The sequence below is a fragment of the Aythya fuligula genome, chromosome 3 (assembly GCF_009819795.1).
Source record: "Aythya fuligula isolate bAytFul2 chromosome 3, bAytFul2.pri, whole genome shotgun sequence".
Lineage (NCBI taxonomy): Eukaryota > Metazoa > Chordata > Aves > Anseriformes > Anatidae > Aythya > Aythya fuligula.
Genome location: NC_045561.1, coordinates 24,323,645 through 24,394,312, shown reverse-complemented (window position 1 = coordinate 24,394,312; position 70,668 = coordinate 24,323,645). Strand labels below are relative to the sequence as shown.

At 50.5% G+C, this 70,668-nt stretch overlaps 1 protein-coding gene across 1 annotated transcript; it reads left to right on the top strand.

Annotated features, from left to right (window-relative positions):
• Positions 1-39,668: 39,668 nt before the first annotated feature.
• IRF2BP2 (interferon regulatory factor 2 binding protein 2) lies at positions 39,669-42,550 on the top strand. Its single transcript, XM_032185297.1, has 3 exons — positions 39,669-40,305; positions 40,375-40,765; positions 41,019-42,550. The coding sequence occupies exons 1-3, from the start codon at positions 39,694-39,696 to the stop codon at positions 41,732-41,734; spliced, it is 1,719 nt and encodes a 572-aa protein (XP_032041188.1). The 5' UTR covers positions 39,669-39,693; the 3' UTR covers positions 41,735-42,550.
• Positions 42,551-70,668: the final 28,118 nt, after the last annotated feature.

Genomic DNA, 70,668 nt, shown 5'->3' with positions numbered 1-70,668 from the left:
CTCCGCTATGCAGCGCTTATAAATAACCCCTCTTCTCATCTTCAAAACAGCTCCTTTTTTTTTTTTTTTTTTTTTTTTTTTAACACACACACACAGAAAAAAAAAAGGAAAGCAAGCCGAGCAGGCAGGCAATAGTGAAAGTGCCACCATGTTGCTCTCCTTTAAATCCCATTTCCCTGCAATTTGGAGCGCGGGCTGGGAGGAGACCCCTGGGTCACCCACCGTGCCCGCCGGTGCACGTGTGCCCGCCTGCGCTCCTCGTCTTATCCTCGCGTCACCTCTCAGCTCTTTCTGCTCTCTCCCCCTCTGTCTCCAAGACCTTTGATTAATGGCTTCGCTTGCTTTTTATATCCGCACATGTGGCACATCTGGAGTGAGGCGTGCCTCTGCTTTTGTTGTTGTTGTGTGTTTTTTTTTTTGTTGTTTTTTTTTTTTTTTTTTATCTCCCCCCCTCTATCTATACCGTGCGCCTTAGTATTTTTCGCTTTACTTTCGACTGTCATGGCAACCGCTACATGTTTGGCAGGGAAAAAAAAAAAAAAAAAAAAAAGCTCGCGGGGAAAGAAAAGGGGCTCAGAGCGCTCAGCTGGCAGCTGTCCAGTGCAATCATGCCGCAGCGCCGAAATGAGGCCGCTGGCGGGCTGCCGAGCTGCGGAGAACAAAGATGTCAGCTCCCCGCGCTGGCGGCGGCGCGGGCTTGGCACCCCTATATGGCTTCCCAGAACTCCTCGCCTTGGCCGCTTTCCATCCCCTTCAGGGCAGCAAACAGGATTAGCACACACAGACTTGTTTTTCTCTTTTCTCCTCCAACTGTTCCAATGACATCATCCCTGCTGCATTCAGCTGCCAGCAGGGTGACTTTGTTAGTTTTTTTTTTTAACAGGAAAAAAAAAAGCTCTCTCTCTCACACACACACACACACACACACGCCACGGAGCACAATGTTTGAGGTAATGCTTGCACACCTTCCTTGTTAAATTCAAACCCCCAAAGTGCAGTGAGCTTAGGTGGATGAAGCCAGACATGCTGTATTTTTATTTTTTTTTTCCCCTTCTCATAATTGAATTCCTGCAAGATAAAAATCTCATTTTCCTCAGCAGGCTGTAATCAGCGCTCGCAGAGCTGTGGTTTCCAACTGCCCTCGTCATGTGCTTCCTTATGAAACTCCACGGAGAAATTGCCTTGGCGCGGGCGCCGATTTAAAGGGCCCAGGAGCAGGGAACAGCCCCGGCACCCCGAAGCAGCCGCCCCATGCCTGGGGCTGTGGGGTGCCAGGGTCCCCTCTCCCTGACCATTCTGGGGTCCCTGGGGTGGTGTGGGGTTGTGTGTGTGACACCCTCCCTGCTCAGTGCTCTGCTAGCACAGGGCTGGGCTTAGGAAAGTCTTCAGCTGCTGCTGGCCATGGCAGGGAGAAAGACGTGCAAAAGCAACTGCTGAATTTTCTGCCTCTCCCCCTCAAAGTCCAGACCTCTCTTTTATTTTATTTTTTTTTAATTTTATTTATTTATTTATTTATTTTTGCTTCTAGTCATCTGTCATCTGGAGAGACCTCTCTCCACTGTGTCCCTTTGCCAGCTAAGCAGCACAACAATGCTCCAGTCCTCGGTGTCACGGAGCCCCAGGGGGTGCCACCTTTGGGGAATTTTGGCAGCACCAACCCGTCTCGCTCCCTCCTCCCACCTCCCACGATGGGCCCGCCAGCTGGGAGGCTGCGTCCCTGCTCCCCAATCCCGCTTCCTCAGCAGCGGTGCTCCTGTTTTCCTTGGCATGGCCACAGGATGCGGGCTTTGCTTCCTCATATCACTGCAACCAAGCAAGCCCTGGAAGGGGCCTGGTGGGGATCCTTGTTTTACACAAGTGATGAGGTGGTGGTGGAAAAGCTGTCGGTCTGGGATCCAGGCTCATGGGTGTGCTTGCTCGCTATTGGGGTTTACCCAGCTGCCTGCAGGCACACTGGTGCATGCAGCACAGCATGCAGGGCTGCCCTTGTCTACCTCTGATTTCTGCCTCGGAGAGCCTCGGGGTCTGTGAGCACTGGGTGTACGGGGAGAACCAGACAGTCCACTCTGCTCTGGGTCACTCGGGCTTTCCAGCACACAGCCGGGTGGATGGACACACGGGCACAACACGCAGGGGCTGCTAGGAAAGCTTTATGTAAGAGGCTCGCAGTGCAGCAAGTGTTGTGCTCCCAGGGCTCCACATCGAAATTGGCAGCACATCAAAACCTCTGTTTCATAACCGTCGAGAAATAGGATTTTCTAACAGCGCTGGGAGGACTCTGCCTGTTGTGCGGGGACCTGAGATTTTACGAGTTGTTAATGGTTAACCAGGCAATGGCCTAAAACGTTCGGTAGCTCCCTTCCCCATGCTGAGGTGCATGCTTCTACCAGGCGGCGTGCTGCCTGCCGGCAGCCATGCCCCTCCGGTCCACCTGCTAATAACAGAACTCGGGAATTAATTAGCAATTAATCGCAACCAAATAATTACAGAATCAGCTGCCAGGAGAGATGCTGTGAGTGGCTTTCCCAGGATGGGGACTGCCCTCTGTGCTTCCCAGGAGGGGGTGCTGGAGGGTGCCCCGGGCTGCAGGGGGTGCTTCGCTGGGAAAACCATCTCCAAGGGTGCTGGGGCTCTGTGCAAAGCTGAGCAGCGGCTGCTCTGGTCTCCTGCTGCTGCTAAGACCTTTGTTCAGCCTAGACAGGGGCTTGCCTCTGTGCCTAAGGGCAGAGAAAGCAGGATGCTGCTCCCACACCCTGCCTGCTCGTGGGGCAGGAGAGGCAGGGCTGTGCCCTTGAGAGTGAAGCCAGAGTCACGCAGCTCCCCTGCTGCTGCTGCTGCGCTGGGGGATGGCAGTGTGCTCCCCTGCTGGGCTCCTGTCCATCTCTGCTCCACGCTGAGATGCGCTGATGGCACATGAAAGGCACTTACATCTTTTTTACAGGCACTGAAAAAAAACGCAAGTGCATTAGCTAGATTCACAGTGATGGAAGAGGCCCAGGTATTCATCTTATTCATCGCTCTCTCCTTGCTGATGAAGAGTTATCCCCTCCTGGACATTATCCAGTGTTTTCTCCAGCCTGGTTTCCAATGATTCAAGTGATGGGGCTTCCTTCGGGAGACTCCAGCGCTGCCTAATGCACTTTGCTGTTCTGAAGTGCATCTTCCCGTCTTTGGCTCCAGCAGCCCTTCTCTGGGTTGTAGGCCTGTCTCCCAACGTGCCAGCAGCTGGTGGCCTCCCATCTCCTCCACTGCCCTCTGCCCGATGCCACCCATGCTCTGCCAGACACATCCAAAGCTCCTCTGGTCGGACAGACCCTCCTGGTGGAGGGGTGAGCCTCGCAGCCCAGCATGTGCCTGGCAGGTTTGGAGGAGCAGCAGCTCACACCCAGCCTGGTGAGTGTCGGCGGTGGCTCCGTGACAGCTCTGTGGTTCTCCAGCCCCGGGCCAGTGAGCCTGAGCTCAGCGGCTGGCACCGTAGAGCGCAGCTGGAGGGATGCTCTATTTAACGCTGACTACTAATGGCCCACAGGGGCTGTTCTGGCCAAGTAGGGTTGCTGAGGCATAGAAACACCCTGGCCACACAGAGCCTTTTCCTTGGCCACGGTCCCTGCAGAAGAGCAGGCAGGAGGGTTGGGTGTAGGAGCGTCTCTGTGCAACTCCCAAAGGGCAAGCTGCCGGGCAGCGCAAGCAGGGCGGTCTTGGGCCTGTCCCCTCCAGGAGCATCACCAGTGCCTGGGTACCTGAGCTGGGTGGTGCAAAGGCTTCATGTGAATTCAAAATACCGGGATTGGCCCACGTTACATGTCTGAGAGCACCTGATGTGGAGCAGTCTCCTTCCTTTCACAGAAATGGACACCCACTGTGCTGCAGCTTGCAGCTGATTCCCATCCGTGTGTCCTCAGCAACCTGCACGGAGCTGCAGGGCTGTTCCTGTTCCTCTCCAGCCCACCCGAATTTGCCCCTGAGGTACATATATCTGTAGCCTGAGCCCCTCTTGGTCCCCACTCTCTGTGACCCTGCGTTGCAGCTCTTTGGTGCAGAGCTCCGTCCATGACAGGCCCTGAGCTGTGTCCTCCGCACACAGAGGCAGTCCCAGCCCCAGTCCCCCCACCCGCCTCCCCTCCTCCTCCAGGCACTCGTGGCAGGGCCCAGCACAGCTCGGCCGGGGTCAGAGGCTGCTCTGCTGGCCAAGCCCCTTGCGGTGGGACACCGCGCTCTCCCTCTCGTTGTGTTTCCTTTTGTTTATAGTACTCGCTCCAGCTTCCAGGCCATGCGCAAACGCCCCGTTCCCAGCCAACTTGAACTCGTTTCAAGGAAGATTGCACAAGAGCTGCGCTGTTGCTGGGAGCCAGGCCTGCTGGGCTGGCTGTTTTGTCCTCTCGGCCCCGGCCCTGCCCCAGGACCTGCTGGCACGAACCCCACTGCAGCGCAGTCAGCAGGATGCCTCATGGGCTGCGGGAGGAGCCCCGGCAGCAAAGTCCAACAGAGGTCAGGGACTGGCTTGGCAAATTTAGTTTAAAAAAGAAAAAAAAAAAAAAAGTGGGGCATTCAGAGCAGCAGAAGTTTCTCAGGGATGCTTTGCTTCTGCTGGGGCTGGGCAGGGGAAGCAGCTGCTGGCCTCGGCAGAGGACCCCATCTCTGAGCAGTGGGGTGTTAGGGAGTGCTGGCAGCCTCCCCTTGCCTTGTGAAAGCCAAAATATCTCTGCCAAAATCCAAGGGGAAGAGCGGTCCCAACAGCAGAGGGGACTGGCAGCCTGAAGGAGCCTCGCTGGCAGGGCCTGGAGAAGCAGCCCACTGGGTTGCCTGGCCTTTGGCTAGAGGAAGCACTGACTACCCCCATTTCACAAGCACAGTGCCAATTTCAAGTGACAAGAAAGCCTTGCTTCCCTTCCACAGGTTTAAAAGTGCTGCAGGCGAGTAAAAAAACACTTTTTTTTTTTTTTTTTTTGTAATGGTTCCTAACTTTTTTTCAAAGAAAGGTTTGTTATGTTTGGTCGGTTTGGTCTGTCTTTTCACTGACCTTGTCAACAAAGATATCAGCAGAGAACTGATAGGGGAATACTTGGAAAAATCAAACCTATCTGTACAAGCACACTGCGGTAGGGTAGACCCTGAGAGACTAAGCCGACCTTCCGAGCCTCTGTCAATTATTTTTGAAAAATCATGGGGAATGTGAAGTTTCAGGGCGTGGAAGATTCCTCAGCAGTCTGTGGTGGAGATGTTGAAGTGCCTCATGACACCCATTGCCATCATGATGAAGAAAAAACTTTGCTTCCTTTCCTGACATCGGAGCCTCCACACTTTAAGTAATTTGGTGTGATTTAAGACCCCTTGCCAAAGCCTCGTCTTTTTCTGAGGTGGGATTCATCTCAGCTGGCTGCAGAAAAGTTTGAAAGTCATCAGGATCCAAGTGGATCATCCTGGCTCTGCTTACAGGGCACGAGGAGGAGCATGCCCCCACAGAGCATGCCTCCCGTATGCGTTCAATGGGACAAACCTCTTGCTGGCAGTGTCCAGCTCCTCCATGGAGCACAGTGGGAGCCTAGGGATTTGTTTAGCTGTAGTTGTCTATATAGAGAAGACAAACACCGAATGGTGTCGCCCACCCTGGAGAACAGACTTGCTTTGGGCCCTTTGGAGCCACAGAGATGGTGCCTGATGACCTGTGGTGGATATGCAATGACATACGGTTGATATGCAAGAGCCTCCCCACTGTTCCCAATCACCTCTCGTTATATAGCTGTTGGGGTATGCATACAGACAGGCATTGAAGTCCAAGGTGCTGCTGTATTGCCCGTTCCTCTCTCTGATATAACCTGCACCCCTACATTTCATCCATTCCCTTGCCCTCTTCAAGCCCAGGCATTTGTAGCTGTATGCTGCAAATTCTGCCTCTTGCTCCCATGTTTTAGTGCAGCTCCTTAGCTGCTGACTGTCTCATTAAAAACCTTGATGAATGCAATGATGCGACCCCCAAATTATTCTCTCTTCCACTGATTTCGTTTGAGTACATGGTAATATTTTCCCCATACTTTCCAATTTAACATAATGCTGATAAATGATATGACACTGATAAATTTTCATTTTATTTAAGGCTGTTTATCATCCATATCTATTATGGAAAGTCATCAATTATGCAAAAAGCGTGAATGTTTAAAGAGCCTCTAAAGTGTCTCTATTTATGGATTGCATGTTGTGTCTTCTTTCCCCCTTGCTTGAGCACACACCAGTGAGGCTCCTCCATTAAGTATCATTTTTGCACAAAGAGTCTGAAAAATGGAAGTTGACAAGGAGATCCTAAGCAAGCTGGAGGCTTGTCGCAAGACGTGGCTACTCTGTAAAAATCTCACTGCATGGGAGAATCCCACATCCCTCCAAGCTAGTTCTACATCGGAAGACCAGCAAACTAGATGGCTGCCGTGTGCCTTCGGTCAAAAAGCTACACCCTACAGCTCTCCTGAAGTTGCCTTCCATGGATTAGCCTCTATTATACATGAAATACTGCTGGTCCCACTGTGGGTCCCCAGTGGGCTCTCACTAGCAGAGGAGCACACTGCTCACAGCCTGGCCATGCTGTGATCCCCTTGAAAAGCCCCTGGGGCTGCTTTCCAGTGTCTGGGGACCTCGCTGCAGAAAGGCAGAGGGCTACTCTCCAGCCACTCCTGCTGTGGAGAGGGAACAAAATGCTTCAAATGAGTGCCATGCTGCAAGCCACGCAGCTATTGCTCGTCCCCGAGCCTGCACAGAAGCCTCTTTGCTGAGGAGGGCCAGCTTCTGCTCTGCGAGCTGCATCTTTGCAGTCACCTTGCGTTAACACCAGTATAATTGGCAGTTTGTTGTGGTGCGTGTATTAAATCACAGTAACGGGGAAATTTTGCAGTAAAGAAAGCAGGTCAGGGAGAAAACACTAAACAGAGGTCCTTTAAAGCAGTCTGAGACATTGGCATCTTGCATCTGAAAAAAAAAAAAAAAAAAAAAAAAAGAGCTAAAGTAAGGAAAATAGATTGCAAAAAGCTAATTAATTGAAAAGTGCCATCCTGGCCCAATTCTGATCAGGCGCATGGTGTGCCAGTAAACCCCAAGCCACCCCGCACACATCTGGCTGCCTCGGCGGTGGTCGCGCGGCTCTGTCCATTCAGGTCCGAGGGGGCCTGCAGCTGCGGCGGCAGCAGCGTGCGACAGGAAAGGGAGAGCTTTCTCACACGTCCCACACAAGACGCTGATTGTGGGCACTGCTGGCGGCTGCTGGCAGGAGGCAGCTCCAGGCTGTGTGGGCATGGCGCCCCTCTCACAGCCCCCAGCTCTGCTCTCTCTCTCCTGCCTCGAGGCCCCTGGGAAGTGGTGCCCGCTCCGGGAGGTGTTTTTTTGTGGCTGTGCCAAGATGAAGGAAGCCCGGAGCTGTTGTACCCAAAGGGCTGTTGCCTGCCTTGGTCCCCCAGCACCACCGTGACCTCCCCATGGTTGGGGAGAGCAGCTCTCACCCTGACTTCAACCTCGGGGGAGCCAGAAATCCTGCTGGTGCTGCTCATCCGAGGGAGCACCTCTGCTTTGCTCCTCCATAAATTCCCGTGGCACAAGAGGCATTTAAAAGCCAAAGCACTGCAGGTGTGGCTGCTTCCTGGGGTTATCAGGTAGCTGAAGCAAAAACTAGCAGGTAGTTTTCCACTCTTTGGAGATGGAGTGTCTGTGCTCTGTGCCTGGCGCCAGTGCCTGCAGCAGCAAATCCCAAATGCGAGGTTTTCCCTGGCACCGCACGCCGAAGGGGCTCCTCCATCGAGACGACGTGCTCCTGAAGTACACTTCTGAATGCCTGTAGCAGTGGTAAGAGTCCTGCGGCTGCTGGAGGTTGGGGTACTTAAATGTCTCTCCGAAGTAATTAGCTGTGCTTTTAAATTACTTACAGCTCCTGTCGTGCTGTAGGGGATGTGTCAGGTTGTGACAAAGAAGGGAGCATGAAGCCAGCAGAGCGGGACGTGTGGTGGCATCTGTGATTTTTAAGCATGCCACGCAAGGTCACCCCTGCACTCTCCCTGCACCCAGAGCCAGTATCTCCTGCCCGCCTGCTCATCACGGTATTCGGTGGTCTTTGCCATGAAATCATTCATTTTCCTTCACTTTTCTGTTCCCCTCGTAGCCATCAGGACATGCCCTTGACAGCGCCACGCGCCTTTAAGCCAAGCAAGCAATAATACAGGAGAGGATTTGCAGCCATCCTGTCTTTTACTGAGTGCATTAAAGACATGAGATCAAAGGCTGGCTACTTTCAGCTAGAAGAGTTCCTGTGGCACATTACTAGGGAAATTTTTTTCTACCAGTTCAAATGGCTATGCTAATTTTCCATTCAGCCTCTGTTTTTTTTTTTTTTTTTTTTTTTTTTCCCCTAAGCTCACAGGATGAGTAAGGATGTCCTCTGGCTTCTCCCATCACACACACTGCCTCACAGTGCTCTTGTCCTGATCTGACCTGGCTGTCACAAAGCTCACTGTGGGTTTTGTACCTGTGCTCTGACTGTTGGGCTGGACCGGGACATCACTGCTCTGCTGGAGAGAAACCTTTTGCATCTCAGCTGCGAGTGAATCCATTTTCTCTTGTCACAGACAGAGAATTGTTATTCCGTTCAAGCAGCCCTCTCCCACACATGATGACAAAAGGCTGAAGCCTTTGCCTGGCCCCCGTGGGACACATGGGCACCCCTAAGGCCACCTCCTGGGGATGGCTGCCACACCACATGGGCATTGCCCCACCACGGCTGTGCCAGTGACCCATGCGGTGGCTTTGGTATTTTACCTCCTCTGCTGGACACACTCTACAGCTCATCCTGGGGGCATGCTTGTCTTGCCACAACTGGATCCCATTGGTGCCCAAAATCATTAACCACCCATGTGCCCTTTTCCCTTTCTTCCACTTCCAGAGGAGTTCCTAGTTTGTGGCATAAGTCTCTGCTGTTAATCCATAAGCCATAACCTTTACATTGGGTACTGTTCAACGTAATTAGATTTCTATTACATGATGTTCTTTCCTGTGGTTAAACAAGACTTGCTTTACTTAAGCAGCCAGCCCCAGGTGAGGTTTAATTGTAACCCTGGGGTTCAAGCTCTGTGCTCGCATACTGTTCTCCCAAACCTTCCAGTCCCCCAAACCATCACCTGTACTTATCTCAACATGTTTGCAGTCCTCTGTGGCTCTCTGGCAGGGAGATCCAGCCCTGTCCCGCAGGACTGAGCACACAGCACGCAGCCAGAGGCTTGTTCATTGCTGGCAGAGGCCAGCCTGAGGCTGGACATCAGCCCTCTCCAAAGGACCCACTCTTTCCAGAGCAAAGAAACTCTTTCCATTAAGAGAAGAATGAAGCCAGGATGGCTAGGAGTCAGGTCACCCTGACTGCAGTGTAAACATGGTACCTGCTCTCGTGCAAGCTGTAGTGGAAAACAAAGGCACAATAGACCAAACAAGGTCATTACACACAATTTGATCCAATTGTACATCTAAACCCATGGCTTTTTGTGCTGTGAGTTTTATTTTGTGCTCAGAGGCACGGAAAACAGCCTTATATATAATGGAGCAGCGCCGGGTAGTGAAACACATCTCCTCTCACATAAAGCAGCAGTAATGCCTGCTAAATCCACCTGTCCCTCAGCTGAGCGTTCATTTACCCACACTCTTGTGGCTGCTATTCCCTGCGGTTAAAAAATGTTGGTATGCAGGAAAAGTTTCCTCTGGCAGTGGGCAGGCTGTGGCCACCCCCCTCCCTGCACCCAGTGGCTGCTTTGATGCCACAAGAGCATGACAGTAAGAGAAATGCCTGGGGAAGTGAATCAATAGTGGCAGGCCAGCCAGCTGCAGGGTGAGGACGGGGTAAATTGCTGGAAGAAACTTTCCCAGCCACCAGACAAGTTGGGAGAACAATACAAAGAACAGGATGTGAGGCACTTCCCGGCGCTGCCGACTCTGCGCCAAGGAGCACAGCAGCTTCCAGTGCTATCTTTATACCCCTGTAATCTGGAGACGTTTTTTTTTTTTTTTCCATTTTCTCTCGCTTTCTATACTGCTTGGGAAATTGCTTCTTTTAACCCTCTTTCAGAGATCAAATAGTCACTGAGAAACAGTGGGACCGTGTCCCCCAGCCATCCTGATTGATGCCAGTGCTGCCTGTCCTTCGCAGGTTACTGGGCGAGACAGGGAATATTCTGGTTCCTTTCTAGGATCTGGTTGATAAATACCAATGCTTTTCTTTTCTTTTCTTTTTTTTTTTTTCTTTTCCATCCTTCTTTCCCACCTTCCAACCCTGAAAGATGGTGGATTTTTTTGTTTGTTCTGATTTCTGTTACCAGCCACTCTAACCTCCCCATCTAGATTCTGTAGAGGTACTTCTCTCCAGAATATCTGAGTGCTATTGGAAATGGAAAGAAAAAAAAAAAAAAAAAAAAAAAAAAAAATAAAATAAAAAAAAAAAAAAATAAAAAGAAAAAACAACAAAAACAAAAAACCAACCCTGTGATTTTCCTCCCTGCTATCAGGAAACAGGTTTGTTTGTTTTTTAATGAATGCAAAAGAATGCAGATAGTGGGGAGGAAAGGCTTGGGCTATGAGCTCTGCATTTCTTTATTTAGGCTTCTCCATGTGTATCAGCTGAGCCCAGCAGGCAGCAAAGCAAGAGATGGCTGTTATTTTGGGAAAAGCCTGGTCCTTCAGGCTGGAGACAGAGCAGTGTCCCAGGCTGCAGTCCCTTGGGGAGATCTCTGGCTCCGGTTGCACGTAGGTGATTTGGGCGGAAAAAGGAAAAGGAATCCCAGGAATGCTGCTTTTCTCCTTTTCCTCCAGGCTTTGCACAGCAGATGTCCCCAGGGCAGCACACTTCCACTGGGACAGGTCAGAGGGTGTTGCATTGCCTGGACTGGTGTTTCCCAGCACTCTGGTGCTGGGCACTTAGGCAGGAAACCAAACAGGAATGCCTGTGGCATGATGTGGGAGGTGGACCGTGTGTGATGGTGCTGGGGGGGCTCTGCAGGTGCTGGGGGCTCTGCATCTCCTGCGAGCAGGGCTTATACCTTGTGAGCAAAGCAGTGTTGCCCTGCGGCTGTGCTAGGTGTCAGCAGTATCAGGCTCCTTCCAGCTGCATGCGTGCTGGAAACCATGGCCTGAAATCCCAGTCACACTGATGTCAACACCAGAAAGGAAAAACAAACAAAGCAATGTGGCAGATTGAGCACAATGCTTCTCTTGATTTACCGATCAACGCTTTGTGCTAGTTTCAGGTGTTTCTACCTTGCTGAAAGTCCAATTTTCATCTCGAAACATCACTTCAGCATGAAACATGGAAGTACATAACATGCAGCAGTCTGGCTAGACTTTTAATTTTATTCAAATGTTATATTTTGGCTATGGCTTTTTGCTGTATTCAGCACAAGTTCAGGTTTGGTCAGCCTGAAACTGCATTTTTTCAGCACATAAAATATTCATCACACTTTTTTGCCTGGCTCTAGCCATGATATTGTGTGAGGCACTTCTTTGCTATACCTGCGTAGCTAGGGCACATCTGTTCTTTGAGATCTGAGCAGCTCTGAGACAGGTCACCTTTACTTCTAAAACCAATATTCATTTGCACTTCGTAAGCATATTTCTTCCTCAGTCACACAGGATTTTTGCTTCTTTCAAAGTATTTCTTTTGTAGCAGATTTTTATGCAGATTTTTATGCATGAACTTATTACCAGGTTGTTTTCTATTGATGCGGAGAAATCTTTCATGCAATTTGCATCCCATTAACAGCTTCATAAGAGACGATCCTGATTCTAATGGCTCTGCACAATAAGCCAATAAAGCCAAATATGGAAGGGATTATGGAGAGCATTGCTGTTATACCCACAAAATGGCTCATACTTTCCAAATAGAGGCATTGACTCCTCTGACACCTAAGGTTAGTCCTAAGAGTTAGTACTCTCCGATATTTTTTAGCAGTGCCTTGACTGCCTTTTATCTCCTGTTCTTTGCTTTGCACATTGTCCTGCACTAGCAGCAGAGACCACAAAACTAAAGCAGAGCCCCAGCCTTCAAGGACAGGTGCCTTGCAGATGGGTGTCATGTGCAGCCTGCCAGGTGGAAAATACTGCTGGATTCCAGCACTGCAGTAAAACCGGTGTTGTTACATCATGTCAGCAGTGGTGGAATAACAACAGAGCCTGCCTTGGGGCAGGTATATATGCTAGCCATCATCCCTGCCACAGATACCTACCTGCAGGCATATTTACACCCTATGTTACAAGTCTCCACCACCTGTAGGACAGGCTGTGTCTGTGTAGGTCTTGGTTGGAGAGCCAGTGTGAGCCACCATGGCCTGCACGGGCTGCCAGGCCTTTGCTGCTGCCCACCCCTATCTGCCTGAGCTGAGCAGCCACATGGGACACAAAGAGTGGGGCAGGCTGGGCAGGCCAGGCAAGGCAATGGCTGGAGACACTACTAAGATGTGGGGAGGTTTCTGCTCCAGTCACTCAGCAAGCACGTTCATGCACCATGCTGATTCCTCTGTTTCTTAGCAGGGCTGGAAAACTCTCTCTGTGATGGATGGCTGGGGGAGCAGGAGCAGCGAGGGCTGGTGTGGTGGGAAGCTAGCTCAGAGGCAAGAGGGAGGGAGGGAGAGAGGGAGGGAGGAGAGGGAAAAGCAGAGGCCCAGAGCACAGAGGGACCTGCCTAGGGCTCCCTTTTCCCTCAGGCTACCAGATCCTTCCTTGTCTGCTGCTGCTTCATCTGGGAACAGCACCAAGGGTCACTCGGCCATCTGGCTGCCTCGTGCCCTCTCTTTTCCTGCAGGACACAGCCTGGCGTTCTCACACAAAGTCAAGTAATTGTCCGGGCTCCTGGGAAATACATGACAGGGCGCTTTCTTGAACCGTGGCAATGCCCAGACTACACTTCCCAGCCTATATATAATGTTGTGTGTGTTGTTAACTAGCTCAAGGTTTTCACATGCTCAGCTGCCTAATGGAGAGTTTCCTCCATCTGCAACAAATAGGACTCAAAAAGATTTTTACCTTCTTTGGCTACATTCATGCATCTTTCTTTTCTGCTCTGGTTGCTCAGTCGTTCCATGGCTTCAGTGCATTCGAACCACTTGTGTATTTTGGCCTGAATTTTGGCTTCATCATCCTCAGTGTTGCCTTTATGCTTCCATTTGATCTGGAGATGGCCTGCATTGCAATGCACCGCAGAGCCCACCACACCAGTGGCTGCCTAACACACAGTGTTGATGAGGAGGACACAGACCTGGATGAACTTGGTGTCACCTTCCCCAACCCAGAGGTCCTCCTCCACCTCCCCTGGCTGGCGTGGGATGCCTGTCTCACAAACTGCATCTGCTGCCCTCAAGATGATCTTCAGTGCCACAGGATTTTGCACTAACCCAAGCTTTTGTGCCTCTTAAATTTCTAGCATCTGTAGGGTGTAGCTTTATCAAACACTGAAAGACAGTTCAGCCAGCTTCAATATTTCCCTCCCTTGCTTTCTTTTCCCTTTCTCTCAGGCTCTGAGTTTTCCTTTCCTCTGGATTTTATAGGTTTTACCCCCTGCCTTTTCCTTCTACAATTTTATTATGGCTATGCCTGGGAAAGACCAAGACCCATTAGGCACAGCTAACAAAAAGTTTCTTTGCCAAAGAGCCTGACTGTAAACTGTTTCTGTTTTGTTTTGTTTTGTTTTTCAAGTTCTTACTTTCAATTATTTCTGTCTCCACTTTTTCTGGGTATTTCTTTCCTTCCTTCCTTCCTTCCTTCCTTCCTTCCTTCCTTCCTTCCTTCCTTCCTTCCTTCCTTCCTTCCTTCCTTCCTTCCTTCCTTCCTTCCTTCCTTCCTTCCTTCCTTCCTTCCTTCCTTCCTTTCCCTCTCTTCTTTTAGTCTTCTGATTTCTTCTCTCATTTTCTGGAGCTTCTTGGCTTATTCTTGTTCTTTCTCTTTTCCCCCATCCCTCAGTCTTGGCTTCCATTTTCTTCATTTTCCCATTCTTCTTTCTCTGGTGGCCTCTGAAACCGTCGCTTATGCGCTGTCTTGTGCCTCAGATGTTTGCACACCCTTGCTGGCACTGCTATCATCTGGATGCCCTGGCAGCATGCAAAAAGGAGAAGCTTAGCACTTCCTTCTCTATCAGGCTCATGGTAAGAGCAAGACACATTCTCCTTTTCTCTCCCAAGGCAGAGATATGAATGTTCACTGGGGTCTCCTGGCCCTGTGCACTTGAGTAGATGCCTGTAGGTATTGCACCTGGCTTTCCTCCCAAATTGGAGCACAACCTGTCAAGTTTTCCTCTACCCCAGGAGTGTGGATCTACAATGTTGGGGGGGAATGTTCATCACTGAAACATTTCTCTCTTCTCCACTGAACTCAGCCCAGATATGTTCCCTGCGAGGCGCTGTGGAGGACAGGCACGTTGATGGCTGTGTGGTGGCCCTGCTTTGCCTAGCAGGCCTTGCCACCCCAAACACCACATCAGTGGGCATGGAGCCAGCATTCATCCCTACAACCCTTCCAGCACTGAGCCAGCATCCGTGAATTTTGCCTTAATCAACGCATGTCTTTGAGGGCTGCCCTTGGTAAAGAATACTGTAGCTAAATGATTATTGTCATTACTGTTGGCGTACAATTTTCCAAACACTCAGTACTGTTTGGGTTTATGCTTCAGACCACAACAGTTGTAAGTCAAATGTTGTGTTCCTCAGTATAATTTCCTTTAGCTGTGATTTTATTTCTTCTGGGGCTTCTGGTAATCCTCTCTAATATTTTCCACTGCTGCATTGCAATGCCTGTGCTGGCACTGAGGACTTTTACATCCCAAATGCATGGTCCTGCTGGCTGTAATTAGTGCTGACACGCACACACACAGACCTATGCCAGGAAGCAGAAGCTTTGTCCCTTGGCCTCACTCACATGGAGAGGTTGGACTTTGGGGTGGCTTTCTTGAATATATATTTTTTTTCCAGGCAGGTTGTGCAGCTTGTATCATTTAGGACATTGGTTTGTGCAGATGCCTTCAGGCACAGGGGAGCAGGGAGCTGTGGGACTGCTCTTGGTTAAACGATGTGCTCATGGGCCCAAGCATGTAGCTGTGGCCTTGACAGGTTACATTTCTGTTTGCAGTGTCACTTCCTATCATGCTTGCAACGGAGGTAACTGTTTGCACTGTCATTACATCTCTTCTGCTGGCGCTTCCTGGCCCGCGACAATGCAGAAATTACCACAGGGCACATCGCCCTGCTCTCCAGACGCTTGCTCAAGGCTGACATGCAGTTGCTCACAAAGCCCCAACAGCACAACTAGCTGCCTGTGGAGGCTGCCAGCCTCTGAGCTGCCTCCCGATCCCCTGCCCTGGCTTTCCTGCATGAGCTCTTCACCACGTGCTGTGTTGTGCCCAGGGGACTGCCAGCCCTTGAGGTGGCCATCACCACAGACACAGACCCACACGCACTTGCCTGGGATGGGCTGAGGAACAGATCTCTCTACCTTTTTGACCTGTTTAGGTCAAACTCCATCTCTTTCTGAGAAGCCCCGAAAATGTATGAAAATTAATGAGAATGATAGTTGTTAATAAAATTACAAGCCATGCCTGATTTTACATTTTCAAATCCAACTGTGAGTAATGAGTACAGAGAGCTGGCTGGACAGTGCCCCTGAAGGTGATGGAAATTTTGTCTCTTCTCGCAGGAACAGCAAGGCTCCTTGCTGCTGGTGAGAAACCTGTGGATCTCCGATATATTGCCCAAAATTCACAGAGGAAGTCGTTGGTACTGGTGATTTCAGGTGTCTTCTCTTAATACTGAAAATAAAAATTGAAGGTTTCCTTTGTATAATATGTAATGTTCTGCTTATCTATGTAATCTGTAGCTAGGGTCCATTTGTGCTGTGTCTGCAGCTATTTCCCTGCTTTGTCATTTCCATGGCAATATTTAGATGTTGTGTATTTTGCTTGTAAGGTCATCTCAGGCAGTTCTGGTTTTAAATATTTGTACTGCCTTCTCATGTTGGCCTGTGAGCTTTCCGCAAATGTGATTGTTTCTTTTGGATTATATTTGTTTTTTTTTTTTTTTTTTTTTTTTTTTTGTTTTCTTTTTTCTTTTTTTTTCTTTAACTCCTTTTTGGGAGGGGAAGTGGGTGAGCTGGAAAGAAAGGTGCAAGGTCCTTTGTGTGCAGTTAGATAAGTATCATCGTCACATGGTGATGAGATCGACCCTCATCTTTGCATGCATGTGCTCCAGACTGCAATCCACATCCACATCCACCTCCACAAGCACAGAGCGGCAGAGTGGATTCCCAGTGCTGTATAATGAATTGGGTCCTGATTCCCTTCTGGAGACCAGCCTCATGAGAAGCTCCCCGTCCATGTCCCTGTGCATCTGCAGGTCCAGCCCCGTCGACTGCTTGCTGCCAGCATGGTCCTTGCTGACGCAGGAAGCAGAGCTCTGGGGAGACACTTGGTGTTAGCCGTGCTATCAAGTAGCGCATGTGTGAAACCTCGTCTAACAAAAATATGGCTAGGCACTGCTCTACGTATCTGACACACATAGCTATGTAGCAGTGACAGTGCATCGATGAACTTTATGTCACAGCGGTACACAGACTTAGCAAGAACACAACAAGTGGTGAAACAAATGAACATACCCAAGCCTGTGTGTTATATGCAGTGCATGATAATAACCAAGGCACTTATTTAAAAACATGGTGAGCTTTTACTTGTGCCACAAGCTCCCATTCTTAGTTAACCTTCAGACATTTAAGGTCAGAAGGCATCATTTGAGCCGTCAGTTCTGCTGTACAAGTAGGAGTCTGGGTCATGAGAAAGGAGAAGTGAATTAATCTGATGAAGGGAGAGAGGGAGGAAATCGCTCTGGATTTGAGATAGGATTCGAATGGGAGAGAGATGAAATGCTGAGAACTACCAGAGTTGCTTCTTTGCATTTCACTTCAACTGAGACAGAGCCTCCCTTTCTTGTGCTGAGTGCTAGGCTTTGTGGGCAGCCAAGGAAATGTCTGCCACAGGCTTCATGTGATGAAGTGCAGAAGTCTAAAGAGGCAAAAGGAGAGCCCCAGAAAGGGACCAGGCTAGAGGGGAAGAGGTTAGTGAGCAGAGAAGGACACAAAACCACATGATATAAAAGCCTGGTGGACTTCAAGGGGCAGCCTAACATGAACTGTGGGATGACAGAGCTGCAATTGTAGATACCTGAGGGAAGGCAGGGAGCTGTGGGTGTGGTGGATATGACAGCCAGGAGATGCACTGAGGTACAGGCAAGGATGTCTGCTCAGAGCAGCCAACAGGCAGACCAGGAGATTAAAGAGGAGGTTACCATCAAGGTAAAAGAGCAGAAACGGAGTTTGAGTTTTCTTATGCAGAGCTATGACATTGCTCTGTAAGCTGCCAGAGGAATCCCACAGCAGCAGGTTCCCAAAGGCTTGCAGTGAGATGCCACTTTTATCAGTGGGACAACACCAAGCAGGCTGCAAGCAAATTGTAACATCACCACATTGTATTAAGTCGAGCCAATTCATGCTGGTTTTATGTCCTTCTATTGCCCTCTTTTTCTAATCAAAGCTATTACATTAGCTAAAGATACAATTACTCTCCTTGGTTCAGTTGTCCTCAGAGAGGAATGGCCTCCAGTGTTGAGGTGCTCAGCTGCAGGCTGTGAGGAAAATGCCCAATCTAACCCAGTCCTGGAAACTGTGAGAGCTGGTGCTGGTACCATCCCTGTCTGTCTGACTACTCCTCCCCAAGCACCAGACATGATCAACTGACTAATGCTTTTTGCACTCTCAAAACACTGCATATTCTACAACCCTCTGGGCAACCTACCACAGCACATACCTGTCCTTGCTCCTGGGAGGGTTTTAGGGTAGCTTCTTTACTCTGAATTAAGCCTCTTGCTCTAGTACCCCAAATGGAGTTGGAAATGAGCTTACTCCCCTCCTGATTTATGTGTAAGATGACCACTATTATGTCTGCCTTGCCTCTACACTTCAGTACAGACAAATCTTATCAATGTTTTTTCAGTTTTTGACAGTTCAGCCTTTCCCGCTTGAAGCCTTTTCTGGACCATTGCCACTGCTCTCCTTTGCACTTTCTGCAGTAAGCTCAGTCCTCCTGAACTGTAGTGGACAAACTGCGTGTATGACAGTTCAAATGAAGTCTTCACAGCATAGATAACCAGAGAAAAATTATTTCCTGTTTGCCACAGACAGTACTTCTGTTTGTACACCTCGTTGTAGCACTTTCATTTTTCACGGCAGCATGACCATGCTCGTTCATGTTGAGCTGTCATCCCTCGATCTTCTTCTGCAGAACTGCTGCTGTGCTGGTTGTTCCCCAGTCTGTCTTCTGGTACTTGTTGACGCCTACACAAACACAGAGTTCTGCTTTGTCCCTGCACGATGGTGTTTGTTTTCTCGACCATTCCTCCAATTTTTCAAGATTGTTTTGCATTCTCATCCTGCTCTGCAAAGCGCTTGTTCTCCATGGTGTCCTGTGCTAATTTAATAAGTGTTCCCTGCTCTCGTTTCTTCAAAGATATTAATGAAAATACTGTACACTGCCAGACACAAAACAGATGGCTTCAGACTTCATTTGATACGTACCGCCAGTTTGACAGTGAAGCATTTATAACTGCTTTTAGTCTGGTTTTCCAACCAGCTGTACACTCCTCTAATAGCAGTTTCTTCTAAACCACTTTTCTTTACTTGGTTTATGAAAGTGTCAGGTGAAACAATGGCAAAAGCCTTACTAAAATCAAGATCTAAACCTGCTATGGAAGAAAATCAGATTGATTGGATGTGATGTGTTCCTGTTAAATCAGTGCTTGTTGTTCCTCATCTGCCTGGTGTTATCTACGTGCTGGAAAATAGTTTATCGAATCACCACTTCCAGTATTTTTCCAGGAATTGAAATTAAGCACCTGGGTCTCCGGTTCCAGCTCCTCCAGTTCTCCCCCTTTCACTGTAGGTGTCACATTTGCCTTTTCCAGTGTACAGAAACACATCTCCCACCCCTGACTTCTATGCTGATGGCTCCAGGTGGGACCAGGAGCCTAGAAGGTATTTAGGCCTTGCTGGTTTGAATATATCTGACTTATGTAGATACTCTCTCACCTCGTCTTCTTTCTTTTAGCCTGTATGCTTGTTCTCAGGCTGTTTGTGCTAGTTGTGTTAAATGTCTCATAACAGGGCACCTTTGAGTAAAGACTGAAGGAAGAAAGCAACAACCGCTTGTGTATTTGGCATCACCACCGACTAAACTTCTCGTGAAACCCAGGTCTTTCTTTGGCCCTCCTTTTGCTACTCTCACACAAACTTCACACCCACTTCTTGTTGCATCACTTATATCTTTTTCATTTCGTTCCTCCATGTTTATGCCACTCTTTTATACTTAGTAACATGACCTAGTTTGACTTTCTGTGTGCTTCCTCTGCACTTCTGAAACTAATGAAGAGCTCATGATCTAATCAGCTGGTACTTACAAGCCTCCTGTAGTGCTTGTGCTAAGTTGCCTACTACTGGGCAGTTCACAAACAGTTCTTTATTAGAAGTTGAAATCAAATTTTGCAGAGTAGCTAGTCAGGAAAAAAGCTAGAGATGATAGCTGCAGCTGGTTCAGGGAAGAGCACAGAAAGAGCACCAGCACAGAGCTAAACAGATATGGTTTGCTCTGCATATTTAACACTTAGTTGTATCAGGAAAAAGTAGTATTAATGCTCACAATTGCTTGCCACTGCCTATGAACCTGTCATTAAATTCCAGGTGACTTGGCTAGCAGTGGTGGAAATCCGTGTTATTTGTGTAAAATGTGAACAGCACAAGCATGTTATTAAAATACTTATCACTTCCCTCTGTCTGTCTCAGGACTTTTTAATGGTGCCTATTATGTCTTTGCACGATGACAGGGACTTTGCAAACATTTATAAATTCTGTTAATAAACACGTAGTTAGATCCTTCTTTATTCAATTAAGCAGTAAAATTGAAATGTGTTTTTAATCACAGAGGCTCAAGCCCACAAGCACAGCATCCAGGAGCCCTCGCTAAGAGCCAGAGCTCGCTGTGCTCCATGCTCTTTAGGTGCTCTTCAGCTTCTCAGCAGCCAACCAAGATGCACCTGACCTTCAGGACCAGATTTATCTTTTCCAGCCAGCTTTTTCCTTTGCACAGTGAGCATTATTCCCGTTAGTATCTCACTCTATCTGCATTAAGAGTAGAAGATATCTACCTAAATGCACCTTCCTGCCCAAAACTCCCAGTCAAAAAATTTGCCTGGGGAGCTGCTTGCCCTCCACTCTTTGCTGCCATCCATCCCACCCATGCTGATTCGTTTCCAGCCCAGGGCTGGCCCTGTGCGACTGCCTGAGCGGCGTGATGGCACGTTGGCTTTTTGGCTGTCATCTGTGGCTCTGGCATGTTCTTGCGGAAGTCCCTTTACATGATGAGTGATCGGTCTGTAAGCACAGTTGGCAAGGTGGCCAGTGATTCTGCTGCAAGTTATTTTAATGACATTATTGATTTCATTACTTCAATTTAGTTTTGCTTCACGACATCAAGTCTTGGCGCCAGGGTGAAGCAGCAGCTAATTAATTCAGTATAAATGACGTTTCTTTATGGGGCACCCAGGACCAGAGCGGACTCTCAAAGCTCCCATGGATGTTAGTCCAGAGGCTGGGATGGTTTTTAAAAGAGATGTTGACTTTATTTTGACACCCCAAACAATCCTATGAGTACAGCTTTATGACCGACTTCTGTCTATGCTCTTGACAGAACTGTATAAGAGGAAAATGCTCTTCTGCTTTTACAGAAGAGCTAGGATGATACATCAATAGCTGGTATTCTTGCAGACAGTCTGATTTCTGTTCGTTACCTAGCAGTTGTGGGTACTCCTACTGACTTTGGTGAAAGCAGACCAAAAGCCACACGTTGAACCTCACTTGTCATGCTATCAGGACTTTTGCAGAAGTTGCTGGAAGGACAATTCACCCTGGCTCGTGTCACAGCAATGAGGATAATGCGTGCACCTGCAAGAGATGCTCGAGACAATGAGACAGTGCCAGCAGTCTTTGAGTGAATGTCACTGCTGTGCTTCCATCTCACTGAATATTTAGTGACTGTATAATTGTGACTGGAGGGAACCCCTATGCAAAGCCATTCCTCTTCAACCCACTCTGCAAATCCTATTTCTTTGTCCTCTGGCATACATGGCTAATTTTATTTATTTATTTTTAGACTAGATGTGCATATTGCAGGAACTGGGCAGCTTTTCTTTCCTTCTTCCCCTCCCGGACTCTTCCCTTTCCATCTCTATTCCAACATTTTTCAACAAGAAAATTACTTTTGTCTAAAGAAAGATGGCCTTTGGGATACCATCATCTGGGTAAAGACTACTTCCTTGTGCCACACCTTTTGCTTAATCACAACACCAAAAACTGCCATTGGAAAGGAAAATGATAAAGCTGAGGTGTTTGAGGGGCTTCCCAAGTAAGGTTTTTGCACTGAGCGCCCGTACTGATACATATTTTACTTTTTCTACCATAGATAAGCTAATGGATATTTTCTTTATTTGAAACATTGGGAAATAAAAAGAAACTCAGGCAAGACTGAGATCTGTCCCCGGTGGCACAGGCAGGGTGCAGGTGGGACGTTAACCCACTGCTGCTCACAGCACAGAAGCCTGGAGCCATCACAGTAAAAGGGTCAGGCTGCTCAAATGCCTCACCACGGGTCATTTTTCCTGTCAATGTATAACCAGATTTAAAATACAGTTAGGCAAATTCCTGGATAAAAAGTCCCCTGGGGCTATTAATGACAAAGATCCAAGCCAGCACTGTGTCACTGTACATCTGCCCTGGCAGACACTTCTCCTGAGCTGTCAGCGCCGGCCCCTCACACAGATGGGGCTGCAATTTGTCCTCACAGCCACCTTGGCACACCCCAGCTTTCTCATCTCCCCTCTTCTCCCATGTGGGACTTCCACCCAGCATGAGGGCACAGCACAGCTGCACCACCAGGCAAACCACCCCAGAGCAAACTTTGCCCCTCAGCCAGCTGGTGGCAAACCCTCTGCAGCATAAATCACCACAGCTCTTCCACTCCTCATGGAAGGATGACAGCCGGTGCTGTGAGGAGGACGCCCTGCATGTTTTCTTCAGCTGTTTTCTGAGTTGGAAGGATTTAGCTGGTTACTATTTTCAAAGTGGGTGTGGATTTTCCCTACTGATTTTTTATTCCAGGAATTCAGTTTTTGTCCATGTTGAAGAATTTGGTCAAAGAGCTGGCCTTGTAAGAGACTGAGAGCATGCTGGAGAGAAAATAATTCCTAGCTAATAAACAAATAAATAAACAGCCACAGGTCCTCAGCAGGGTGTGATATGCGTTCCAAATTTACATTTAAAACCTTTTGAACCATGGAAGGGCAGGCATGACTTTGCTAACACTGCTTAAAGTGAAAAGCAAGCATGGAAAAACCTAACTGAAAATGCATTTGAAAATGCTTTCTTAAAGATAAGAATCATAAAAAAAAAACTGGAATATAAACCCAATTTTGCAATACTACTTTGCAAATTGTCTTGATTTTGGAAGGATGCAGAATGCATGCTAAGATCAGCTGCCTGCATAGACTATTTTATAAAAAATCACATTGCATTTTCCATCCCCAGAACAATCTCCCATGATACAGTACTTTTTTTTTTTATTATTTATTACCAGAGTGTTCAACAGCAATCAGAGCTGAAGGGAGGGAAGGAAATGGCTTCAAGAACATGACAAGAATCCCTTAAAGTTAAGGAAGTGGAAAGGGGAAAGTTACTTTAAAAGTACAGGTGGTTAGTGTAAATTACTGAGCACCTGAAACGTTTTCCCTTGGTAATTTTAATCACATTGTGAAATCAGTCGCTCATGCTTTTATGAAACTCTTGATTTATCAGGAGCTTTAATCTATTAGTTGCAGGTCAGGAGCCAAGTGTGCTCTCAGCCTGCCTCTGGGGGAATGGTGTGGGACTGGGCCCCCACAGGGCCAGGAGGGCATTTTGGGGTGGTTTGTGCAAGATGGGTATGTCAGACACTTCACAGCTGCCATCAGGGTTCCTTCCACACAGGTTTCTCCTCTTGCTCTTATTCAGGCACTGACTTATTTTTCCACTGTATTTGGAGTTTCTCTTGTTTTCGTTATCTAAGAACAACTCCACTTTACTATGGATGATGCCTTTTCTTACCAAAACACTTGGGTGCAGTAGTAAGATGAACTGACATTGGCTCAGCTCTTGCATACAGCCAGGTCTCACCCACAGCACATCACAGTGAATGCGAAGGTGATTCAGATAAATGAGGGTCAGGATAATCTGGTGACATTTCAGTGTTAAAATCATTAACGTATTTAATACCCATCAAATGATTTGAACTCATTTCTGATAAGTGAGCATTTGATACACAAGTTATGGCTGCAGTGACGTTGTGCAAAGGTCTCTGTGTGAGAACTTGGGGTAGACAGACACCATCTTTGTGACTGAGCTCCATTAAAAATAAAAAAAAATGATGCCAGATGAGCCTGAAGAGTGGGGAATGAGCAGCTCCTGGGCAGCCCACTTCCTCCCAGCCCCAGCACGTGTCACGCAGATGATGCTCTGCTGGGCCGATTTTGTCAACTCCCAAAGTAGTGTCAATGTATGTTTTTTTTTGTAATCTTAGCAATGTAGCTGCAGACGTAAAACACAACAGACATTTAGAAACTATATGACTTTCCCTAATTGTCTGTAACAGTTTCAAGATAAGTCATTTTTAAAAGAATTACTTTGAACAGAGACGACTTTAAAACAGACTTTCGTACTTCTTGTTTTTGCTTTTATCTTGGCACAGATGCTTACCCTCTCCCTATCTCCTTTGTAGAGTTAATTATGCAAAGGCAAAGAAGCTACACTAACGTTGTAATTTTGTTTGGCAAGGTGAGCCACAAAACATATGCTGTGTCATGCCTTTTTATTACTGTGCAAGAATTGCCAAAGAAGCCTAAAGGAGGAATCAAGGACATCATTGTTGCGAGGAAAAGAGGAAACAGTCCAGTTTTACAACACCGAGGCTTGTAACCACTTGCGGTAGATAGTTTCAGAACTGGTTTAATTTTAAATTATTTTCTTGCCAACCGACAGCAGCTTCAAAGCGACTCTTGTTTAATCCCACCACTTTCTGATCTCCGTTGAGTCATTTTACAATGCCCGGGCAGCCAAAGTCCAACCGATGCAGCTGGCTCCACGCGGCAGTAACCGCGCCGTCCTCGCCCTGTGCTGTGGGGCCACGCGGGGAGGTGGCACTGGCAGGGACGTCCCTGGATGGAGGGGCAGCATCCCCAAGGAGGCACTGGTGTCCTGTGTCCTGCCTTATGAAAGCCCTGGGGCAGAGGCCGCTGCCTCTACGACCTCTTGCTGCTCCCATCCCAAGGGGCACTTCCAGGTGAGGGGGATCAAGGAAAGCATTTGGGTTAAAAATAACCTGGCCAAAAGATGTGATTTTGTTCAACTTGGTCCCTTCCCAGGCAGGTGCTCCTGGCAGCAGAATGCCGGCCTACTGAGAGGCTGGAGGGCATGGCAGAAACCGCTAACCAGAACTGCTAACCAGCCTCACAGGAGTGGGACAGGGCAAAAATGCCTTGAAAAAGCCCCAGTCTCAGGTTTTCTCACGCCTCCATGCAGGACAGCCCTCCTTACAGACACAGCCTGGGGCAGCAAAGGCTTGCTAAAGATAACAATACTTGTAAAGAGCAGAAATGTAGAAAGGGATGGAGAGGTTTGTAAGGTGGAGGCTTTGAGAGGGAGAGCGCTGCACCATCAGTGCACCAGGAATACAAGGCAGAGCTGCTCAAAGACAAACCAAACCTCACTGTCCCATCTAGCACTGCTTTCCCTGCATATGAAAGATATGCTGAGCAATGCCATACAATAAGTATGTTCTTCCAAAGGACTTGAAGTATGGCAGTGGCAGAGATTTTGGAAAAAAAAAAAAAAAAAACAACAAACAAACTGCAGAAATCTGTAACTTATATTTCACATCCTGCTGACTGTGACAATTCATTCCTTTTGGGAAAATCAGTACTGGTGGTCAAGAATAAACCATCCGCGTGGAATGAGTGAGATGAACAGCTCCACCTACCCCTGCTCATCTGAACAGACACGCCTCACAGCCTCAGAGGCACAGGCCAGCCCCAGAAGTTGATCTCTTGGCAGTGTTGATCACTGCTGAGTGCAAGCTCAGCCCCAGCACCATGGCAGCTGCAGGATCACCGTACCTCTTGGGACATTGCAAAGGTACCTGGACACGTGGCAGGCCGACGTTCATCCTCATAGCTTATGATGGCAATAGCATTTAGCCCAGATCAGCTCTGCTGCTCGTGGGAAAGAGGTGTTGGAAAGCACTTCTGAGATCATCCCAGCAGAGCAGTATTATCCATCGTGCTTATCTGTGGTTATCAGTAGTTGCAGGTGACCTGACATGAGACTTTCCTACGGCTGCACTCACCCATTTTAAATCAGAGGCAGGCGTGAGACACGAGATAGTATAGGTTGTTCATGCAGGAAAATGCCTTTATTAATATTCAAGCCTCAGGACTGACCTAAGGTAGAGAGTTTTTTGGAACAGTGTGCTGCACACAAGTAATTTAAAATGCAGACATTTCTCTAACACTTCAAATGTTCTCATGAGAACTGATGCACCCCAAATCAGACCTTCACAGGAGCTCCATTTCCTCTGAGCTGTCCTTGCAACCAGCAGACTTACCTTGTATGGGTGGAAATATTCTTGATCTCCAGTGATCAAAGGCTAATCTGAAGTGTCTGTCAGAGAGAAAGAGCGAGCAAAACCTCAACAAGCTGCAGGACGTGTAGAGCTTAATTTTTGCTATCTAAACGCTTCTTTGCACCAAGCTGGTGGTATAAATAGTGGGTATCTGTCCTCCTTTTGCCCTGGAAAGACAGTTTGGAGGATCCCTGTGTCTTCGGGCCACAATGCGTGTAACTCATATGGGGGTGAACCTGAGGTGATAGATGCCTCCTGCCACCTGAGGTGCTGGTGGAGGCCTTGTCTGAGGCTGAGGCCGGCGGTGCCCCATGCTCCCGGCAGTCCTCCTGCATACAGCGTGCCACAGGCTGGCCCCGTGGCACCGCCGGCCCCACGGCACGATGCCAAGGCAGCAGGAGCGCCATCCCCATCACGCCAAGGTGTCTTGGCATGTGAGTCACGGCCCTGACTCACGAGCTGGTGTGGATTAAGCTGTAATTTGGAGACGTTGCCGCCTACATCTGCCCGCGCTGCTCCTCTCCTGGAGGTGGCAGACGTGAACACATGCTCAGTCATCCAAAATATTCAGCCAGACGTGCTGGTTTAAGCCCCAGAGGAGGGTAGGTGAGGGTGAGCGTAGGGGCGAGCACACACCTTGCAGCAGTAAACCCGCGGGAGGAGGCCTCCAGCGGGCTTGGCGGCTGCAGGTACCCGCTGCTCCCTCTGCAGCTGAGCCACGTCTGCCCTCATGCTCCCACCCATCCCAGCCCAAATCCCTCGCCTGGCTTTATCGCCCTGCTCACCCCGCACCATGGGTGCTGTGAGCCGTGCCAGCCCTGCAAGGCCCGAGGCCAGGGCAGGTGCTCGCAAGGTGAGTGCGTCAGTGCCCCCAGGCCGGTGAGCTCCACTTCTCTGCGCATGTGCCTCGCTCTGGAGAATGAGTTACAGGGTGCTAAGGAGCTAGGAACATCTGCATTAACATATATTTTACTAAAATAGCCAATTAAACTTAAAGGAGCCTCAATTTCAGTGAAAATTAGACAGTAGCAGTACCCAGGATAAGAGCGATCAGGATTATTCGTGAACTGCCAGCCACGTTTCTCTTGGAAGAGCCAAAATGATACACCATGTGTTTATTCTGGCTCTGGATTATTATTTTTTTTTGCTGGCATTAAACCACCTGTTGGAAGACAGACCATGCCTTATCTAGCATGAAGACAGCCAGTGCAGTGTTAACTCATTAACAGGTTTTGAACAAATGGATGCGTGCTTTTATACAGGATCAGCACTTTGCACCAGGAAGCCATGACGTTTGCTATCCTTCCCTGGAAGCCATAAAGCCAGATTTTATTTTTTCTTTCACCAGCAGCCCACATGTGCAGGGCTTTATCTGAAATGGTTTAACACCAGCCCGTTGATTGCACCAGCACAACCCCTTCCCACAGGCTGGCCCTTCGCTTGATGCTACTCATTGCTTTTGGTTTACACACGGGAATTTTATTTGATGTGGGAGCAGATAAGCGATGCATCTGCTCGGTTGTATTTCCCCAGCGCCTCTTCCTTTGTTCTTTTCGCCTTTTATCCTGTGTGTTTTTTTCCACAGAGGATCCCTGCCCTTGCCTGGCTGCTCTCTCCTTCTCCCCTTTGCCCAGCTCTGCCCACCTCAGCTTCTGCAGGAGAGGCTCGCCGGCATTTAGCAATGCCTCTACCAGTTGGTGTGATGTTCATGCTCTCGCTCTGAATGGATTTCCTCTTTGTTTGCCTGTGATGGAAAACTCTGTGAAATTTGCAACGGTTTCACTGAAATGAGGAAAGGGAAGAGCGAAACCCCACGGTCCCGCGCGCAGCAGCCCTGCGCCCTTCCTGGCTCTCCGGCACTGGCTGCAGGGCTGCACGGGCTGAGTCACCGCCTGGGCAGACACGCTCCAGCCCTGCAGAGGGGAACCAAAGGGCTGCCGACAGCCAGCAGCACGCAGCCAGCTCTGATTAAAGGCCAGCTTCGGGGAAGTGGGGCTGGTGCCCGCCAAGCCCCGATGCTCTTCTGGCTGACTCAGCCCCAATTGCCCCCTGCCTGCCCCAAGCAGCTGAGCCCAGTTCCTCCTCTTGCTGTGTGGGAGCTCCCCGACCCCCTCAGCAGCCCTGGCAGTGCTGGGGAGAGCTGCTGGGGGATGAGGCAGGCTGCGGAGCCATGCTCCTGCCTCCCCACTGGGAGCTGTGCTCATTCACCAACTCATTGGGGTAGCACGCTTGCAAAGGAAATGTCTATAGGCATGAGTATTTTCATTCCCATCCCGTGGATATGAAACCAAATTCCACCCCCTTGGTTGCAGGGTGAAGCAGGAGGGTCACACACACTGTTTCAGAGAACAGAGATGCAGAGGTATGGCCAAACACCCTCCAGAAGAGATGGGGTGCCTGGCTGCCATGCAGCTGCACAGCCTTGCTAGCAATTAATTCAGCAGAAAGTGAGGGAGGGATCGCTACTCTCCAGGATAATGCGTTTTTTTTGACTCCTTGCTTGGAGGGCTCACCTGGCAAAGCTGCTCCCTGAGGTCAGCAAATCTGCTGAGCAGACAGCCTGTGACCCTGTGGCAAAGCTGCTCTGTTGGGGGAACGAGGTTTCCCTCTGCAACATGCTGCTGGGAATGCGTGCTCTGAGCATACGGGAAGGAGCGAGGCCTCCGTACCTTCACACCTTCTGGCACCTGCTTGAAAAAGGTCAGAGAGGTGTGTTTGAGTTCCCTTTCCTTCTTCCCTCAGTTGATTAGACTTGTCCCGGGTCTTAGCTGGATGGCATCAGCCAGACTGTATGTCTGGGCGCTGCATCCCACTCATTTTTAGGGAAAAATAAGCCGCACCCTGGAAAGCTTGCTCACAGCCCAGGCAGCTGTCCTGTGCCAGGCCGAGCTGCTTGGAGCCAGTGTCCTCCTCACCTGAAACCAGATAACCCCAGGAGCGAAGCTGCGCCTTTCCAGGCGCTGATTCACAGCCTCTGGCAGCTCCTGCGGGGTGGCTGAAAGCAGTGCCAGAGGGCTGGCCGCCTGCCCACGCAGCCAGGGCGGCCCCACCACACCCGTCCTGGACCAGGAGAAGGGACCCTATACCCCAGCGTGGTCCTCCAGCATCTCCTGGCACCACCATCCCAAATGCTGCAGCTTCTTGCAGCCTCCCTAACACAACCACTCATATGGAAAAGGCATCAGCCCTCTTTGGGCTTCCTTCCAGAGGCCCCTCTGACTAATTCTGCCCAAAACAGCCAGGCTGACCCTGTGCGGTGGCGTGATCATGGCAGACAGGACTCGGTCACGTTTGGGCGGAGGCAGGGAAAAACTGTTTCACAGGCCTGCCCAAAAATCCTCGTGCTGACTCTGCCAAAACCACACCAAACATATGGTAAATGAAATAGCTGGCATGGAGCTGCTTTGGACGGCAGGAGTGTTTCAGCACTGTGGACTGCTCTTTAGATGTCTCGAATGTTATTTACACTGTTTTAAGTATCTCCACGTTTAAGGGAGAGAAGGCAAAGACAAGGGCAAGGCCAATTTTTTGTGCTTTTGATGCTTCTTAAATGCACATTATTTTTATAGCTGTGTTAGCAGGATCCCAACACTTGTCCCATCCTGTGGTTAAGGACAGGAACGGCACTGCAGGTTTCCCCTCCTCGTATAGCAACAGACCTTTATGGAAAAGCACACAGAAGTGTTTTCTCTCTCAAAACAGGAGCTCTGGCTACTTCACCGTATAAATGTCCTGCACACTTCATGGAGCTGATGAAATCATGTACAGATGGGATCCATCTTAACAAAGGCTTTATTCACACAGCAGGTTTCTCCGCCGTGGATCTCTGACCCTATTCCAGCTTCTGCAGCCACCTCCACCAAACACATCCACGGAGCCAGACAAGTTTCTGGGCAGATACCAGACCTGGAGGTGCTCTGCCCCCAGCACTGTGTGCTCCACAGAAAGCCTGAGACTGGGGGTCAGGGCAATAAATGCACCTTTCTTTCCTCACATTGCACTGCTTGAGCACCCAGTACCATTTCCAGGACCTGCCAGGTGCTGTGGAAAAAGCACTGCAGAGCAGCAGCATCCTAAGGAAGAGCATCCAGAGGTGCCCGAGCTCTTCAGTGACTGGGAAGACAGCCATAGGAACAGAGGTGCAGTGGCTGCACTCACAGAAGGAAGAAAATAAAGCAGCCAAACAGTAATGACTATGCATAATAATAATAATAATAATAATATCGAGTTCAGGGTATAGCTTTTGCTCTTGGGGCTGTACTGGTGGAGTGCCAGGGGGAGAGCTCACCTCCATGTGCAGCAGCTGGCAGGCTGCTGGGCAGATTTCCACAGCCATTTGCATGTTGCAGCTCGGATCCTGACCCTTCCCCAGCCCGAACCCACCCATAAGCTTCTCCCTTCTGTCCATAGCCTGTGGTGTCCTGGCCCTGTACTGCATTGGAGAGGGGCTTTGTAAGAGAAGGCAGGGAGGCTGCCGCCCTGCTCTTGCCTCACTTCCCAGCTCCCTGCCCACACCTTCCCCAGGCTGAGCAGACGGGATGACCAAACCCCACATAACCCATTCATTTAACAACCTGATCTAGACAGGAAAAATGGCAAACTGATCGAAGCTGCAGAGCAGGCGTGTTGGCACAGTCCAGCACTGTGCATCAATGAACTCTTCTCCCTGCTTTTCTTTTTTGCCATACGTTCAGTGCTCAGTCAGTAATTCCTTAGAAATATCTTGCGAGCTGCCCACGCTCAGAATGAGAACAGCAACAACAACAAAAGGAAATACAGAGAGAGATGACTTCAGTGAGTTTGGAAATCTCTTCTCGAATGAAACGCTCCTTCGCTTACATATACAAGAAAGCAGCAAAATTCCCTGCCTCTGATGTAAACAGCAGAGAGAAAAAGTCATCTGGAAGGACAGGGTGATTCATACTGAGGACCTGACTGGTAATATTCATCAGTGTTGAAACTCTCCCTGCAGGATGACTACACGTGAAAGCAGCACCGGCGAAATCCCAGCTTCTGCCACGAGAAGTGTCACTAGCAGCAGAGCAGGGTGGCCAGGATCCAAGTGCCACAGCCCTTGCTCATGCGAGTAGTCTTTAGTCATCCGAGTGGTCACAGCTAACAGCCAGGTGTGGCTGCTTTCTGTACGGGCAGCAGCAGCCCAGAGCACACAGAGCTGTCACAGCCCTCTTGCAGAAGGGGCTTCTGAACAGAAACAGAAAGTTCAATAGCAGAAGAGAAGGGTTTTTTTTCCTCCTTCTTGCCAAAAACACTTCCTAGGTTTTCCTCACAAAGATGCCGCCTGCTCTGGGTGCTTCAGGAAGGCTGGAAAATTCAGCCAAACTTTCCCTTTATGTCAACTGTGCTGACCCAAAGGGTAACAGGGCACAAAAGGCCACGCTGACTTCATGCATTGTTACGAGACACTTTCCCTTGCATATTTGAATCTGTTTACTTAATCTTCCAGGCCTTTACCCATGAATATTAAATTCCTTGATCACTATGCATTAGGAGTCATCTTTGCACCATCTGTTTGTGTTTGTCATCTAACCCTTGTAAATAATAAAACGTACTTTGTTCTCAAGTTCATGGATCCTAGCAGGAGAGCGATTACCAAGGAGGAAAAGTACTGTGTGAAGCTATTGGCAGCCACAGGACTCTGGTTTAGCTCCCTGTCTCCTGCCTGCCCTCTGGGAGACGAGTGCACCAACGCACTGGTTTCTTATTGTTCTTTGCATTGGCCTATTTCTGCCGCCAATCCATTCGCCACTATAACGCAGTCATAAAACTACAGCCAGAACCTGCCCTGAGGGGTGATCGTTAACCTCTTTGGCTTCTTAGGAGTCCCAGAGGAGGTGAGTTGAGTCCACATCTCTGAAAATGACGCAGAAAGCCTTGCCTATACTAGCAAAGTCAGCTAATAGCGGAGGAGAAGGTCAGCTGCATCCGTGGATGCCAGGGCACAGCCCAGAGGTACAACTGAGAGGCACACTTCTCAAAAGGCTAAGCAAACACCCAGGGAAAATTTGATAAAGTGCAGTGGCTATGATATAAAATTAATCCTTAGAAGGAGCTCTGGCTGAAAATTGTATGCAACAGGGATGTGCCTCATGTTACCGAGGTTCAATTTCGACTTTATCCATTGAGACAGAGGTTGTATGTATGTCAGGCAACTATCAGTGAGCACCCAGGTCATTGTAAGCCTACTTAAAACCTAATGGAGTTGGTTAAAGAAGGGATAATTTAGGAGATGAAACAGGATCGTATTATATCTACCTGACGTGTTGGTAGTGACAAATGTAGGCAAGAAAAAATCATTGCCAAGTGTTTGCTTAACTGGAAGAGTTATCTGGGCTTGGACAAGATACCACTTGCCACTCTGCTCAGCCTTGCAAACATCCTACAGGAGGAGGTTACCTATTAAGTGATAGACAATAGATCTTGTTAATTGTTGGAGCATTATGACCTTAGACTTTGCCCAGGTATTTAATAACACCATCTGCTGTCTAGCTCTGCAATGCTATTATTTTTACATGAGGATTGCTCTTCTTGCTTCACAAACAAGGCTGTAATAACAGTGCTAAATGAGAGCAGAGCAGCATGGTACTTAAACCTTACAGTCCAAGTAAAACACGCGGGAGGTGCAGCTCGCCCCAAATTTCCAGACGTATTGTCTCCAGTCCGGAGCCCTGATCTGCTGCCGGCTGAGAGCTGCAATCCAGCCTCGTGGGCTGCACTCGGGAAAAGCTCTTGTCTCGCCTCAGAAAGAGCCAGGAGAGAAATCCTGTGCAGGCTGCCTGCTGCTGTTGTTGCTGTTTTCTTCCCCAAAATGACAACAGCAATGGCCCATTGGCCACGAGTTAGGAGTCACCATGCCTCCAGACCTCTCTCTCATTAATAACCCGCTTTCCCAGCACATATGATTATCTCCAAATAATCACATTTATCTGGTTTCATATCTGTAGCTCTAAAGGGTCCGGTGCAGACAGTGATGTGATTTTTGGCTTCGGCTTCTTAGATGATTTTGAGTAGGGAAGAAACAAGCACTTCTCTCAATGCAGCCGGTGTCCCCTGTTCAGCACTCCCACAGCCTCTTGCAGCCCGCCGTTTCATTTAATGGCATCCACCTGAACCTGAACCTGCTGAATTCAGTGACAGAAGTCCCATCAGCCGAGGTGAGTCGGCCTTTCACTCTGTAGTGATGCAGTTTCTGGGAACATGGTCTTCTCTTTCTAATGAAAAGAAGCTGAAACACACTAGCTGGTGAGCTGCCAGGTTATGGAGAAAACACCGGAGGTGTGAACACGAAGCGCTCAGAAAAAAACAAGGCAAGGAGAAAGAACCCCGGCTGTACCTCAAATTAAAAACTGCACGTTTGCACTGGGGATTTATTTATTTATTTATTTATTTTGTTTCATTGTACTGCTTACTGGGGCCTGGCACTCTAGCGTATGCACGAGGCATGCAGTGATCACAAACCCCACACACCCTCCTGCTCTGTTCCTGCATCAGAGCTGAGAAGAGAGCTTTCCTTGGCACTCTGTTGCAACAGAGAGGTCAAATATGAAACCAAACATATGAATGCAATTAGGAGGGTATGTAAAATATGGGGGCTGGACGTCCGAGGCAGGCATGTCTTGACATGCTGCTGGTTAAAGAAGATTTTAAGTACTACAGGCTGTTGGCTGGTGGATCTGGTTACATCTGGAAAGAGCTTCTCAGTCTTTCGGTCATGTTATTTTTCTGACGTTTCAGGTGTATGTTTGATTCTGAAACTCCAGCATACCAAAACATGCACATCCTTTTGAAATATGAGAAACTATCCTTTTGTTACCGCTGCTAGATTTGGAAGGAGATGAGAAAAAGTCCAGATTCTTTGCATACTTGCCCTGTACCAATTCTGAAGCAAAGACGAGTTTATGGGTAGTTATATGTGCTATCTGGAGGTGAATACATCAGGTTGTGATGTTTTTGTTTTTGTTTTTGTTTTTGTTTTCGTTTTAACCATTTGTAAACAGAGAAAGTGGTATGGTCATACTTTACATAGGTGCCTGGGGATTCTTGTTGCTTAACAAATGACAAGGGAATGTCTGAAATCAGTGTCAAGCAATTGCTGTCAAAATCTCCTAAAATGTATCCCTGCCCTTTGCCTATTTGCCTACCTTTTGCATTTTCTTTCAAACCTTTCCAAATTAAGTAGCAGGCAACCCCCCCGGCAACTAAAAGCATGTGTAAGGATGCAGAAAGCTTTAGAGCACATTTCCACACCCTGCTGACCTGTGCATCAGAAACACATAACTCTGGGTGTAAAACACAATTCAGAAGGAAGAGCCTTGATTGCATCAACCCACTCCTTTCCCCCTTGGGCTAACTGCAGCCCTGGCACAAATTCAGAGCCTCGGTGGAGCAGCCCCTGGCAGCAGCACGCCTGCTGTGCTCACCGGTGTCCTGAGATCGGAGGTGGTGAGCGCAGTTGGGTCTAGATGTGCCCTTCTTCTCCCAGCCCTCTCCCATTTAAAACGTTGTCCTGCTTCAGCAGCATGGTGCAAACCTAGGCTGAAGCTCGCGTGATGCCAGGGAGGGTTTGTGCAGGCACAAATGTGTTGGCAGTTGCTTAAAATGAAACATAGCCCCCCAGAATGAAGTACAGGTGGGATATACATGTATACCTCCCTTGCATATCCCTGCATCCTGCATGCAAATTTCCCAGACTTTCATACGATAGATTTTGTGGGCACTGGCACAAGTGTGTGCACGCGCGCACACACACACACACACACACAGTCTGTTTTATACCAGTTGGAAAAGAGGCTGGATAAGAAAGAACAACAAAGAAAAAATCACGCTCACAGTCAACCGTTCTCACAGCCCCTCTCTCGGGCGGTGATTTGGCCTGGCATTATGTAAGATCTCACAAAAGCTGTATAACATAACTATTTTAAGGAAGAATGTTAATTGAAGGCTGAGTCAGGCTGCAGCTAGTACAGAGATGTTTTTGAGAAGCTCGTACCCTTTTTCATTTTGTCTGTATTTTTTCCACTTAATTACAACGTGTGCGGAACTGCGTTTAACAATAATAGTAACTCGCGGGGGGAAAATGGATGATGAAGGCAGTTGCCCTCTTGCCTCTGGATCAGCAATTGAAGCCCATCCTGGGACCTCACTACCCAGTGGTTATCACCCCCTGACAGCTGCATGGGGCCAAGTGGGAGGTGAAGCAAGGGGCTTTCGTCTGGCCTGGGGACCAGTCTTTGCAGCCATTTCCCCCATCAGTGCTCTCCCCAGGGGATGTGGAGGTGCCTGCCCATGTCCTCCGCCTCCGGCGGGCTCCACCAGCAGAGCAGGGAGCTGAGGGGCAGCTGCTGGGATCGTGATGCATCGAGGGGAGACAGAGAGAGGGGTGCTGAGGGACGCCTGGCTGGCATCCCCAAGGCGGTGGGCAGGCAGTGAGACCCCTGAATCAGCATCAAGCGGTGGCTGCACCAGTGCAGGCGGCTGCTCCTCGGGCATGATGCGCCCCGGCAGCTCCCATTACCAAGGTCACCGGTCCTTGGTCCCAAATCCAGCCCCATCTGGGGACAAGGTGATCAGCAAGCCCCAGCCCTTGGCAAGTTGCTTTAATGATCCAAATCCGGAGGAGGAGACGGAGTTTAATTGCCGGTTCTAGCATGGGCACACCGGTTATTAATTTTGCTGCAGTTCTTTTTATCACACAACAACTCAGCTGTGCTTCCTGGCAGTCACCTCCTTCTGGAGCCCAACATGAGTGACTGGGCTGGAAGGATGTAGGTGCCTGGAAAAGGGATGTGTTTGATTTTTGGGGCTCCTTTGGGCTGACCCAGTGGGGTTGTAGGGTGATGATGGGGGCCCACGAACAAACTTCATCTGCATTTATGGTTCCTCAGATTTGGGTCCGCTTCTGTTAACTCTATTTATGTAGCAAAATTGAGATGTTTTGGCTGCAATGACTGGCCTTGTGGAAACCCCAAGGTCTGCAGCACCAAAACCCACCTTTCCATGTGTCATGGAAATAAACTCCCCAGAAGTGGAAGAAAGCAACTGTGAGGCCAAGCTCCCCAAACTGCCTGAGAGATGCTTCAGTGCACATTTCCTCTGCATCCTTTTTGCTGAGACAAAAAGCAAGGGGGTGAAACACAGGCAGGGAACGAGGCTTCAGCCGAGGGAGTTTCACAGACCTCCATCACTCTTCCAGCAGATGGTCTGCTCCTGCTGTGCAATGCTTCCCACCAGGTCCCTCTCCTCGCCTGGTTTTCGGAGGGTGCCCGTCAAGCTGCATCAAGCAGAGCTGCTTGCTGGTGTCGCCGAGGGGTCACAGCTCCCCGGCCTTCCTGTTTATTTAGGGCTGGGGTCGCCTGGCCAGCCGGCCACGCTGCGCACCCCGGGAAGTCCCCAGCCCGCACATTCCTGCCCCCCTCGCCCTCGCCGCAGACAATCACCCATTGTGGCTGGCGGTGTCAATGGGATCGCCCGACATGCCTATTTACCACGCTGGGGAGAGCGGGCGGAAGCTTTTCCACATCAATTGCCCTTTCTTCTGGCATCTGGAAGTGTCCCTCTGAAGTTTTTATTTCTCTTTGGAGTGTAGTAACCTCCGAATTTCTCAAGTATTTCCATCATCTTTTCCTTGCCTTTTTTTTTTTTTTTCCACTGCTACTTGAAAAGAGGGCGTGAAGTCAACTGCTCAGTTAAAAACAGAACCGTTTCCTTTTTATAAAAAAAAAAGCATACAATTTTTTGCTCTAAATCGCCTGGGGCAGAGCCCACCAAGGCAGCAGGAGCTGCAGCACCCAGGCTCTTGCTCGCAGTGCGACGCCCTGCTAACTAGCCCCAAACTTCTGGAGCAAAAATCACAGCGAAATACCCACGGGATGGCTTTGGGACCACCACCTATGTGAAAGCAGGACATCACCTGCGCTGCTGTTTGAATGGCACACCTCAAAAAGCGTACACAAAATGGGTGTGTGTGCTGTATGGGGGGGTTCTCTTTCAAAATGACAGATCATTTTAAATGAAAATCAGATTTTTCACTGCTTCTAAAATGGCCACCAACAGCTCGCTGCTACAGACAAAAATGAGCAGCTGTCTACAAGCAAGAGATGGCAGCTGCTCGGTTCAGGGGCTCTTGAACGAGGGGACACACATGGTCACTGCCACCAGCGGGATGGGAAACAAGACCCCATGGGGAGGCAGGAGCGGGGAGCACAGCAAGACTTGTCTGCAGCCCAGCCCAAAATGCCAAAAAACACAGGGTGAGAAGGGGCACTTGGTGGCATTGGTGGTGCTGGCAGACGGAGCTCAACTTGCCTGGCTCCAACTTCTCTCCTGTCCTTCCCCCAGCCACGACACCAGGCACCACCAGGGCAGGACACAGGGCTGGGTCCTCAAATGTGCCGAGTCGGGGGTCCTCGGCTGGGCACTGCCCCGGCCCTGCATGCCCCCAGGTCCCCCCTCAGCGCTCACTGCTCCTATATATCCTATATATAGCCCTGGCGTGTCATCACAAGTGGCGTTTTGCACAGATCAGGCACAACAGCATGGTTTCTGTTTCTAAAAAAAAAAAAAAAAAAAAAAAAAAAAAGAACAAGAAACAAATGCCCAATCTGTTTGATTCTTGCACAGTAACTGCTGTAACAGCAGCTCTGAGGATTTTTTTTTTTTTTTTTTTGCGATTTGATACTTAAACCACATTTCCTACGCCACTATTTTTTATCGGCTTTTGACATTGAGCTCTGTAACGGTTGCTTTTGCCTCTTCCACCAGAATGAATTCAAAGGCAGCGAGTGCAGCAAACCGTACTGCTCATCTCGGCTGTTCCAGCCAGCTCATTCTCATCAGAAATAAAGTCAAATAAATACAGATCACATTTTCTGTCCTGCAGTTAAAAGCCTGCCACCGCTGAAAGCTTCGCTTTCTTCTTCTTCCCCTGCAGCCTCAGCTAGCATCGAGCTGTGCTCACGAGCTGCGATGTGCAAACACACAGCTTCTTGGCTTTCCACCAGTATATATAAATATATGTAATTTTTTCCTTCGGAGAACCTGGAGGCTAAAGCAAGAGGGCAAAGGAGTACGTGACTAAAACATCCAAACTTCCTCTTTCATAAGCCATCACATGATGAAGTGCAATTACAATTCCTGCCTTGTCCCTGCCAATTGCAGGCGCATTGCCTCACCCGAGAAACCCGGCTTCTTCCCCGTGTGTGTGTGTGTGTGTGTCTGTGTGTGTGTGTGCAGAGGCAGCAATCGCTGCAGCCGCCTTGGCACGCCTCCAGCTCCGGGCTGGAGAAAGAGGGCAGTGGGTGGAAGACGAAAACAAGATCTGTTTACTTAGCGTGCACGGATAAAGCGTCTTTCCAGCCGGGGAGAAGGAGGAGGAGGAGGAGGGGAAGAGAAGCAGCTTTACAGGACTTTGATGCAATGTGAAAGGAGGGCAAAACCGAGCCGCGTTAACCCCCGCAGCCCCGGGGTCACCCTACACGGGGATGCCCCGTGCCCCGTGTCCCCCCCAGCGCCCCCGGAGCCCCGGCCGCGCCGTCGGGCGGCCGCCGCCGGGCATCTCCCGGCCGGGCCCTGCGCCCCGCCGCCCCCCGGCGGCCGAGCACGTCGGAGCTTCCCCGGCCGGCCCCCGGCCGCCGCCTCCCTCCCCCGTAACCTACATAACGCCGTGGGAAGGGCGGCCGCGGAGCGGGGAGGAGTGGGGTGGGAGCGGGGGGCAGCCCCCGCCGCCCTCACCCCGCCCGGGCCGCACACGCCTGTCGGGATGCGCCCGGCCTCGCCTCGCCTCCCGGGAGGAGCGGGCAGAGCCCCCCTGCCGCCCCGTGTGTCGTGGGGAAGCAGGAAAATGTCCGCTTTTTATATATATACACACATATATCTATATATACACATATAGAGAGTAGGGGGTGAGGGCTCGGCGTTTGCACCCATTCCGCTCCCCTCGCGGCAGGGTTTGTGGTTGGAAGCGCCGGGAAAGCGGGAGCGCCCCGTTTTCCTTGCGCGAAACGGCGGCAGTGAGCACAAATAAATAAATAAAAACACATCAAAAAAAAAAAAAAAAAAAAAAGAGGGCGATGGCGTTATTATTCATCTATTTACACCGGCCCCAAAAAAAGCCGGGCAGCCCCGGGGCCCGAGGGGCGGCGGTGCCCCGGTGACCGCGGCCGGGTGCCGGGGCCCGCAGCCCGCTGCCCACCAGCCCCGGGCTCGGCGGAGGAGCCCCCGGAGGAGCCCCCGGGGCCGGGGCCGGGGGCGCGGGCAGGGGCCGGCGCCGGGAGCGCGGCGGCGGCGGCGGCGGCGGCGGCGGCGGCGGCGGGGCGGGGGCGCGCAGCGCGCAGGCGCGCCCGGCACTGTCGAAGAATCGAGGCGGCGGCGCGCAGAGGCGGCGGTGGCGGCTGGAGCCCGGCACGGCGCGGCGCCGCCGCCAGCCCCAGCCCCAGCCCCAGCCCCGGCCCCGGCCCCGGCCCCGGCCCCCGCGGCAGTCCCCGCCCCGCCCCGCCGCGCCGCGCCGGCCCCCGCCGCCCCGCGCCGCCCCGTAGTAGCCAGCGAGCGGGGGAGCCGTGCGGGCGGCAGCGGCCGCAGCCCTGCGCCAGCCGCGCCGCGGAGATGCGCGTCCCCGCCGCGCTGTGAGCGCCGCCGGCGGAGACGGCGAGGGGAGCGGCGGCCCCCGCAGCGGCTCTGCCTGCCGGGGGCAGCGCTCGGAAGACGAAGGCGAGGGGGAGGGCGCCGGGCGGACCGTGCCGCTGCGCCCCAGCCGCCCCGTCGGGGCTCCGGTGGCGAGAGGAGGCGGCGGAGGAGGAGGAGGAGGAGGAGGAGGCGGCGGCCGGAGCCGGAGCCGGAGCCGGAGCCGGAGCCGGAGCGGGGGGCGCTCGCCGCTGCCCCGGGGCCGGGACATGTCGTCGGCGGCGGTGGCGGCTGCTTCCCGCAGGCAGTCGTGCTACCTGTGCGACCTGCCCCGCATGCCCTGGGCCATGATCTGGGACTTCACCGAGCCCGTCTGCCGGGGCTGCGTCAACTACGAGGGCGCCGACCGCGTGGAGTTCGTCATCGACACGGCGCGGCAGCTGAAGCGGGCGCACGGCTGCTTCCCCGAGGGCCGGGCCCCGCCGCCGCCGCACGCCAAGCAGCCGCCGCTCTCCGCCAAGGAGCTGCTGGCGCAGCAGCAGCAGCAGCTCGGACACCCGGCGGCCGCGGCGGCGGCGGCGGCGGCGGCCGAGGCGGCGGCGCGGCCCCCGCCGCAGCCCCTGGAGCGCTACCCGCTGGCTGCCGAGCGGCCGCCGCCCCGCCTGGGCGCCGAGTACGGCGGCGGCCGGCAGGTGAACGGCATCCTGGTGCCCAACGGCTTCCCCAAGCCCGAGGAGCCGCCCGAGCTCAACCGGCAGAGCCCCAACCCGCGGCGGACACACGCCGTGCCGCCCACCCTGGTGCCGCTGGTCAACGGCGCCGGGCTCCCCGCCGCCATCGGCAGCCTGGGCAGCCGCGCCGCCGCCGCCGCCGCCTCGCTGGCCGCCATCTCGGCCGCGCCCGCCCCGCTGGCCGTGCCCGTGCCCCAGCAGCCGGCGGCGGCGGCGCAGGCGGCGGCGGCGGCGGCGGCCGCGGGGGGCGGGCAGCCCGGCGAGCTGGGGCACAAGCGGCCCGGCTCCGTCTCCTCCTCGTCCTCCTCGTCGGGCGGCGGCGGCGCGGCGGGGGAGCACGACGGGGGAGCCAAGGAGAAGCGCGGCTCGGCAGAGAGCCTGCCGGCGGCGGCGGCGGCGGCAGCGGCGGAGCTGGGCGGCGAGGGCAAGGGCCGAGCAGGGGGCGAGGAGTGGCTGGCCAAGCCCAAGACGGTGCGGGACACGCTGCTGGCCCTGCACCAGCACGGCGGGCACGCCGTGCCCCCCTTCGACAGCAAGTTCAAGAAGGAGCCGGGCATGGCGGGCGGCCGGCTGCTGGGCTACGAGACCAACGGGGCCGTGGCCAAGCCAGGTGAGGCGCTGCGGGCACCTGGAGGTGGGCTCGGGGTGGCATTGGGCTCGGGGTGGCGTGGGGAATGGGGCGGCTTTGGGCACGGGGTTGTGTTGGGCGCAGGGTGGCTCTGGGCACGGAGTGGCTTCAAGCACGCGGTGGCCAGGCGTGCCCGCCAACGCCGACACCTGGACGCTTTCACGGAGTTGGCGTTGCAGCTGCGATGCCTTCTAACCTTCCTCCTCCTCCTCTTCCTTTCCACCTTGCTTTCCAGGGGCCCGGGCAGCCCGGAAGAGGAAGCCATCCCCCGAGCCGGAGGGCGAGGCGGGACCCCCGAAGATCAACGGGGAGGCGCAGCCCTGGCTGCCGACCTCGTCGGAAGGGATGAAGATGCCGCTGACGGCCACCTCCTTCATGTCGCCCCCGCCGCCCACCGCCTCGCCCCACTCCAACCGGACCACGCCGCCCGAGGCGGCCCAGAACGGCCAGTCCCCCATGGCCGCGCTCATTTTGGTGGCGGACAATGCCGGGGGCAACCACGCCTCCAAAGAGGCCAACCAGGTCCACTCCACCACCAGGAGGAACAGCAGCAGCCCCCCCTCGCCCTCCGCCATGAACCAAAGAAGGCTGGGCCCTGGCAGGGAGGTGCCGGGCCAGGGGGCCAACGCGGCGGGCGGGCTGGAGCCCGTGCACCCCGCCAGCCTGCCGGACTCGTCCCTCGCCGCCAGCGTCCCGTTGTGTTGTACCCTGTGCCACGAGCGCCTGGAAGACACCCATTTTGTGCAGTGCCCCTCGGTCCCGTCCCACAAGTTCTGCTTCCCCTGCTCCCGGCAAAGCATCAAGCAGCAGGGAGCCAGCGGGGAGGTGTATTGTCCCAGCGGGGAGAAGTGTCCCCTGGTCGGCTCCAACGTCCCCTGGGCCTTCATGCAGGGGGAGATTGCCACCATTCTGGCCGGAGATGTGAAAGTCAAAAAGGAGAGAGACTCGTGACTTTGCCGGCCTCGCGGCCCGACGCCACCTTTAACTCAAACTGCTTGAATTCTGTATATATCTATAAATATATATATATAAATATATATATATCTCCAAGACAAGGGAAATGTAGACTTCATAAACATGGCTGTATAATTTTGATTTTTTTGAATACATTGTGTTTCTATATTTTTTGAAGACAAAAGGTATGTACTTATTATAAAGGCATTTCTTCTAATTCTTCTCCTTTTTTTTCCCTTTTTTTTTGTTTCCCCCCCTTTTTTTTCCTTCCCTTTTGTTATAGCAACTATTTGTTGTGCTTCCCTGGTGACAGTTACTGTTCAATGTAGGCTGTGACTTGCGCTGCTTTTTTTAGAGAGCACTTGGCAAACCAGAAATGCTTCTAGCTGTATTTGTATGCACTTGTTTCTTTTTTTTTTCTTTTCTTTTTTTCCTTTTTTTTTTTTTTTAAATGCCAAATACACTTTCTGACATTGTAAAGATCGCCTTACTGTCTGTGATTCCTTATTCCTGGCCCCTGTTTCTGTAGAGCTGGTCGCATGCAGGCTCGGTCCGAGGTGGTTGGGGAGCAGCGTGGCTAGCCGTGGCGGGGACGCTCTTTGCCACCCCGCGTGCCAGGCGAGCGTAGGGAGCACGAGGGGTTTCTCCCAGAAACGGCTGTCTCGTGTTGCGGCGGCAGATCCGCCGGATCGAGTCCAAAATTCCTCTGTGTTTCTCAAGGGAAGTTGCCTTCGGAGTAGGATGTGGAGAGGTGTCTGAGAGGCGCTGTTGAGTTAGGGATTTCTGGGTTGGTTTGTTTTTGTTGTTCTTTTTTTTTTTTTTTTTTTTTTTTATTTTAAGGCAAAGTTGACCGCAGTTCACGTGATCAGTTGTAAGATTACAAAACTGCATTTGTTCACCAATTGCATACTATAACGTGGAGTTTTGATAGCCAACCTAATGACACAATTGGTGAATGCACCGACGTAGCACTGCCATCTCTGAAGGTCTTCAGCGTCACTTAAGTTGTTTTTTTTGTGTCTTTGGACAATGATGGGGATGTGGGGGAGAGACTGATTTTTTTTTTTTTTTTCTAATTTTACTTTTAATTTTCAGATAGTGCAGGTGGACTTTGAGTTTGCTTATCAGTCACCTCTGGTGCTGTTGCTATTGTTACTATCGCTGACATGGTGTTTCCAAGTAGTGGCAGGTACAGTGTGGTACAATGACAGCAGTGACTGAGGTTCTGCCAGATTGCCTGCGGGCATATCAGTGACAGCCCAAATGTGGGTGGAGGAAACCTGTAATTTCCTTATTATGTGTGCTTGAAACAAACCTAATGCTATTCTTTGAAAATGAAAATATAAACTGGTTGAAATGAAAGCAATTAGGGCTTCACATCATGGCCACGGCCCTGCCTTTTAAGCTACTTTGGAGAACTCTTTTGTAAAGCCACTTCTTTTGATCACGCTTCTGCATCACCAAGCAGACTTCTAAAATCAATAAATCATTGGTTACTAGAAATAGTTGAGTCTTATAGTGATGTTTTTGTGCTGTTTATAGTTCGTTGGCAACACTGCAGCTGGACGAGCCCTTCTGTTGAGGTGTTTATAACTGGGCTATAAGTGGTTGTTTCTGAGCAAAGGGGTGGCCAGGTCGTCCCTTCCCTGGGACAGGCTAATAAACACTCTTGGTGCTAGAGGAGGAGGAGGAGAAGGAGGAGGCAAAATTTGTTCAGCCGACTTTAATTTGAAGAATTTTGGGTGCTTTTGAGTCAACTGTTCTTATTGTGATAATGTTCAGACTGCAATTTAATGCAGAGTAGATCTTTTTTGGAAGACTTTTTTTTCTCTCTCTCTAAAGAAATGGTCATTATTAGTATTTGAAGATCAGATCTGCACATGCACAGTAATTTTTTATGAAGTGTTTAATGAGCACACCCACTACATTGTGTTCCATATTACAGGTCAATGTAATATTAGATAAGACTTGCATGATAAACAAATTCATTGAGTCAATATTACGCTTTAAAACTTATACCTATAGTCAAGATTGGTGTCTTATGTAAACACATTTAGCCAATTTGAAGAAAACGCACATTATATATATATATACCTATATATATACCTATATATATAAAAACTGTAAAGGATTCTTTGGAACCACTATGATCTGTGTAAATGTGTATTTAGGCACTTTATTAAAAAAGAAAATGGATTTTGAGCTGATAGATGGTAACAAGTTCTTCAAAGTTGCTTGGCATAATACCTCCTGTGGTATGGAGCTCATGTTTTTGGTTAAGGTGGTATCCCTACTTTCAATCCAAAACCAAAACTGAAACCCCAACACCTTCCTACAGAGGCCCCCCTTTTGTGCTATGGGGCGGCCTGGTGTGCAGCCTGGTGAGGGCTGGGCCTGCTCCCAACAAAGCAGGGCCTCGCTGGGGCCCAGTGACACCCCCATGACCGTTCCCAGGCCCAAAGGCCATGCACCCTCCTCCTGACACAGGCTCTGGTGGCACCCTGGGGTGGAGGGGATGGTGGGAGGCCCCGGGCTCACGGCCCTGTGCCTGTGCTGGCTCAGCTGGCCCACAGGCCTCCTGCCTCCATTATGTCTGGTTCTGGTCACCCTGAAACTGCAGAAGTGCAAAAGGAAACAAAACATTCAGAATCTGAGGGTTTCCATGCATACCTTGTTTTTCTCAAATTCAGCATTGCTTTTTGCCTTTCTGTTGCTTTACTCAGTTCCAACACCGGTGGATTCTCCATTTCTACCAGTTCACTCTTTCCTGGGCTACAAGCTTTTTTCTTTTTTTTTTTTTTTTTCTTCTTCTTTTTCTTATTTTGAAATGCTTTAACTGCAACAGTGCTACTGTTAATATTACTTTTTAAACTTTTTAAAAGGTGATACTGTAATTTGTGTAGTATTAAAAGTGTTTTAATGAAGAATGTGTGATTTTTTTCCCCCCCCCAAACCCACTTTCATCCCATTTTTTTTAAAAGATCTATATTTTTTGCTGAGAGGTCACCTGCATGGTGCTTTTGTTCATAGCTGATAAAGTCCAATGGTGCAATTTTTGCATAATTTTTTTCCCCACTACTTGCACTAAATACAGGAAACTAAGAGCTTTAAACACTTCTTGTGCTTTCTATATATATTTAAAAAAAAAAAAAAAAAAAAAAAAAGCAAAAGCTATAGTTGCCTAAGTGCAATGTTTTGTTTTATTTTTTTTAGCTACTACTTCTGACATTTATTTGTAGATAGGCAGAAGCATGGGGCAAGAGGCGGGGCGGGGGCGCAGAATCCCTGGGCGGGAAGGCGCAGCACAAGGGAGGCTTTGACAGCCTTTGTGGTGGCCTCAGGAAACCTGGTCTGTTTTGGAGCTCCCTTTTTAGATGCGCTGTAAACCAGGCCATGGCAACCGCGTGTTTTTATGAAGTAGCACTTAGGAAAAGGGTATAAATACATTTGAGAGTGCTCTCTAGTGGTTTATTATGTCAACAGAGCCCCTGGATCCTTTCCTTCTGTGCCCGGGCCAGCCCCGCTCGCCCCGCTGGCGGGGTGGCCGTGCTCAGTGGGATGCTGCTTGGGGACACCCTGGGGGGCGGCTCACCTGCGTGGTGGCACCCGGGCCCTGCTGTGGGCACGCTGTGTGGTGGTTGGGTCTGGGGTTGTTAGGGCATGGCTGCTGCTGGCACGGGGAAGCAGCATCTGCTAAGGGAAAACACCGGACTGTAAAATTCGTGGCACCAGCAGTGGCTGAGCTTCTCGTGAATGGAGGCGTTCGTAGTCCTGACTGCTGCAGCCTCAGCTTCTCCGGAGCAGCAGCCAGCAAGTAGATTGGAAAAGGCTTAGCCCTCAGCGTGTTGTATTTCTCCTCTCAAAGTGTTCGCATTTGGGGAGCTCCAGCTGGAGCAATTGAAAAATAATTTTTTAAAAAAGCCCTTCCCCAACGTGGACTTGGCTTGTTTAGGCATCACAGTCCGGTTGGCGATAAACTACAACTTCAAGCCTGCACTCCAAGAGATAATGAGGCGAGTAAAAAAAAAAAAAAATCACTCAAAACATGTTTTTTTCCCTGAACATGGCAATTAAAACAGAAAGTGCATCTGGGCAACAAATACATAACTTCATTTTCTGACGTTGGTGAGTACCGTGGGGTGGCACCTCCCATGCCATGGCCGGGCTGGTCCAACGGGTGACATGAGGGCCACCAGGACTCCTGAGTCACCCTCATTCCCTCCTCCTTTGTTCCCAGGAGCGGGACCGCCTTTCCTCTGCGGCCGAGGTCAGGCTGCGTAGCAGATGAATGGAGGCATGTTTGCCGCTGCATCACGCTCCCAGGGCTGCAGCTCCCAAGTAACTCTTTCACTGCCTTCGGGCAGCTGCCGCAGCACGCCCTGAGCTTGTGGCTCAGACTCAAATTTCTCACAGCCCCCTAGATGCTCATGGATGCTCAAGAAGCTTTCCTCCCGGGAAATAATAAACACAGATGTCTCGCATAGGATATTTAGAGATTCCCTAAGCGCATGTTAGGGTCCGTACTCTCATACTGTTTGATTGGCATAGGTATGCTGGAGCCTGCTAGACGGAGGAATAACCACATGGTTATTTTTATGCACACTTCAACCAAATTTGCTTTTCTTTCTGCTGCTCAAGAGGCATTTTTGTAGAGATTGGTCTAGCAGAGTAAATGCCAAACCTCCAAATGCTGCATCAGGTGGAAGCTCCGTGTACCATGAGCTCACGGAGATGCCAGGAGCAGCTGGCGCAAGCTTCCCGCTGCAGCCCACACCTCTTCCTCCCATTGCTGTTAACTCAGGAAATCCTGCAAGCAGCACCGCTGCCTGTCAGCCCCTGCTGCCCCGCAGGCAGCTGGGAGAATCCGAACCCCTCCTGCCCTGCATGGCCCCGGGACCCCCACCTCCCCATGGGACAGAGGGCAGGGGCCAGGCACAGGAGCTCAGCAGCACAGTGGGGCTGCCCTCAGGGAATACACAGGAGACTGGTTTTCCTGGAGACCTCAGCCTGTAAAGGAGGGCAGCTGTTGCTCACTCACTACGGACTGGAAAAATGCAAAGTATGCATTTTCTTTTACCCTTTTCCACTACAAAACATTTACTCCCCCCTCCCCCCCGTGCCTTTTTTTTTTTTTTTTTTTTTTTTTTGGCAACCATTTGAAAACAAACAGAAGACGAGTAAACAGAGATGAAAGGGGTTACTGGTTCACCAGGTCGCTCCCCAGCAGCTGGAGACAAGCCTCCTGCATGGCCCCAGGAGCTGCTGGGCAGTGGGCTGCCACAGCGTGCGGGAGGGAGCTCTCCCCCGGTAATGGGATCTGGGGATGCCACCTGCACCAGGGCCATAACAAAGAAAACCAGATTTCCCCCTTCTTCCTGTGGCTTTGTTTTTTTGTTGTTGTTATTGTTGTATTTTTTATATCTTTCTGAACCAAAGGAGGCCCAAAGATTTTTTGGTTTTGTTTTAATCAAAACAAAATAGATTCCATTCATTTTCTTCTACCAGAAAACCAGTTTTTCTCCAACCCTTTTTTATAGGACTGTCATACTCTCCAACTGTCTAGTAGTAAGAAGACTTACAGATATTAGGCAATAACTGTATAATGGAATGAAGCATTTAATTTTGTCCAGACTATTTACAACTCTTTTTATTTCTGTTGACTTACTGAACTCAGCTGCTGCTAAGCAGTAGGAACAAATAATTTTCTCTTTTAAGATGCATCATCCCTGGCTAATAGTTAGCTCAAAACATGAGGCTACTCCATGAAAGACTTTTGTGGGAGCAGAGAAAGGTGCTGCTGAACGTCACCTTTCATTCATGTCAGAAGAATCAGGAAATAAATCAGCTTCTGCACACTGACTCATGTCTTTGCAGATCTGACTTCATGCCTTGCAGTGGAGTGAACCCACTATAAGAATGACTTTTTCCATCGCATTTCTAAGACTTAATTGGACCGTAATAATTAAAGAAACCCACTGACTTTCCTGTGATTTAGTTATGCTGTTTGAACGGGGCTCGGGTGATTTTCCCTATGAGAACACAGTTGGGGCAAAGCCGCCTTCAGAAATTACAGAGGGAAGGAGTGTTTTCTTGCAGAAAGCACTGTGCTGTCTTTGTTAACGCCGGACAACAAAATGCTTCATGCAGGAACTGTGATGGGTTTCTGGTTCCCTGTACCTCGGAAGAAGAGTGCTGAATGGGCCCTGCTGGGGCTTTAACGTGCGGTGCCAGGGACTGTAATTTGTTCAAAATTTCTGCTTAGGCATGTAGGCTGCGTCTTCTGGCTTTCCCATAGGAAACAAACCATGATAAACAGCATGAAGCAACGATGTTTAGCTGTGCCATTAAATGGCTGTTTTGATGATTACTTTCATATTGTGAGAGCCCTTATGTCTCTGTAAGCCCTTCTGAAGCCCTCTGAGACAAAGAGCCTGTGTCCATAACCGAACTGAATACGTTTTACCCCCAAACTGAATACATTTTACCCCCAAATTGAATATGTTTTGCCCCCTCAGGGAGGGCAGCGGCCCCACTGGTGTTGTGAGGTCCTTGTGAGGGAGAAGGTGCAGGCCAGCAGCCCAGCTGCGTGAGGCTGCCTCTGTGTTATCTGCCCGGCACGGACATTTTGAGCCATGTCGGCAGCATGTGTTTCTTCATCCCGTGTCAGTAAAGTTTCCTGACATTTAGTGTTTTGGGGTGGATCCCTTCCTTTCCTACAAGGAGTGCCAGTTTTAGTGCCGGTTTGATGGATAACAGTCCGCTAAGCACTGGAGCAGCACCAATAGCGCTGCTTTGTGCAGGCTCTCTGGGCTCCCTGGGGAGCTGAGCCCTTGTTACATGAGCACAGCATCGCTGTGCTGCAGGCACTTGCTCTGGGAGACCACCTTCAGAGGTGCCTACAGGGGAAGGTACTGCCCTAGAAGGTTGGATTTGGGCCACCTTCAGCCTTCTCACTAGAGGAGCCTCAGAGTTCATTTGGGCCCCCTCCTGATCATCTCCATTGCGATCAGGTGCTGCCCATCTCCTGATGCTGATGGCCAAGGGGGGACAGCTGGTGGCTCACAGGCTACATATCTCCATGTAGTCCTCCAGCAGTGGTGAGCAGCACCAGGACAAGCTGGAGTGTGCTGAAGACTGATTTCAAAGAGAAGATAAAGGACTGCATGGGGACTTTGTACTTAAGAGAGCTACCCTAGGTGCCAGCCCTACTTCTGCCAGCTGATGGTGGGAGCTGGAAGGTAGCTGGTCTACATCGCTCATCACTCCTTTGAGCTCAAGTCCAAGCTGGCACCAAAGACAGACTACAGATGGCAGTCTGAATTTAATCCCTCTTGCTCAGATGGCATGGGGCATGCTGTTTCAGGAGGACCTCCTCCCATCACTTCCCAGTAACCAAACTTTGGGTTTTATCATGCTACCCACAACCATATTAGTTGGGGTCCAAACTACTGGGAGCCATTGTACAGAGCCACACAGCAGTGGTTTTGGCCAGCTGTGTGCAGGACATACGGTAAGCAATAAGTGGGAAGTAGTGTCATTTGGGTTTCATTGCCTTTTAAAGTGGGCTTAAGGATGGCAAATAAGGTGTGTTTAACCACCAGGTGTAAAGCAAAGGTCATCTTTTAGGGGCTGAACTGCTGGCTCTCAGTTGGATTAAAAAACAAAACAACAGCAACACACACACAAAAGCATCCTTCTTTGCAATCCCTTCTCCTTACAACCCACCCAAATGGGATGCCATCCTGCCAGCAGCTCTGTCATTGACTTCACCGGTTCCACAGGGGTCCCTGTAGGTAACATTACAGCAGACGTGCAGGAAGGACCAGGCCCTACATGCAAGTGATGAGTTACAACACACAGTTTTACTCTAATTATTTATAAGAAATCATTTCATTATAAATAGGTTTTTCAGTTAAATGTATTGCTAGCATTACCTTATTACTTATTCATAATTAACTAAATCATAGCAGATTTCTATGTTATTATCATTTCCATACACTATAAATTATTCAGAAGAAATGTTGGTCCTGTCAGGGTACTCGGTACGTGCAGATGAGATGAAGGAGCTCCCTAAGTCTGAGCAGAAAGCAGTTTCTCTGTCTCAAACATTTCCACAAGTGTGTGTTTAGGAGAGCTGGGAAGGAGAGGAGCAGGGGGTGACCGATGGATGTTGTGAAATGCTGGCTCCTAATGTCACTGCTGAAGGGCTCCCTGCCCCATGCCAGCCATCTCCTGGCTGCTTTTCAGAAGAAGCAGAAGGAATGGCAGAGCTTATGGGTGAAGGACCTAAGGCTGCTATGGACCCCCTGGCCTGCCTTTTCCACACTGCATTACTTAGGGCTGGAATTCAAGGGAAGGGTTTTGTTGTCACTGAAAGCTCTGCTGGCCCCTTGAAAAATGAACGAGAAACACTTGGAAAATTCACAAGCAAACTAAATTTAGAACCGTACGTATAAGGGACTGTAATGATTTGCTTCAGGTGAATTTACCTGGGAAACACAATTCTTACTCATGAATAACAAAAGAAAAATTTGTGTCCCCAAGCAGAATCTCACGAGCATTTTAAGATTTTTCTCATTGGCACTGGCATCTCACTGGTGTATAATAAATAGGAAAGTCTGGGAGAGTTCTTTGAAACCATTTATTACTGATGCTGTCTCCTTAGCCACATCCTAATTGGAAAGAGCTTGGCGAGTCCTGGGCCGTGCAGTACGGTGCTCCATCACCCTCAAGCATGCCAGGGAGCTGATGGAGGTGGGAACCAGGGCAAGTGTAATGGGGTCAGACGAGTGGAAGGAGTGACGAATTCAGGAATGGCGGCACAGTTGGGGAAACAGAAAGAATAAGGCTAAGCACCCAGCTGAAACAGGGAGCTTCATTTGAATAACTTGATCCGCTCCCAGAGCGGCTTTCCTGCTGCCAGCATGTCTGCACTGCATGTCTGCGTTTGCCCCGCGGGATGTGTGAGTGTATTGCCTCCGTGGGGAAATCCCTCAGGAGCATGGCTGGCCACCAAGCCACGGCCCTGTTGAGGCGAGGAGCCTTGTGCCCACTCTTCCTCCTCTCATTCCTTGCTGGGTGCCTTTTTGCATGGTCTCTACTATGCTGATTTCAATCCATTTCCAGCTTTGCTTTGGATAAATGCAATAAATGTTTAAAAATCTTTCTCTTAAGGTGGAACAAAGCCCCGTGCCCTGCTGTTTTGCCTGGAAACCCCTGCAGGCTGCTGAGGTGGCAGGCCTAGAGGAAGGGACAGAGCAGGCATGACATGGGGCGCTTCCACCCCTCTGCTCCCGGGATGAGCCTCAAGCCAGCCAGGCCAGCAGCACCAGTCACCTCCTCGCCTTGGAAATGGCCTCATCCTCTGGAAATGGCCCTGCTCAGAGAAAGGAGGGCTCAGCAAAGCCCCTGAGTCTGGGGGGTGCTCAGTGGGCCTCATGCCTGTGCTCCCCTCCCCTCTCGCTGGCCTGGTGCTAGGGGAGGGGAGGAAGGCAGTGGAGGTGATGGAAACAGAGGAAGGAGCAGATGAGCTGCACCCCCTCATGCAACCCATCTGGTATAAGGTGGCCACGGTGGCTCTGCCGCTGGTGTGGCCGTGGAGTGTGTGCAGCTACATGCCGCGTGTCTGGCATGCAGATGTTTGACTTCCATTCGGCTACAGTCACCCAACAGCGGGTAGGTTTATTATGTATCCGCGTTTAATAGAGCCATCTTCAGTTACTGCCAACAGAGGGAGGTTTGTTGGATTTAATCCTCCACAGCAGTCTGTGGGATGCTGGAGACAGATCTGCTCCTTCTATCCCCTGCCTGATGCCGAGCCAGGAGCAGGCTCGCTCCCCTTCCCTGGGCCATAATCACCATTTCTGCAGAGCACGGGCTCCCCAGGTGCCAGCAGCTCCCTGCTCGGCTCTGACAGGGTGCTCAGCAGCTCACGGTGCTCAACCCATCCTCCTTCCCCATGTGGGCCCTGGGCCATGCTGCTGGCTGTGCTGGGGACTCACACAGGATCTGGCTCCCGTGAATTTGCTCCGAGTTTCACTCGGCAGCGCAGGAGGAAGCAGGGGGCCTCCTTACACAAGAACAGGGTTGGTTTCCTCGGTCTGGCAGACGGCACTGAAACTGTACTGTTCTTCTTCTGGAGAGTCCCCCAGCGGTGCCGGGAGAGCGGCAGGAGGGGAGAGCTGCAACACGATGCCTCTTGCGCTGAGTGCTGCCGGGAGAGCCGCGCTTGCAGCAGCTGGGGCCAGCAACGCTCCAGCCCCCCCCCTTCTCCTCATGTCTGAGCCTCAGCCGAGCTCTGCCTTACACCAACTGCCTGCGGCAGTTTCCAGGAGTCAAGCCTCCAGTGAGATTAGAAAAAAAAAAAAAAAAAGAAATTATTAGTTTGAAAATTAGCAGTTTGGATGTGTGGATTTTAGTGTGGCGGGATGTCTCTGCCTGCTGCTGTGCCCAGCATGCCATCCCCTTGCTTACACTGGGAAAAATGAGCTCTGTCTCTGGCTTTGCAGTGTAGCCCCTACCTGATGTGGGCTGGGCCACCGGATCTGGTTGAAAACCCTGTGTGTGTGTGCAGTAGTGGTGGCACAAGGAGAGCAGTGGCCAGCTGAGACCGAGGGAGGGAAGGGCTGCCAGGGAGATCAGCAGTGTGGTGTGGGGTTGGCTGCAGTGCCCTGCAAAACCTCCCTTTGCTTCTTCTCCCACCCCGTCCTGCAGTTACAGAGGGCCTGCTGCAGAGGCATGGGCTCACGGTGCCCAAAAAGAGGCTCAACAGCAGAGCCAGCTTTCCTTTCCTTTTCCTTCACCACTTTAATGTGTGAGCTAGCAACTGATATCTGTTTCCTTAAAAAAAAAAAAAAAAAAAAAAAAAAGGATAAGTGGGCCTAAAGGTCAATAACCTGTCTGTGTCCGTCCACACCACTGGTAAGAGCAGGAGAGGACGCAGTCCCTGCCCCGGGCCCCAGGGAGCCCTGGCTCCCCTCCGGGCACAGCGTGGCAGGCAGGAGTAAGCAAACAAGCAGAAATTGCCCTGACTTAGCAAGAGGTCATGCAGAAAGATCCATGCTGGCAGACGAGACAGTGTGCTAAAGATAACTGTTCGACAAACTATATTTACTCTCCCTTTCTGGGAGGACTTAGAGGGGATTTGGAGTATTGTACTAATACAAGCCATTCAGTGCCTGTGCTGGAGGAGGTGCCTCCTCCGGGCTCCTTCACGTTTGTGTCTTTACAAGCTGTGAGGGGGGTACTGATGAAAGTAGCCTCGTCTCCTAATTGTTTTGGGAATGCACATCAGCCTGCTTGCCTTTCCCAACCAGAACAACCGGGCAGCAATGCACTACAAGCAAACACAGTTGCTGCCTTCCCACCACCACCATTTTGCTCCTCAGGCAATGCGAGTTATCCCTGCTCCCGCTCCCCTTCTCCTCTTCGGGGGATGTGACCCATTTCAGGGCTGTTGGAGCCAGGGGAAAGCCTGGTGCCTGTGCTTTTGGGAAATCTCTGCGCTGACCTAAGTAAAGGCAAAAGGGGGGGCAGTGCTGAACGTAGGGGGAGGAGTGCAGAGACAATCCTCCCCAACAGGCGCAGTTTTCCAGCTGATGCTCGTAAGCTCTCCACTGTACGGGGAAAGAGGCACTTGAGACTTTGAGTATGCAGTAACCATGACGAATACAGAAGTACAGAAACAGCTCTAGGCAGCTAGAAAGAACAATACCGAACAAACAAATTAGCCATCTGTACCATCTCTAGCTCCTAAAAGTAAACATAAACATAGGCCCTGGAAAGAACCACACTCATAACACACCATTTATCTCTGCTGGCCCTGGGGGCAGTGGGGACCAGGGGAGCAGGCTCCTCGCTGCCTCCCTCCAGGTTGGCTCTGGGCTGCTGGAAAACCTTCCTGCAGGCTCCAGAGTAGGGATGGGCCACCGGGGCGCTCCCCCTGCGGGTGACAGTGGCAGTGACACCATGGAAAATCTTGACCCCGGGGGGGAATGTCCAGTGTTAGCATTGCAGAGACTTCCTTTCCCAAGCCCTAGGCAGTGAGGGTCTTGTGATCCTTCCTCTCGCCTCTCCTTTGGGCGCAGCAGGGTGTTGGGAAGGTTATAAATACAGGCAACTGTTTGCTGTAATCCATCTCTGTCCATGGGGATCAGCAGAGCATCAGGCTCCTCTTTCCTCAGTCCCAATTTATCTCTGATTGACTCGCCCATCCCGTGGCCACCATTCATAATCCTCGGCTCGTCGCCTCTCCTACTGAAGTCTCCTTATATGCCAAACACCCACGGATAGCTGCCTTAAAAACATCATCCTCTCGAGATGGAGAGGTGCCAGGGTGGTGGTGCTAGGGGTAGTGGGGCAGCTGCTTCGGGAGCTTCGTTCCCTTCTGCCCTGCCTGGTGGGAGATGGGTGACTTACTCCAGAGGAGGGCAGGTGGAAATGGCCAGATCTGGTAACACACTGTGCTGTGGAAGCCTGGGTATATAGAGTATGAGGACCTGGACATTTGCTCCTGTGCTATGTACCTAAGGAAGGGAACCAGGCCCCAGGTGCTGCAAACCATGACCATGTTCCCTGAGCTGCCCAGAGGTACCTTTGCACAGCACCACGTCCTATCAGCTGGGAAAGGACACTGGTGGGACACGTCTCTGTGGACACCCCAGCTGTCCTCCAGCATCCCTGCCTGGGCTGCATCATGGGGGCTGCACACTACCTGGCCGGGTTCAACTTTTGTGTCCCCTGGGCTGTCCCTGGCCTCCCGCAATTGGTGCAAGGGCTCCACAGGGAGTGGTTGTACGGGAAGTGCTCAGCTGATACCACCACCAGAGGCCATTTGGGGCATGCTTGCAAAGCAGAGTTGCCATCTCATCGCTGTTCCAATCTGTAGGCAGGAACAAGTTTGCTGTGACTGTTGAGATCAGCACTATCTAGGCCTGATTGCATCCTTTTGGGGAAGGGCAGAAGCAGGTGACACCCGAGTTGGGGGCAAGGATTAGGAGAGCAATGCAGACTGGAGGAGAAAACAAACACACCCATGAAAGGGCGGCAGACCAAGCCTAAAATCTGTCACTGTCAGAGAAAGAGCAACAGCAGCATCTGTCTAACAGCACATACTGATAGGGTAGGAGCTCTTTGTTGGAGTGTGACCTTCAAGCCATCGCCAGGAATAGATTTTGGCTCCGATTTCAGCTCTAAGTAAAGCACCTTCTCCTGTCACGGTTTTGAAGCGGAGGTATTTCAGTTTCCAGAAGCAAGCAGAGCTCGCAGGAGGCAGCCGATGGCCCTGGCATGGAGGAGGCTCAGAAAAGAGCCAGGCTCTGCACTTTGTGAATGACACAGGGACAAAGAGACTTGATGGGCAGTGTCCCCCATGTGCACTGCCTCACACCAGCTGGTAATGAGGCTGCGTCTTTTCTTCTAGCCTGTAAGGAGCCATTACATTTTTTCAGTTTGTCCAAAGCACAGAGTATTTCTAACAGTGTAATTCAGCTGTTGTCCCAGGCTCTTGCTGCTGCTTGCCATACCAGAGCTCTATTTCTTTTTGAAGCCCCCAGCCAAGGGGAAGCATGGTTTCTGAACCAAGGAAAGCGGGCTCCCGTTCAAGTTAGCGGAGGTGCAAGATGGGACCCAGAGGCCAAACAGCCATCTGTTTTGCATGGCAGCTGTAGCTTTCAAGCCATATTAATCAAGCTTCCCTCTTTGACACCCTGCCCCATCTATTTCACAAAGGTGGCTATGAAATATAGTGTCTATGCTGTCCTTGATGGGAAGTGGCAGCTCAGAGAACAGAGGATGGCACAAGGAGCCAGGAGGCACAAACCCTGTCTCAAATGTGGATCTGCACCCCCAGCAGCCTTCTGCACAGCCCAACCCAGATAAAAAAATGGGTAGCGTCCCATGCACATGCTGCTTGTCCTCTCACATCCCGTAACCACCTCCAGGAAGAAAATATTTTGCTAAACATCACCCAAAACGAGAGGTTTCAGTTCACTGGAAAGCCACATCTGATCTGCCTCTGGAGCCTGAGGAGCTGAAGTGAAAATCAAAACAAGCTCCTCAGAGCAGGCAGGGGGAGGGAGGCTGCTGCTTTTACCTTTTGTGCTTAAACCTCTGTGCCTTCAGGAACATTTTCTCTGCTTCTCGGGAACGTCACGTCAGCAGTCGCAGAGGGGAATGCCAGCCTCTTGCTGCTGGCTGTGTCCCCCCCTCGCTCCGCTGGGTGAGCTGCGAGGCACAGGGATATTCCCTGTCATGCAGGTAGGAAGTCTGCCTGGCAGCCTTTCAGAAACAGAGGAGCAGAGAGGGATTTACAAGGGTTGCTGGACGTGCAGAGGTCTGGCACCGTTAGATGACTTCTCGCAGGTGGGGACCGCACTGCTGCTCTGTGGACCGAGCACTGCAGATGCTTGCCTTGGCCAGTCAGCTGCAGCACTGCCAGCAGGTTGGAAAGCCACCAAGACATGGGGGCAAGGCTTTTTATTCACCTTGTGTCACTTGAAATGAGCACGAGGAATGCGGCAGAAATCCACTGTGTCTCATAAAAGAGCACGTTTCTTCACTGTCCTTGTGAGGAATCTAGGTAAGGGAAGCTGCACCCTCCCTTCCCCAGGAAGCCAGGACCTGAAATTTTCCAGCAGTGGAAGCTGTGGTGGAGGCAGGATGTTGTCCTCTGCAGCCCTGTGTCTCCTGCTGTTGTTAGCACATTTAGCAAATTCTGGGATCCGGTTTTCTTCCTAGCAGTAGCATGCCAGCAAGATCCTACATAACCGGAGATGGAAAGAAGAGGCTCTGTGCACACAGCCCGCGACTGGTAGGATACGCAGTGACATTTGGCATCTGCAAGGAAGTTGACAAAGCTGTTTTCTCCATAGGATGCCAAGCTCATGTGGCAAACAGAAAGAAGGGCCCTTGTAGATACCTGGCTTAGGATGAGCATCCTACATATGCACAGTAATGGCTGTGGTATTTTTGATGCATCCGAAAACATCGCGTGGTATTGCTTGATTCATAGTGGGTTGGCAGAGACCAGAGGGGGCAGGGGGGAGCTTCTTTTCATTTTGTCCTTCTTTTGTTGTTGTTGTTGTTCTTTTTATTTCTTTTATTATTACTATTAGAAACCACAGCACTTCTCTGCAGTGCTGCAAAAGTCCTGAGCACCTGAAATTGCCTGAGATGCTGCAGCAGAAATCATAATCCTGCTCCCTGTGCCACCAGGAGCCTGCTCACACCGAGCCTCTTCAGAGAATGAAACCCACAGCAACGCACGGTGCCGGCTGCAGCCGCCCTCTGTACCCACAAGCAGCCTTTCTGTACAGGGCAATTACAAAACACACAAGGTTAGTTTTATTACCACATCCAACAGGCATGAAAGATGCCTCACAGGCCTGCGGGATAATTACCGGTAGTTAACACTCTCCCCAATTCCTGCCCCGCCACGGCGCAGGTCTGCAAGCTGGGAGGACAGGAGCTGCCTTGTCAGGACAGGGTGCACTGGCAGCATGCTGCTCCTGTTCCCAGGGCTGCACCCCCTGGTCCTTGCAAGGGGTGCTAGGGACCCTTCCTAGGGTCTGCCGGGTGTCGTGGGGTCGGGGTGGGAGGAGGAAGAGGCTGGGTGCCACGGGCTGCACCTCAACCACGAAGGCCTGGAGGCAGCAGCAGTAGGACCAGAGGGGTTGCTCCTCAGTCTGGGCGCTGCAAGGGAGGCAGAGCAGCACTGTGAGCGAGCGCCCTTTGTTTTACAGATCATGGCAAAGCTCCTGGAAATTAAACTATTCTTCACGCGTAATGAACTGTGCGCGTCCTGCACAGCCATAAAGACATCAAAAGTAGTGCTAACAACTAATGTGTGCCATAAATACCTACTCATATTCATAGTATTTTCGCATGGCCATTACAACTAAAATATAAATGGAGTTTTTTATTTCAAACATTTAATATTAATCAAATGGTTATGAAAATACATAACAAACTACTGTGACACGCTCATGGCCTAAATAATAAAAATGAAATGGGTGATGAATTCCTGTGAAAATTTAATTTGCAAAATAAAGAACATTGCATTAATAAGACATAATTATATCATCAAATATTTACCATTATTTTCTGGAATCCGTTTTATTTTTATTTTACATAATAAAACAGTGGGTGCACAAAGCAGCAGGCTGGGCCCTGTCCTAACTCTTTCTGCGCCCCCGGGTCTTGCAGGCTGCACATCTGTAACTCCAGTTTTGATGCTTTGCCTCATTGTTTTCCTTTAAAGGAATACCAAATCTAAGACATTAAGAATCTTAGTTCTGGCATCTCCTCTCCTTTGTTAATCAGTACACACTGGTACATTTGTTTTAATGCTCTTCTCTACCACCGATGAGGTGGCCGAGGTGGTTGGCTGGGACAGGCCAGGGGTAGACAGCAGTCTCACTTGGACCAGGGAGCGGGCACATGAGCTTCCCAAAATGTGACCGTGGAAGCAGCAAAGCTGCCACATCGATGTTCCTCTCCATCCGCCTGCCAGGCCAGGGCTGTATCCAGCGGAGAGTGACACGGGTTGATGGCCATGTCCCCACACTCAGCAGGAAAGGCCATGGGGGTGGTTTCTCCCCCAGCTTTTGGAGGGTACAATTGCTGCTGCCCGGCTTGGTGTCATTCTTGTTTCAGGCTGCCCTTGCTTAACTCAGCCAACGTCAAGAGACTCAGTGGGTTCTTGTTTTTTTTTTTTAAGGTTAATTTGGAAAACTTCCCGGATTATACATCTGCCAGTGCAATTTACACCTCTGAGGATTGGGTTGATTAGAGAATCAGTGAGAATGATTAATTTTATTCATAGAAGGCAGGGTTACGAGTGCGCTGCAAGCAGACCCTGCGATAGCGCACTGATACTTCCTTTAATTGTTCAGCTGGGTCCCTGGCAAGCCCGAGCCGAAGCTGCACGAACTCGCTCAGCAAACACTTCTGCTAGCCCGAGCTTCAGCAGCCCTGCAGAGCCAAACGAGGCCCTGCCTGCCTGCTGGCTCTGAGCTTGTGGCACAGCCTCCCCACATGCAGGAGCAGCCTTCTACCTTTGTACTGAGGCACGGCCACCTGAGATGCGAGGCTCTGGCCCTGCCTGGCCAGGGGAGGCCTGGGCACGCTGCTGGAGGTGACAGTGCAGTGGCCTCTGCTCTGGGATGGGGAAGGGGCTGCCCATGAGGTACTGGTGGTCATGCCAGGTATGGGGACAGGGACATCGCCATTCCCCCTCCTCAGGACCCAGACTGAGGACAACGTCCCACCGCAGGCCTCCTGCTGCCTGGGGGAGAGGCTGGAGAAGAGCAGGAGCGGTGGCAACCTGGAGGAGGTGGCTCTCAGGGGAAAGGTTAACAGAACTGGTCTGCCCAGTCTGCAAGAGCGGAGGATGAGGGCAGACGTGGCAGCGTGTCAAATATGTGAGGATTGCCATTAGACCAACTAGTCTCCAGGTAGACAGAGAGGGAGGTGAGTTGTTCCTCAGTGAGAGTGACCTGGGTTAGGGCTGAAGGAAAAACACGCCTAACTACCAGGAGAGGCAAGCCCTGGCAGAGGGCTGTCCCTGTCACCAAAGATATTTTTAAAAGGTTAAACAAATACAGGTTGGGGAAGACAGGAAGAGAGGGAAAGGGAGGCCAAGAGGGGCTGGATGATCTGTGCAGGCCCCTTGAGCCGTACATGTCCGTGGTTGGTTGGGATTGAGGTGGGGACAGTGCCCAAAATGTGTCTGGTGAATTCCAGTCGTGAAAGTGACTCCTCGGCCCAGGTTGTGTGTCCTCCTAAAATGGTCCTTAGCTTTGCAGAAAACCCATGCCTCTTGCAAAACAGGCTACTCAGGGCATCTACAGCACCTGTATCCCTGAAAAGATGCATTTTTTTAATTTATTTATTCTTTTAATATTTGAAATGATTTTCTGCAACCTTACTTCAAGCTTGGCTGAGTTTTGAACTCATTCAGATCAAAAGTTTCTTTATTGGCATGACTACAATGCCGGCACTGCCAAAGCTAACATATAATACAAATTAAATGATAAGTTGTATGAAATATTCTTTCATCCATATCCAACAGTAATATTGTAAGATGTAGAACCCTAACCTCCTTCCTTAAAAACATGAAGGAAAAAAAAAAAGTGCCAAAAAAGAGCAGCCAGGAAAAAAGGAAAAGTTATTCACTGCTGTGCTGGGTGTTAGCTTAACTGGAAAAAGGGGCTGAGGTTAAGCAGGATGAAGTTAATGTGTAGAATAGGTCAGTTTAGCCAATCCTATCATAAAAAGGCTGCTGTCTCATTCGTGGTCTATTTGAGCCAGGAAATTTAGGTACAATGTACTCAGGGATCTTACTTGGACTGCATTTATTTAGAACAGAAAATGTTTTGAGGTCATGTTATTTTAGGCTCAGCTAAACTCATTCACCTTTTCAGGTCCTGTGCCATGAACATGCTCCACAGCCTAAGCTACACAGTGGTGCTTGGTGTTCATCTACAGCTCCGAAGATGGACCAGAAGTAGCACACACATTTCACAATTTATAAAATATTTATAGAGCCAGATATGTGTGGAAGAAGAGCTAAAACAGGGAGAAGAGAAGCACATAATGATTCCACAGTGAAAAAATGAATAACATAAGCTTAAAAAAAAAGGCTTTGCTGCCTGTTGCCCTTAGTTTAAGCAAACTCTGCCTGTAGCCAGGCGGTGACTTTCTGGCTTGTCCCTATTTCTGCCTGCCTGCCCACCCACCATCCTCTCTGTGCTATTTCTCGCTGTTTCCCCAGCTGACCCATGCCCTGTCGGGCTGCACCAGTGCCTTTTACGGCAGGGACAGGGAGGCAGAGGGCAAGGACACACAGCCGAGGTGGCATGAGCAGTGGGGAGCAGGCACGGAAGGCCAGGGGTTGTATTTAGCCCAACGAGGAGGAGCGCTATGAAAAAAAAACCACAGGGCAGCCCCCGCCTTGCAGTGGGGCCACGCAAACCTGCCTGTGCCCATGCTCACTCCTTTGGCATCGGTGTGGCTGCCGTTACCGCCTCCCTGCTGACACAGGGGTTCGTCCAAAAACAAATGGCTGAGGACCCACGTGCTTTGCTTTGCACAGGGCAGAAGCTAGGGCAAACCCTGTCACTCACCCGCAGATATTTTGGCAGCGTCAGTGGATATCTGCATGGCTGGGAATTTCAGTCCCTGCACATCTCCAGTGACAGCATGCTCTCTAGCTGAGCGTGGCATTTGCTGATCATTATTCCGGTGCAGTGAGCAGGCTCGAAGCTTCGCAGTCACAAGAAGCACATTCCTCCGGGTTTACCCTTCTCACGTTACCAGTGGCAGTGTGACCCGAATAGTGATTCGCACCTCTCAAGTGTGGCGGGCGCCGGGCTCCCACGTCCCGCTGCAAGGCAGGCGAGTCCCTGCCTGCTTCACCTCCGGGGCTGGAGGCTTTCCTGGCTGCTCGACAGTCGGGAGAGATGTCTGAAAGACACCGACCCGCCAGGCTTCTGTATGTGTTAGGAGTCGATCCTGCGTGTTGCCAGGGCTGACATTTGGGAACTGGCACGTGTGGATGCTGTCGAACCTACGTGTGTATCTGGGGGGGCTTAGCTGGGGAATCTGATTCATTTCAGATATGCCTGCCAACCTCTGCTCCCGCTGAACGACCCCCAGATCAGGAAAACTACAGCAAATGTGTCAGAATTATTTTTTTTTTCCCCTGTATTAGAGCTTTATTCAAGTAGGTATCACAGGTATCTACCGGGTCCTTAACTCTCAGTGGGGTCTGGCCCTACCTAGGGAGCTGACTGCAGACAGTGAAACGTATTTGTGAAATTAATGAAGCATTCACATGTGAAATGGGTGGCTGTTTTTTTGGCAGTGCTGAGCATCTACAACTACTACCACATCCACTCAGAGCATGTTGGCACGGAGCACTCTGGAAAATTAGGCCATGTTTCTCCAGTGCAAGAGGCTTGTTGATGTGTGGGATATCAAATGTGTAAAATTATTTGCACTTTGCTTCTTAATAACAATAAAAGGATGAGTCATAATTACTTTCTGGGAACATTAAAATCCTAGACACAATGCTTCTTGTATCATACAGTGAGTCCGTGAAGCACAGTGTATTAAATGCTCTTCTTTATTACAGAATAGTGATGTCTAATAACTCCCGAGCTTGAGTTTCACTGCAGTATTTATAATTCACATGCATAATAACATTTTTCCATTTAACAGCCTGGGGCAGACGCCACAACATGTTACATAGCACTGGTGCAAATAACGAGATAGGATGATGTCATTTGGTAGCGTTCCTCCTAAGCGATCTAAAAATATTCCCTCTCCCACCTTTCATTACAGCCTTCTCCCTTCTGCCTGATGCTTTTGCGCCAGTTTCCATGGTAACAGCTTCTTTTGTAGCCCGGGCTGTGAGGGGAAGGATTCATGCAGATGTTGTCATTGATCCAACACCTTGCGGCAGCTTTTATGGCGCATTGTCTTCTTGCTTCCTGCCCTTGTGTCTCCCTTCCACCCAGTGAGAATGGCTCTGGACTCTTTCTCCTGCCTGCTGCCTTTGATCTGGAGGAAGGGAAGGGGAAAAATATTGATTAGATTTTATTATGAACCCTAATCCTTCTCCGGGCACTTTCTGAAAGCTTAAAATAATGCGCCATGGAGCCTGCCACAGGTTTCCTCAGCCAGTTGTTAAAATGGGTGCCTCATACAAAAATACTAGAGGGATCAAGAGTGTTAAGCATTGGGAAACCCTAATTAAAACCTCCCTCTGACAGGGCATGGAAAACTTCTGCTTCATACAGAGCTGCTGCTGTTTTACTGCTTGCATAGCCTGATCAGAGCTTTTTTTTTTTTTTTTTTTTTTTTTTTTTCCTTTTCTTTCTCCTGTTTTTTTTCCCCCGCTAAGCGCCTGGGGAAGTTTCCACATTTTGGCTGTGCTCATTGTTCAGCTTCTCCCCACCCATGCTTGTCGTTAAGGCTTGGCTTTAAGGAAAAGGGAGGGACACGGCAGAGCCTGTGCTGGAAAAGCTGCAGCATGGGTTGCTGCAGACATGAAACGCAGCAGCTGTAAGAAAAAGCAGAGAACAAGGAAATCTGCTTAATCACCTATTGTCTGCAGTTGTTTTGCATTCTTCACCTATCACTCGGTGCTGAAGCTGGATGCTGTTCTCTCGATTGTCTGAACCTGACAGACCGATCCTAATGAACGTGTAACTGAAGACCTGGGCTTTTGCATCTGCATTATTTATTCACCTAAAGCAGGAACTCTTCTATATTTAGCATATGATGTCAGCGGGTTGTTTGCATCCTCCGAAAATTGGCAGGAAGCCACATCTCCCATGTTATATGAAATCACCGATAAATGCTTCTTTTCACTGCAAGAAAAACAGCTTAATAAATGCAGCTCTTCGCTGCTTTCATCCTCTCCCTCCCCGCCACGCTCCCTTCCACTTCTGGGATTTGCCCCCCCCATGGCAGAGCTCAGCAGCATCTGTGAAGTGGAAATGAGCGCACAGGACCACAGCGAGGGGAGGCTGTCGGTGAGCTCAAAAAGCCGCTGCCCTCCCAAGCCCCCCCCTTTGCCTCTCCCCACCCTCCCAAAAGCTGGAGCGCGGCCAAAGCCCTGGTGAATCAGGCAGAAGGGAAAAAAGGGAGCGAGGGAGAGCCGCTGTGCGGCAGAGGCTTTGCGGGACGCTGGTATTCCTGGTATGTAATTAGTTTCAGTTGTTTTTAGCAGGCAGGGAGCAGGGGGACAGGGAGTGCTCCCACGCTGGCTTCGCAGTGCAAAAAATGGCACCCTGACAGATGCTATCACTTATCTGCCCTGAACGCAGCTTTGAAGCAAGCGTCCGGCAAAAAAAAATAATAATAAAATAAATAAAAAATCTTCCATTCGCACTTTCGCAAGGGAAAGGCAGCCTGCACGCCTTGCTGGTGCTGCTGTGAAACCAAAGGTCATGCAAAAATAGCTAGTTTTATGCATAAAAAATAGCTTCTGGTGCCAGCGCTTCAGCTGCTGCTGCCTGGCAGGGCTCCACTGAATTTCCATGGGCCGATTCACGCCAGCTGCAGGCCTGATCCTGGACCCAGCCGTGGGGCGAGTCAGGGGAGTAAACCAGCTCCGTGCAGCCCATGCTGCCAGGGGCATGCCCCTGCTGTGGGTGCAGGGCTGGCTTTCCAAACCCAGCAGGTGCCAGGGGTCTTGGTGTGCCTGCACCCTTCACGGCAGCGCCAACAGGGCCATTTCCCTGCCATGGTTTAGCACAGCAGCTGCCCCAGCAGTCTCAGCAATAACCATGAAGGTGCGGGCAGAGCTCGGGCAGGGAGCAGGCTGAAAAGGAGGCTGGTATATCCCAAGCACTGCTGAACGGCAGCGTTGCACAAACACCATCCGCAGCTGATTTGCTGGCTGTGTCATGCCACGAGGAGGCGGGGGGGGGGGAGAGGCTTTAAGGAAAAGCAGGAGGGGAGAGATGTAGCCTTGCTGCAGAACTGTGAGGCTGCAGATGAATGACTTCGCCTGTTCATTAAACAAGCCCATTCAAGCTTCCGCTCCGCTGCCATTTGCTTGATGGGTTTGAACAATAATGAACTAGGAGGAAAAACCTGCCCCTGAGAAATTCAGGCTGTTCCAGCAAATGGGATCAAATGAAGTTGGTAGTATCATGTGGCCTGCTAATGTTCAGAAATGACATCCATGTATCCCAAGCTTATTCAAAACAGCATTTTGCTTTGTTTTTGGTGAACAGGGCGACCCACAGGTTAAGCATCAGAGAGACATTTGGGAGGAATTAAACAGGGAAAGGTGGGGACAGAGCACAAAAGGAAATTCTTTCAAGAGCCTTAGCATAAAACATCCTTCTATAAAGGAGCATGCGAGACAAGGTTTCAGATGAGACAGTTGTCCTCCCTGGAGAAACATCATGAAGTCGTTACAGAAAAACTCATTAAAGAATAAAGCCAGCCAATGCCACAAGATGACGGTATCTCAGTAGTCCCAGATGTTTGCTGCTCTGGGAAAAGGGAGGAAAGACTACTCCCCAAATTCGCCCTGTGTCAGCAGGGTACTCGAGGAAACTCGGATTGAGGTTGTAAAATAAAGAACAACACTGCTCATATAGGCAGCTGCTATAAACAGCTAGCTGCCATCTCAAAACACCAAGTGAGTCCAGGTGGCCGGCACTACACGGGCACCAGTTTTGCTTCACACCTCTCATTATTTTGAGAGGCATTCTCATGGAGGTTCTCATTTTGGTGCAGCAGTCTGCTGTGGTGTAAATCCCAGCTGTGACTTCAGTATCATTTATCAGCTGAGGAAATGAAGTGAGGGAAGGCTGAACTCACAGCAGGCCTGGTGAGCATGGACACCATCGGGTGGCTCCAGGCAGCAGGAAGCCCACTGAGCACGGACTAGATTAGTAAAGCTGCGATTATTTCTTTTCCCCTCCAGGGAAACCTTGGAGATAACCTGTGAAGCTTTGCTCAGGAGCAGAGGTGATGGAGGTGGCATTCAGTGGACGCATCCTGTGTATTCTCCCTGCAGCTCCCTGCAGCATGAAACTGCTCTCTCCGGGCTGACAACTGCAGCAGAGGCACGTTATGTTTGCTGCTTCAGACTGGAGAATTCAAGGGCCATTTAGCAGATTACCTAACCCTAAAAGCACAACCAGTTAGTTTTGGTGCTGTTGAATTGCTATACTAAAGCCAGAGAGACAAAACGATAGGGTGTCAGCAGCAGAGCCGGGAGGTTAAGGCAGATGTGCTGAGTCTCTCTGCAGGGCCAAACCACACTGTGCACCCTCCTTTTTGGCCCCAGCAGTCACATCTCGTGGGCTGCTCATCACAATCAGTAACAGGGCTGTTCTGCTCTAGGGGGTCAAAACCACTTTTCGCATATTTTCACATATTGTCTTAACGCAGCAATAACCTGATTCTTTACCAGTCTAACAAAAGACAAGCTGCCCTCTGATTTTTTCATTATGTAGTATTTTGCTTCACGTGAATCTGCAAAGAGAAAAATACCTACATATGCCCAAAGTCCCTAAACCCAAAGCATTTAATAAGAAATAAGCCATTAGTGACCCTCTATTCTCTCACATCCAGAACAATTTCCATCTGAAATCCTGACAACAATGGGGTGATTCAAAGCCCACAGATGTTTTGTGAAGATTTTCCGAGAACATCCAGTCAGATGAATTTCACAAGTGGTCCCTGTTTGCCATCAGACAAATATGATATATACTAGATTCACCTTTACCCATAAAGCACTCGACTGAGGCTTCATCAAAGAAAGTATGCTTTTCATCATGCTTTTTACTGGCAACAGAGCTGTGCCCAGAAGCACTTTGTGCTAAGCCTTTTTCTTGTAAATACTTACAGGCTTATTGCTCATCCCCCTTCATTGAGGACGTGGTGGGGACTCACTGAGGGGACACCTCCAACACAGTTGTGGTGTGGCCAGTGGGGCACTTTTTTACGCTGGGATGGGGAAGAGAAGCAGATTACTTTCCCCAGACCGTGTTTTTGGAGCTCAGCCTTAATTGCAAATGCGATGCCCTTCAGCATAATCAGTTATTCCCTTGTTCTGTGCTCTCCTAAGTGCCCGACTGACCTTCACTGTCCCTCCAGCTCTTTGTCCTGCCTGGCAACAGATAAGATAAAACTTGTCAATGTGTTGGAGAGCTCTAGCAGATCTTTCTCATGTGCGTTAAGTTGTAGTTGTTCCCTGACATTGTGTTGCCCACTTGTCCAGCTTTGGCTGTGATTGATGGAAGCTAGCAGAAGTTGTTTCAGCAGAAATGGCAACCCTGTGACAAGGGAAAAGGTGGGATCAGCTTTGGCTCGCCAGTATGAGAACTGCAGTGATGAAGCAGAGTCACCCTCTGCATCTTCTCCACATATGTCAGGACCCATTTTGTGTCCCACCCCCTCTTTCTTGTCTGCTGGGGAACAGAAAAAGATTTACTGGGACCTGTCAGGATTGTCTTCCCCTTCTTCTCCCTCTTCCTCTCAGCTTCATCTCATCTGCCCTCTCTGCTCTTTCCTGACCTTGTCCTTTTCACGCCTCTTCGTTAGCTCTCTTCTAATAAAGACCTCGAAACCCATCTCAAACCCCTTTTCACATTGATCATGATCTGAAGGCAGTATTTGCAGAATCATTTTCTGTTCCCTCTGCTTTCTTGTTCAATCCCTTTTGTTGTCTTGTCTCTCTAGAGATAGTTCTTCAGGTCAAGGACTGTCCTGTGTTTCATATCTGTAAAATGCCTGCCCCCCCTGCACAGTAAAACAGGGAAACCTCACGTGCATCTAGATCCACCATAAAACTCAAGAGACGTATGCTCTGTATTAAATTTGCCTTTCTGACAAGGGGGCTGGGCTTGTCCCATGGGCCAGCCCTGTTGGGATCAAGGGACCCCATGGCTCTTGAGTGTCTGGCTTATGGAAACTGAAGCCAGGGGGAACATACTCGCTTTGTGGCCTGAAGTCCCCTAATGGCAATGGACTTTGTTCCCTGGTTGCGAGGTGAAGCAAGGTGTTTGTGGAGTGCCTTGTGACTACTTGGCAGGCATCTGTCCTTCCTGCTGCCAACGAGGGTTGGAATTAGGTGTTCATTTCTGGGATTGTCTGATGGGCCCCCCTTCAAAGCACAACAGACAGGCCAGACTCCTAGACGCAAGTAGGAAAACACCTTTTGGTGGGTTCATCTGCAAACTGAACCTAACATTTTGCCTAGGCAGTGCAAAATGGAAGGCGGAGATGTGACAGGGGTGCCTGGGTCCTTGCAGCCAACCAGCCTTGTCAGTGCATCCCCCAGCCTCCAGGGAGGAGGCCAAGGGGAAGGCAGCCGACCGGAGGTGGCTGGCAGGGCGAGGCGGGCAGGGGCCAGGAGCTTCAGGCAGCAGTGAGGGGTGGAAGGAGTGCCTTCATGCGGAGGATTAATTGTTCCTCTGTGCTGTTTCCTGACTCTTTGAGAAGATCCTTATAGCCTGAAGTGGAAAGAGTGATGCAGTGTTGGGGGAGCCACTACCTAATTTCCTCCTGGCTGTACAACATGCCGCCTACGGCTAGTGGGGTGAGGCTTCCCAGAACCAGCAGCTCCCCTGATAGCAGCTTGTCTGGCTCACAGCAAGTGGGCACAGCGAGGGAGCGAACCTCTGGCCGCTTCGCTGCTCTCCCAGGTTTTTAATTTGGGAAAGATGCTCATTCTGTGCTTGCAGGGTGGGTGGAGGAGGCTCATGCTCTCCTGCCGTGAGTCACTCTGGCCTGCAGGTCACACACAGCTCCCTCATCTCTATAGGGTGCCCTGAACCCCCTTTGGGACCCATCACCATAACTGGTAGTGTTTGTGATTGCAAGGAGGCAGTGGTAGTTCCAAAGGGCACTCTGGTTTGGCCAGTCTGGGGTGCTGCTAGCCTCTTTGCCACCATACAAGCCAGAGAGGGTGCCAGTGCCTTCCTCCTGTACCAGCCCAGCTCTCCTGGTGCTGGTGGGGACTGGGATCCAACTCAGTATGAAGAAGTGTGAGGGATGAGGTACGCTTATATCAGTCCTATGTTAATCATGGTACCATAAGGGTACATGCGATCAGGCAGAAGTAAATCCACTGACTACCCAGGGGGGACTTTGGGTGGGAAGCTGTGGTCCCGTGAGCAGTGGCAGCTTCTTGCCCTAGTCATGCAGCCTCATCCAGCCTGTTCTACAGCCTGTGCTGTGCTCAGCCAGGAAATCGTGGTGGAGGAGACAGGGAAGGTGCCAGCGGCAAGGGTGGCACAGCAGGAGGGTGTGAGGCAGCCCGTGTTTGTAGCCTCCTGCAGGCTCCCCAGCAGCGTGGGCAAGGCCGAGCCCAGTCACGCTGGCAGCCATGTGCAAGTGGCCGCCCTGGAGCCTCAGGCTGTTGCAGGTTGACACCTGCCATCACCTCCTCACACCGTGCCCTTGGCCCGGCTCCTGGGATCAGATATCCCAGCCCTGTGTGGCTGCAACTCCCACTGCCTTGGGTCAGAGGTTGGCTGGAGGGACCCAGCCGTGGCTCCGGGCTGTGGCCTGACACGGGTGACTCATGGCTCTCTGGCTCCATGCACACGATGGGCCAGGTCTGGACTTATCCTGCTCCAATGCCAGGAGCAATCCTTCCCACTGGGCTGAGCCAGCAGACGTGTGAGGGGTGGCCATGTGTAGGGGGGAAGCTGGTGAGCGTGTTTGCCATGATTCCCCTCCAGCTGGGTAGCATTGGGCATCAATGAATAAATAAATAAATAAACTAATAAAATAAAATACAAAACTCTTTTTCTGCTTGTTTAACTGTGTTCCTGCATATCAACTGCGGAACCAGCTGTGGGAGAAATGGGCTGCACAGGGGCCATAAACATTGCAGTGCATGTGTGTCTCTCTTTGTAAGAGCCCATTGCAGCAGAGCTTGCTTGCCCTTGCCGTGACTGAACCGCTTCCCTCAAGGGTCTGGTCAGCATCAGATGTGCACATGTGCAACATCCATTTAAATCCACAGCAAACACGTGTGCACGTTTTGTGTGGTGACAGAGCCCCCAGTCCACACAAAAATGCATTTTAAATGGGCTTGGAGGATTCGTGTTGTCATTAAATTTCAAGGAACAAGGCCCACTCCCTCACTCCTGTGCCCAGGAGACCTGGGGATGTGCAAGCGCGAGGGCCCAGACCACCGGCTGCCTCCACGGGACGGAGAAACGCGACCCCGGCACTTTCTTGCTCGGCGCAGACTTCCTGCTGCAGCCCTCCCCTCCCTCCCGGCTCCTGCGCCGAGGCAAAGGAAATGTGCTTAGCCCTTACTTTCTCACACATGTTTCAGATGTGCAGGGGTGTGATTGTAAACAATGTCATCAGCCGTGCCAGAGCTGTCTGCTCCTACCGCGCTCTGTTCCCAGCACCCCAGGGGTTCCAGTAATAGGGCGTAAAGCAAACAAAGCAAAACAGTAATCTGCTGTTCCAATTGCATTTTTGTTTTTAGAAAATGTTAATGATAGGTTATGTGATTACCCTAGGTTTGGCTCCACTTACTCTTTATTAAGCACATCTGGTATTTAGTAACAGTGTAAGTAGCAGGAGTTTTTCTGGCGCACAAATAAGATTATCCAACGTTGCCATGCAGCATGGAAACTCCTCAGGGAAGCCAGCGAGCTGTGCGGAGATACAAGACTTTCTTGTCGGCCGGGCAGCCGGCCAGAATAGCTAAAAAATGTGGATTGGCACGGAGCTGTTGCCACGCAAACACTTCTGGAAATTTCTGTGTTGGGGCCTGCCAAATCCTTTATATGTAACATGAGTTTCTGTCTTCCTCAGCAGCCCATCCTGAGCCCGAGCTCTCCTGTGCACTTTAAAAAGGAAAAAGAACAATCCAGCGCAATCCTCCGGTCCTGTTTCCAGAGCGCCACTGCCAAGCTAACAATTTCACTGAATTAGGGGGAATTTCCTCAAACATTTGCTCGAGCTACATTAAGTGTAACATGTGGGAGACAACTGTGTTTCCTGGAGAAGAAAGGAAAGCTGTCTCACTCGGTGGAGACTGCCTAACGTCTAGCAGGAGAAAAACAACCAGCCATGACAAGAAAATGTTTTTTAAAACTTGGCACAGGAACAGGGTTTTATTTATTTTGAACGCCTTTTCCAGTCTGGCCAACATAGCGTGTGGAGGGAGGGAAGCCGGTGTTTCAGCTAGGGCCCGCGGCGCGGAGTCAGGAGGTCTGGGCTCTATTTCTGGCTCTGCCGGCCTTCCTGTGAGGCTCAGGTGAAGCCCTCGGAGGTGAGTCCCTCGGTGCCTGAGCTCCTCCGCAGGTTTAATGAAGGCAGCGTTTGCCAATTTCATACATGTTTGTGTGCGTGTAGGCTCTGTGTCCAAAATTACTAATTCTCTAGCTTTCTTAGGGAAAGGACCGGGAAGGATATGGAGCAGAAACGCA

Bases quoted from the DNA above. Each gene is read 5' to 3' on its own strand.
- IRF2BP2 (XM_032185297.1), top strand. From the start codon at position 39,694: ATGTCGTCGGCGGCGGTGGCGGCTGCTTCCCGCAGGCAGTCGTGCTAC. The intron at 40,306-40,374 runs GCCGCCATCTCG...GCGGCGGCGCAG, and splicing joins CCGCCGCCGCCGCCTCGCTG to GCGGCGGCGGCGGCGGCGGC. The intron at 40,766-41,018 runs GTGAGGCGCTGC...CTTGCTTTCCAG, and splicing joins CGGGGCCGTGGCCAAGCCAG to GGGCCCGGGCAGCCCGGAAG.